Genomic DNA, 60,030 nt, shown 5'->3' on the forward strand with positions numbered 1-60,030 from the left:
AGTGGCAAGGACAAGGATGTGGCTCCTCCAGCCGCTGGGAGAACTGGAAGCGCTGTGGGTGATTCTCAGTCGAGCCAGTGTACCACGGAGGAAAATGCGATCTCACCGGTGAAAAGCCGCGACGATGAGAAGCGTGACGATGGCGAGCATGACAAGCATAGCTTTTGTACTGCGAGTGATGACAAGGGTGAGTTTGACGACGCGCACAGCGTTGCCGAGGAACCGGACAAGGTGAAGACGTCGATGGATGCTCGAGAGAACTTGGATCATGGTGATGGAAGGTAAGTTTTCTCAAGTTTGCAAAGAGCCTGAATGCGTGTGTTTGTGTTTGTGTGACAGATGCGCAAAGCTAGAGAGATCGCCGGAAGCCATTGAGCTAGACGACGAAGATCATCCTGAGAAAGCAGTCGCGGAGGTGGATCGACAAGATGAGAAAGATGTCGAGGTTCCAACGTTTGCTGCCTTGGCAGAGGCTTCTCACGATCAAGCACAGGGTGGCAAAGCGTTAGAAATGGGGGCGCAAGAAACTCCGTCCGCTGCTCGAGTGGAGATTAAGACAACCGAGAAAGGTGGCGAAGTCTCGGAAGTAGTGGAGGCACGACAAACTTTGCCTGCTGTGGTTAAGGCTTCTCACGAGCAACAGGACGAGAAAGTTCCAGCTGTGGAGGTTTCTCGTGATCAGAATCAGATCGCAGTTGTCACCAAAGAGAAGGTCCTCGTCGAAGCAGTGACGGCTGTCGCTAAACAGGAAGTTGTCAGTGAAACGAAGGTCCTTTCCGACGCAGCAGTGGTGGCTGTTGCCAAACAAGAAGTTGTCATTGAAACGAAGGTCCCTCTCGACGAAGCAGTGGGTGTCGCTCGACAAGAAGCGGAAAAGAAGCACCATGTCTACGAATCAGTGCCCAAATTCGCAGCTGAAGAAGCAGCACTGGAGAAAAGTGAAGATGATCGATCTCCAGCAGCTGCTGATATCAAGGAACTCTCACTTCCAACTCCAGACGCAGTAATTACCTCCGAGCTCAGCGAGTCGAAAGGCGTCATCGTGGAAGGCAGAGTTGATCAAACTCTTGAGGTCTCTGAGAACCAAGCCGTAGCTATGATTGTCCAGGAACTCGAAGTTCAAACGGATACTCCCGCTCCAACGCTTGATCTTCCAGAGGAGAGCGCTCTCCAGATGATCGAGGAACTCACGCAAGCCACCGACGAGGAACTTGGATCCGAGCACCTCAAAGCGATGCTGAGAAGAGCAATGGAGCGATCAAAGTCGCGGAACCAGTACAAGAAGGGCCCGGTGTTCCTTCACAAGAGATCAACCATGGAGAAGGTGCTGGAGAGAGCCAGGAAGAAGCGAGCAGAGTGCCTGGAGCAACGGAGATTCGAGGTGGGTCACAAGAGCAGCGGAGACGATCACGATAGCCTGAGTGACGATGATCCAGCTCCGGAAGCTCCAAGAGGAGGAGTGATCTCGAGCAAGGCTGCTCGCATCCAGCAGAAGCACCGAGAGCAGTTCAAGACGCCGATCAAAGGCAAGTCCCACCGCAAATCCGAGGCCGATTTCGTGAAGCTGACGAGCGCGCGGCGCCAGGAGCTACTGCGATCAAAGCGCGGCATGAAGAACATCGTAGATTCTTGAAGTTCGCGAGCTAAGAAGATTTAGTAGACTGGAAAGGAAGAATATATCGTATTTATGTGAATAGATATGGTTTGTATAAAAGGTGACGTTGCATTAGCGGTGAAAATGTAGTTCTCTATAATTTAGGGCTTTGTCGAGCGACGCAGTGGGTTTTGTATCGAGTTCTAGCATCTGCACAGCTATGGCGGCCAGGGATGTGCGCGCATTGTCGCCAAAGCCTTGGAAGCGTAAGCACAGGAAGGCGCTGGCGCCGGCAGCGGACAGCATTGAGATTTTCGAGGGGAAGCCGACGGTTCCAGCCCCGATCTCGCTCGAGATCACTCCGGCGGACGGGAATGGCTACCTCCGGATCGTCTGCCAGGAGGAGGTGGAGTTCTTTGTTCCTAGGAAGATAGTGGAGCAGCTCAAATGCGTCGATGTTATTCTTCGCGGAGAAGGTTCGTCACTTTTCTCTTTGGATTTTCGTTCTCATTGGTGGTTTTGTGTCTTTCTTTCCAGTGCAGTTTAGAGAAAGATTGGAGAATGTGATCCGATTCCCAGATTTTCGCTACGAGGTAGTTCTTTTTTTTCTCTCTCTCTCATAGCGAGATTTTTCTGATCAACTTCAAGGTGTTGGAAGCTGTAATGCGGTTCGTTTTTATAGAGCACATTGACAGTCTTAAGGCAGAGAAATATTGGGGACAAAACGCCCCGCGAGTAACGTTTCAGTTCGAGGTAAAGTAAGCTCAGTTCTTCGCTTTTATCATTCATTTCTTTTTTAAAAGGTAGAACCAAGCCAAGTGATGGAAATTGTTCATGCTGCTCATTTTTTTGGCATAAAAAATCTTTTAAAGGTTGCTGCGGCGATGATTGCTCACAATCTAAAAGGTCTGTGCTAGGAGGATTTTCCTGTTTGATCAATTCGTGGCACTTGGACAGATGTACCGGATGTCTCGTCAATGCCACCAGACTTAGCATGGTGTGTTGCGGAGCAGTTTTCCGCGCAAGACTTATTTTACGCTGAAGAAAGGGATGATTTTTTATCTCTGGGTCTTGGTATGCCTACAAAGTAAACGCTTCTTGCTTGCTAATTAATTCGGCATTTAACAGATACGAGAAGTCTTTGGGAGGAAAACTGCAAGAAAATGATGCATGACGATGCAACAATGTCAATTTGTTCGTTGGAGCACTATCCAGCGTACGACGAATGGATCACCTCAGACAGGCCACCTCCAACTTCATGGAAATCACTATATATGTCAATTTATCTCCAACAGTTAGCTGATCGACAGGACGGAGGTACGCATGAAATTTTTTCTTTGTGGCTTTTCTTGAAAAGAAGTTCTAGGCACAAACGATAGCTTCATTGCTGAAGTATCGCACAAGGGAAAGTGGGTGTACACGCATACAGTAAGTTTGGGTTTATCAAAGTGCAATACTGTTTTGCTCGTTGTCAGATACGGTCCGCATTCTGGGAGTGGATAATGACAGGAGAGGGCAGCTTGTCGTTCGACGTATATATGGCTCAATTTCCAGCTCTATTCTCCCTTTGTGAGCATAGCGTTACGTTCCGAGCGGGTATTTACAGTAACTGTTGCAGGCCTTGCAAAGGTTCAGCTAGGAGATAATGGTCTTTATGTTGGCAAAATATTAGCAGAAATGCAACTTCTCCAACTGCTAGATATCAGGTAGCTTGTCACCTTTATAGCCTTTTGCTAAAAGTTTCTCAATGCATAGTGAGACAGGCTTTACAAAGGAAGCGGCAGTGAATTTGAGCCTTTCTCTTCGGAAACATAGCAGGTAGCTATTCTCTATGTGAAACAGCTCGTTTTCTTATTTTTTCACGTTGTAAGGCTCCAGGTACTTCGCCTCGCTTACAACTGCATCCTGACAGAAGGATTCACAGCTATCGCTCGGGCCCTTGAGTTTGCAAGGTACGCAGTATACTGTGATTTTTCTTTTGGAAAAAAACTTGCATTTTACTGTAGATCTCTGAAAGTATTGGATGTACGGGAAAATGGTATTGGAAAATTCATACCTGAGGAAGCACTTGCAGCTTTAAAGTACAGTCGACTGAAGGAGCTTCTTTTTAACGGTATTGATTTTCGAACATTGGTCGAAGTTGCTTTTTCGTACATCTACAGGAAACTGTAACACGGATGCTATTCAAGAAGAACGCTTGTTAAGTAGATCTTCCTTCTATGTCTTGGTTCTTATCTACGTTTATACAGAGTAGCGAAACCAATACTTGATGCTGTACCGACACAGTTGAAGACTCTGCGGTTGCAGCAGTGCTGTCTCTTAGACGAACATGCATTTTTTTTGGCAGAGGGACTGAGAAAACATGCTCATATTCAGGTAAAAGTTTGAACAACATCGCTCTAAGCTCTTTTGTGATAACTGCAGACACTTGATTTAAGCGACAACAAGATCACTGCGGCAGGTGCTTGTGCAATTCTTTTGTGGCTTCAGGTTTGTGGCGTGTCTGATGCTCTGCAAAAGAAATGCATACCGATTTTCAGGAAAACACGTCTTTGCTGGAATTGTCTTTTGCTAACAACAACGTCCAGGACTCGTGTTCCAGAGTGCTCTGCGCGGTTATGCAAAACCACTCTTCTTTACAACGGGTATATGTGTTTGATATCGCGCAACATCTTGACGTCACGCTGTCGTGTTTCAGTTCTCGTTGATGGGCAACTACTCATACGGTGAAGAAAATCTTCCAGAGGTCCTACGCAAACGCTTTACAATTCTGTCTCTTACGCCCGACTGCAGGTCCTTCACGCTGCTTCGTGTCGAGGGAACGCCCTGCTTGCATCAGAGCACAAGAGATTTACGTTGGATCTACGCAGCACCGACGTGTCGTATGCGAACAGAGCAAGGATTCTCCGCCAGGCCGTCCAGTTCACATCACTAGATCTTTTAATTTGACAACGAAAACGATGGCCACATTTATTCTGGTTAGTGGTGCGCTTCCACTTGATTTGTGAGTAACACCACATCAGCCAGGTGCGGACCTCCGATAGTGGCGGTCCAAGCTCTACTCAGTGCGTTTGCTGCCAGCCTACCACAACACACTCGAGAGAAAACGACTGGTATTGTGATGTTGTTGCTGTTGCTGTTACTTCCTTGGAACTTAAGCATGCATCTCTGGTCTTGTCGCCTTTCTTTTTGTTTCTATTGCCTGACTGGCGCTTGACTGCTTAGTCTGTGAGTGCATGCATGCAAATCACGGCTCAAGCACACGCTTAGCGCAGCATAGCACACGTAAGGCACGGTGTTTTTGTTGTTGGTGCATGGGCCCGGGTCCGGAGATGGTTTTTTCGATTCGGCTGGCTAACGTTGACGGACGCAATGTTTGCTCATTCTTTTCAATCATATCGATGGTACCGATGGTGGTGGTGGTCCTTATATGGTACACACTAAAATCGCCAATCAAAACCATGGAAAGCAGCGCACGGTTATGATCTCTGGTTTTGTTTATATACTTGGATCCGTGTGCAATGTTTTCTACAGTGGCATGATGCTCGTCGCTAGGCAACACACTCGCGCCGTGAGTTCTCAGATTACTGCTCGCTCTCCTCCCTCACTCGTTTGCTTTTCCCCTTCCTTGTTTTGCAGTGTACTTTTTGAAGGGATTCATCCGTTCCTCCCAATTCATCGGTGGCATGGCTGCTCTCTCGAGGGTCGTGTGGCGGCTGCTGATGCTGCTGCTGTTCGGAGGATGGATTTTGATGTGGGTGATGCGACCAACCTCCGCCTACTCCAAGTTCTGGCAGTCGTTCACGAAGGATACCACAACGAAAGCTTATGGAGTCGCAGGTAAACATGTTGAGTGCTTCTTGTGTGTGATCGATCGCATTGTGGCTCGTCTTGGGGTTCTAGCCGAGGAAACTCTCATGCTTGCAATTATTGAGTATAGAAGTCCTGGTGCTCTTTCATTCTCTTTGCATTGCTGCTGGTAGAACAAGAACGAATATATCTTGCTTGTGAGGTCACAAGAGTCGGCTGACACAGGTCCTGGCAGGGTCCTTCACACTTTTTTATTCGGCTCCCGTCGTCATCTTGGCTGTGGTTGGTGCGATTTATCTTCAGCTTTCCAAAGACGACAGCACTAGGAGGTAGATCCTCTTTTTGAATTCACGCTTAAACTAAAGTTTTAATCCAGGAGGGATGGAGTGCGAGTAAATCCATTTTCTTTCCCTGCTGTAGTTCGAGGACCACTTGCAGTTGCCTCTGCGGCGGAGCTTACATGCCTCGTTCTCTTCGTGGCTCTTCTCGTGTGGACACTATCGGAGTACTTGAGCACAAAGTTTGCTAAAATCACTCCTGCTTATCTGCACAAGCACCAGTTAAAACTGTGAGGAGTTATTCTGTTTTGAGTGCTTCATACATAACGTGTTTCCTTTTCAGATGGGAAAGAAAATTGGAGATGGTTGGAACGAATTTGGGACTCGTCGGCATTGTCTGCCTTGCATTCTTGTTCTTTCCAGTTGCTCGAGGCTCGGTGTTTCTTCGTTTGTTGAATGTACCCTTTGAGCACGCGATTAAGTATCACATATGGATTGGACACATTATGATGGTGATTTGGACAGTTCACGGACTGGTTTTTGTGATCTTCTGGGCTGTCACTGGCAAGATGACAGAGGTAAGCAGTTTGTTTTAATCTTCGTTCTTACATTCTCGTCAAACTCTCAGCTTGTTCAGTGGAAGAAAACAGAAATAAGCGGCCTTTCTGGATTGTTTGTCTACATTATCGGCGTGATTATGTGGATGACATCTCTTGGCCCAGTTCGAAAGAAGAAATTTGAGCTTTTCTACTACACACATCAGCTCTATATTGTATTCATTTTGACCTTTGCATTACACGTTGGAGACAGGTTATTCTGTGCGGTTGTGGGTGGCATCTTGCTGTTTCTGCTGAATCGGTTTCTGAGGTTCATACAGTCACGCAGAATCGTAGACGTCTTATCAGCTCGAATGATGTCTTCGGAAACGATGGAACTCACTATTGCAAAGCATCCGAGTAAGTAGCTTTCTGCTTGTTTGTTCTCTCTGGACCATCTTTTACGAACGCATTTTTATATCAGGTCTCGCATATAATCCGGCAAGTTTCATTATGGTGAACTTCCCTGTCGTGTCTCCACTGCAATGGCATCCCTTTACCATCGTATCTTCGTCCAAAGTAGACACGGAGCATCTTTCGCTTTTGATAAAGTGTTACGGAGGCTGGACGCTGACACTCAAGGAGTACTTAAAGAACGCCGACACATCGCATATAGTAGAGGCTGCTGTTGAAGGGCCATACGGCCACGACATGAGCTACGTCGCTCGGTAAGGCTTTCAGTTGGGAAGCATAAATCTGACTCAACTTTTTTCAGCTACGACGTTCTGATTTTTGTCGCCGGGGGCAGTGGAATTTCACCATTTATTTCCATTATAAAGGAGCTCCTCTATGATATTGAAAACCAGAAAGTTTTGGCACCTGAGGAGATCATTCTTCTCTGGGCCGTGAAAAAGTCCGACGACCTCTCTGTCCTACAGCTCATAACACCGGACTTTGCTAGCCGGTTCAAGATCGACGTCCAAGTTTATGTCACCCGAGAGGATGGCCCCGAGTTGGAGAAGCCTCAGACGACAGCAAGCACCATCATTTTCAGCACCCGAAAGTCTCAACCGAGGAGCATATCTGGGTCCGAGGGGATCCAAAATGGGATTCTCCACGCAGCGCTGGTGTTGGCATCTTCGGCAGGCTTCCTGTTCGTCATTGGCATCCTCGAGAGATTCGTCGTGTATCCGGTCGACCACAACACCTCGGACTTGTTTTCTCGCTCGCTGGGTGGTCTTTTTGGATACATAGCAACCGTGATTGGCGTCGTTGTCTTTGGTGGAGGAACTCTGGCCCTTTGGAATCGGCTGGCAAGAAGGGACAAAGGCGTGAACAAGAAGCCCGAGAGGATGCTTTCAACAATATCTAGCCAACCGACTCATCCTTCGCAGGTCCACTATGGGAGTCGTCCACATCTTCCAGGTTAGAGTCTAAAGTTACTCGTTCCTAGTACTTACTCTGGCTGATCAGATGTGTTCCATGCGTATGCGAAGCGACTGCAGGGATCCAAAGTTGGAGTTTTTGCGTGTGGACCTGTAGAGATGCAACGCACGGTGGCTACGCAGTGCCAGGCACCGAGATTTAGTTATCATCCATTAAACTACGACCTGTAATACAGGTACCATATTTTTTACACTTGGGAATCTTTGAGACCCGTTTTGCAGTGTCTCAAAGTTACAGAAAACGGTCTATAGAGCCTTGCCTTTATCCAGGCTGATAGTGGAAGCGTTAAGTATGATAATTCTATTCCTTTTTCTAGTTTTTTTTGTTTTAAACGACTTGTATTGTTCTAGCGAAAGAGAAGTTTAAGTTTAAGTTTGCTCACACGGGCTCGCGCGTGGTGCCACGCTAGAAACATGCGCGCTCGTAAGTTAGTTGTTCTCGCTCAATCCGTTCGCGACTTACGAGGCTCATTTGGATTAAACCAAAAGTCAGCACTGGAATCCAGGCGGCCCGGGAGGCAGTTTTCCCACCCAGTTGTTAGCGGGATATGCAGAACATGTAATGCAAGCTGTGGTAAAGTTGAGTTTTATATTACGAAGTCAAAACGCTGCGCGACAAGAACAACACAGTAGGCAACGTCCTCGCTTGTATATAATCCCGCTTCTATCAAGTAGCTTTAAGGCTCGCTCGCTAGTTTGGAATTACATCTAGCAGCCATGGAGAGCGCGAGGCACGGTGGAACAAAAGCAGTGCTCAAGTTCTCTGCGATAGTCGTCCTGGTTTTGTGGACGTTCTTGTGGTTTATGAGACCATTGGACGCGTATCAGAAGTTTTGGACCCCCGCGCAGGCTCAAACACGGACCAAAGCATACTACAATGGTAAGCAGCTTCTAAAGTTTCTATGGATACCATTAACGACCCTTGCAGGACCGCAGATCGTGGTATATTGCGCTCCGATCATTTTCGCGGGGATCGCAACGGCTCTGGCTTATCACCACAAGAGAAAGCAGGCCTTCAAGATCAAGTGAGTTGTATCCGCGAGATATTCTCCCTCCAAATTCTTAGGAACTTTTGCCTGTTCTGAGCAGGAACAGCAGCTTACGAGCCTTCAGGAGCAATCCAGAAACATACCCACTATTCATCAGGGGACCACTTTCGATTGTTTCAGCGGCGGACTTCCTTTTCTTATGCGCTTTGGTGCTCTTTACCGTCTACACCTTCACGGCTTACTACATACGATCGGTGAACTCAATAAATCGAGCCAAGCTTCGTGAGCCCTTGTAAGTAACCATGAGCACGGTTCTTTGTTCTCCTCGCGAGCAATGTTTGCTTACCTCAGGTGGCACAAGAAGCTAGAGATAGCAGCAGTGGAAGCGGGTCTAGCTGGTCTCTTTTGCATGGCAATCCTGTTCTTCCCAGTGACTAGAGGCTCTACACTTCTCCGACTTCTCAACATTCCTTTTGAGCACGCAGTCAAATACCACATTTGGATTGGAATCACCATGCTGGTGGCTTGGACTGTTCATGGGCTGTTGTACATAATCTACTGGATAATCGAGAAAAAGATCCACGAGGTATGTGTTCCGGAAAAAAGAGCTTTTTTTTTTAACTAGTGTTCTTCGCAGCTCTGGGCCTGGCACAGCGACGAGATAAGTGGCTTGTCTGGACTCATTGCGTTGATAATTGGACTAGTAATGTGGGCGACTTCTATCGGCTGGGTTCGCAAGGCAAACTTTGAGCTTTTCTATTACACCCATCATCTATACATACTGTTCATCCTCTTTTTTGGCTTGCACCTTGGAGATCGATTCTACGCTATGGTTCTGGGTGGCGTCATGTTATTCGCCGTAAATCGACTCTTGAGATTTGTGCAATCTCGACAAAAGGTTGATGTCATGGGAGTAAGAGTGCTGAGCTCCGAGACCATTGAGCTCGTGTTTGCAAAGGAACCAGGTAAGTTCATAGTTTTAAACATTTCGTCATGTGAATTCCAACTAGAAATTCTTTCATGAATTTGAGCAGAGCTACATTACAGCGCAGCTAGCTTCGTTTTTCTCAACTTGCCAGCCATCTCGAAACTGGACTGGCATCCTTTCACGGTTATTTCCAGCTCCAATGTCGAGACCGACCGTCTTACACTCCTGATAAAAAAGAATGGAGACTGGACCTCAAAGATCATTAGCATGATCCAAGATAATGGAGGATCGCTGCAGCTTGAGGCTGGAATAGAAGGTCCTTATGGCCACAACTTGGACTACATATCAAGGTAATGGTTCTCATGGTTTTAGTACTTTGACAAAAAAGCTGGCCTTGATCCTTCCAGATACCAGGTGCTAGTTTTCATTGCTGGAGGAAGTGGCATCTCTCCATTCTTGTCCATGCTCAAAGATATCCTCTACAGCATCCAAGCAAAGTCTCTCACGCCACCCAAAGATATCATCCTCGTCTACACAGTCAAGACGTCGGACGAGCTCCATATCCTCAACTCGATCACTCCAGCTCTGATCTGCCCAGAGTTTGCGCACGCTCTCAACATCAAAGTCCAAGCGTATGTCACCCGCGAGCAAGCAGCAGACTTGGAGCAAAACAACGCCGGCCCGAAAGAGATCCAGCTGCTCAAAGCTCCGAGCATAAGAAAAGGCGGCCCAGTGCTGATCCACGCCGAGCCATCTCCAAAGTCCGTGACAAGGTATGCTGCTCAGCAGCTGCGAGCAATTTCTCCACCTTTGGCTGGGAGGGGCGTCGTCGAAGCGGCCGTCATCTTCGCGTCCTTCTTCGGGTTTATGTTCCTGGCCGGGATCATTGGCCGCTTCTGGATTTACAGGCACTATACTTCCAAGGACAAGGACTTTGATCGATCTCTTGGAGCATTCCTGGCTTTTCTCGAGTCACTCTTTGGTGTTATAATTGCTGGAGCAGCCATTGCGTACGTTGCAAACTCCGTCAGGAGGAAGAAGCAATGGACGCCATCGCCCACAACAATGACCAATGTGGGATCTCCGGAAGAAAGCCTCAAGCCTGTCAGCGTTCACTATGGACATCGTCCAGATTTTGCGAGTAAGTTTTCGTCATGCTTTTATCTAATCTATTTTCTTTGTTACCAGGTGTATTTGCTGGTCTTGCCAAGAGCACCATTAACATGAATGTGGGAGTGTTTGCTTGCGGCCCCATGAGCATGCAGGAAGGCGTTGCAGCGTTATGCCAGGAGTATAGAAAAACTGCTGAGAACGCGACCTACAATTATCATTCGCTGAATTTCGACTTGTAGGCTTGAAAATGCGATAGGTCAACAGGAATCTCACCGGACTAGAAACCTCTCCATTCCAATAGCAAGAGATGCATTCAGAGAAAAGTTATGCCAGGATACAAAGTCAAACCATAACTACCAATGTAAATAAGAACTGAAAATAAGAAAGCATAGCACTTAATTCTGTAAGCTTCCTGTTTGTGGTAGTGGCAAGTAATAGCTCATGCAACTCTAGCAACTGCAGAGATTTTTAATGTGCATCTAGCACAAAAACATCCAGAAAAATCCTAGATTTTGGTATTTAAAGTTTGCTTCAGTGTGTGAACAAGCGTTTCCAAAGGAATCCTGCAACATATCCACTTTGCATCAACTACTTCAGAGTTTATTATTTTGATGGCATTGCTTAAACACAGTGAAAAAAGTTTACAGAGCTAATCTTTATGTAAGTATAACAAAATCCTAAGACCCTTGATTGAATTCAATCATATTTCCCATGTCACACAGGAAGATGAAGATAGCAGGACTGCCGGGACAAGCGGGACTGTTTTGCACGGTGATTCTATTCTTCCCAATAACTAGAGGATCTCCACTGCTCAAAATCCTCGAGTTCGTGCTTCCATGATGCTAGATGGAGTGATGTACGCAGATTACTGGTAAGAAAACATAAACTCGCTCTCATGGCACAATCTGATTGATTAGATAAATGCGTTTAGCTGCGTTGACCATCCAAACCAGTAGAAAGTTGGCAAAGGTCGCCTTGGTTGAATATACACCCTGAGTCTCTAAATAAATTCATTCATTTATATATTATTTACATGGTCTAAGAAGCATGAGAATGGTGGATTCAAATACAAGAAATACAGGGAACTAGGAAGATTGAAGTGGAAACAAGCAGATAGAGAGAAGTAAAGTAAAATAAAATTGTATGCTCCCCAGCTGGATACAAGTGGAATGTTATTCAGAGAATTTATGTACCATCAGATTCCATTCCAACTATCTATTGTATTACATCTTTTTGCTTCTAGTTGAGTAACCTAAAATAATTTGGCATGTAGCAACACTTAGTTTGCTTGATAGTCAAATGTCATATTTATTTAGTATTTTTGAAATAAACATATTTGTAATTTATAAATCAAGATTAACTTCCCATGAATAAACTGGGAAGTGTTTAGGAAAGTTTTTAAATTATAAACATGTTTATAAATTATAAATACATGATTAATATAAATGAATAAGAACCATTAATGGTAAAATATTCTAGAATATTTAAGCATATTTTAAGTATATTTAGTCTCTTGATTTTGCTTAAGCAAACCAAAAAATATAGAATATAAAGTTTCAACACTTGGGATTATAAAGTAGAGAACTGTTGACCAGGCATTGCAAGACAACGTGAATACTACTTTTTGAATGGGCATGCTAACACCCATTAATGCATGGGCATGACGCCCTCGATCAATAAACTTGCGGTCTTCTAGTTCACAGCACACACACAGAAGGATAGAGGGATTAGATGGACGCCAAGGGCGGCGAGGATCGTCAAGCGCAGCAAAAGGAGAACACCTTGAATCGAGTGCGAAGCGAGGTGGCCAAGCAGGCATGGATAATCTTCCCCCTGGCGGGATTCAACGTCGTGCTCATCGCCGTCCAGCTCGTCTCCATCATGTTCGTCGGTCACCTCGGAACTCTGGAGCTCTCCAGCGCCGCCATCGCCACTTCTCTCTGCAACGTCTCGGGTTTCAGCCTCGTGGTAAGCTCAGATCTGAAAAAAGAAAAGGAAAAAAAAAAAGACAGAAAACTTACACATGTTCGTTGACAAAATTCTCTCCCTGATGTGAAAAGATCGGCCTCGCCTTTGCTCTCGACACTCTGTGCGGCCAAGCCCATGGAGCCAAGCAGTATCACAAGGTCGGCGTCTTCATCCAGCAAGCGGTGCTCGTTCTCGCTCTCATCTGTATCCCAGTGTCGCTGCTCTGGATCAACTTGGAGCCTTTGCTTCTCTGGTGCCGCCAGGATCCGGAGATTTCCGCCGGAGCTCAGAGGTATGCCAGACGTCTTGTTCCAGGCCTGTTTGCCTACACCGTCTTTGAGCCCATGGTGAAGTTCTTCCAGACGCAGAGCAGGGTTCTTCCTCTCTTTTGGTCGTCCATCTTGGCGCTACTCTGTCATATCCTCCTGTGTTGGATCTTCACATATAAACTCGGCATGGGAAACGCCGGGGCCGCGGTGTCTCTCAGTATCACGTACTGGCTGCTTGTCTTCTTTCTTGTCACTGCCGCTGCGGCTTCTCCAACGTTTGCCAATTACTGGCATGGTTTCACCACGGAGGCCTTCCATGGCATCTCCCAGTTCTTGAAGCTCGCAATTCCATCGGCTCTCATGGTCTGGTGAGTGTCTCGCTCTTTTGATAACTCCATTCTTTCTTGGCCTCAATGTGGAATGTTGGCCGCAGCTTGGAGTGGTGGGCTTTCGAAGTTCTCATTCTATTCTCCGGCGTTCTTCCGAATCCGGCGCTCCAGACGTCAGTGCTCTCTATTGTGTAAGTGTCTCCGCAGATGTTTTGCTCTCGCTTCACGAGTTTCACGTCACAGGATGGGAATTATCAACCTCTGGATGATCCCCTCGTATGGGATAAGCGCTGCTACGAGGCAAGTTTAAGTCTGAGTGTTTTACGTCTTTTCCTCTAAACTTTTGTTGGCATGTAGCGTGAGAACTTCCAACGAGCTCGGAGCTGGGAACCCACTCGTAGCACGTTTTGCTTTCAGAGTAGCAGTGCTCATTTGTTTAGTCTACGCAACCTTGGCAATGCTGGTTTTGCTGCTCTCCAGGAACGTCGTGGGACACGCCTTTAGCAGCGACAGCCAAGTTGTGTCCTACGTTGGAAGGATGATACCGTTTGCGAGCGGTTTCGTCATCCTTTCAGCCCTCCACAGCGTTGGTTATGGTTCGTATCATATGTCCAGTGGGATAACGGCGAAACTCAGTTCCTTTCCTGTTGTTGCAGGAGTCGCTTCCGGATGTGGATGGCAATCCATAGCAGCACTTGGAAACATTGGAGCGTATTACGTTGTCGGGTTGCCTTTATCATATGTGCTGGGATTTGTCTTTCATCTTCGAGTAGAGGTTCGATGAGTTGTTCACGCTTGGAGCTTTTTCATCTTGTGTGCACAGGGACTGCTCTCCGGATCGTTGCTTGGATTTCTCGTACAAGCTCTCGTGTTTTTCGTCGCTGCCTTCAGCACAAACTGGGAAAAAAGAGTGAGTCAAGAAAAAGTTGTCCTAAACTGATTACCTGCTGTTGCAGGCGCTCCAAGCAAGAGATCGACTGGGTTTATCGGCACCACTCCTGGAAGATCAAATATAGAAATATACACAAGTTTTATCAATTTAAAATGATTTTTCAAGGACTTCGTCGTGCCGCGAGCAAAACGGGAGCGACTTTATAGTCCATACCACGAGAAGCACGTTGGCGAAGCTTTAATGCATCACATCGATGGGCATGTATGCACTCACATCCCATAGACGCAATGCATACATACATCCAATAAGCCGTTTCAGCTCTGGAGTTGAGACCACGAAAAGTTAGTATGCTTACCGCAACATGAGCTAAAGTTCCCCGTTCAATGCTTTTAAAACCTGAAAAGATTTGTACGGGTACTATAGTGCATTAAGACGTAACAACACGCTACCTGGTTTTGGGAAGCACAAAGCTTCTGCTTGTGCTGCGTGCCGTTTCTCAATCAAACGTATAGACAGGTTTTTGCCACCTGAGGACTTTCTTCTCGTCGTCTGTCAGGCTAAGGTCCCCGGGGTTCTCTTTAAATGTCTGTATGACCGTTTTTGCGCCGGAGAGAACCAGCCGATCCACAATAAAAAGCTGGTAATTGTTATGAATAACAGGGCCCAGGATGTCACTGAAATTAGATGAAGATGCAATCTTATATCTGAAAAAGAAAAGAGGGGGCAATGAAATAAAAGATCACGACCACAGTTCAGCAAAAATCCAATCGAAGTACCTGGATCCCAATGGATCAAAGAAGCCCGGTTTTCTCTCGTTGGACGCAACGTAGAGTGTCCGTCCCCGTGGTACCCAGGCGGATATCCGCCGGAGAATTGCTTCTGGCTGTGTATCTCTGTCCAGGTGTGGGAATTTGGTCTTTTTCTCCCCCTGCCCGTCTTTTCTAACCTTCAGCACGTCTCCTCTCCGGACATGCATCGCATCATAGTCCCCAAGACGTTGCTGTATCTGGATGCGCCACAACCAAGCAAACTTAGTCCATCTATCTACAGTTTTCCGAGAGAGAAATATAAAACAAAACGTAAAGACCTTTTCGGCAGCCTCACGAAGTTGCTTTGCGGCCATTGTTGGAAGATATGCGTATGGGAGCATCACGGCGGAGCGGTTTTTCCTATCCTTGCATTCCACAAACCTGGAAAACCAAACTTGTAAGAAGAGTTAAGAACAGGAGAAAGCTTACCATGCAAGCGAGTTGGCTGTCCGATTAATGATCAATGCATGCGAGTGTAGTGGACTTTGAGAGATCTCTTGACGAGTTAATCCATGAACGTTCACCAGAGCATGCTCGACGCTACGCGCTGCTCGTAGTGAAGAGATCCATTCTCTGGAGCTGTCCGTGATGACACGAATTCCAGTAGAGGACATGAGATCCAAATCGTACAAAGCCTCCACAGCACACTCTCTCGAGTCCCAACTGGATCAAGCAGACGTCCAGCTTATAGAAATTCCAAGAAACTGAAAACGTAGCCTCACCTGGAGGACGTCCCAGGAAGCATTCGATCGTTGTGCTTTCCAACAATGCAGATCGTCGAAGGAAGCACAAATGTCCTGGCGAGATAATCCACACAAAGGACTAAGAAATCTAGAAAATCTAGAAGGGGAGAGGATTCTTACCTGTTTAGATGAATCGCCTCCTCCAGAGCGCAGCGTAGGCTGGATTCTTGGTGTCCCAGACCTCCACAGGCCTCACACATCTTGCCAGGGCAATCAATTCTGGATCCCCAGTACAGATACCTCGTGTGGCCGCTCCCGGCCTCCTCATTTTCCTTGCTCATCCACATTGCCCACACGACGAGAAGCGCCATCGCCGCAGCTGCGCACAGCAAATGCCTGCGCAGGACAAATGCCCTGGGCGCCTTCGAGCGCGCCATACCTCCCAGCTCGGAGGGTTAGGGCTCTGTAGCACAATTAGTTAATTTTAATGATTATCTCATAAATATGTTTCAACATTGGACATATAGCAGCTCCACACAACTCTTGCCCTCTCCACTCCATCGAAATTGTTCTGATGAAATTCAAGAGTCTCCAACTTTCAAAGTAGCTGGAGCAGTTCCTCACAAGGCATTCTCTCTCTGTGAAGAAACAAACCAGAGCTTGTGATGCTGCCATCTCCACAAGTTTGAGGACACCGGCTTGAAAGTTGAAGTGAACACTGGCACAAAAGCCATCTCTTCCCAGGATGTTGGGCTTGACCCCGAGCGACAAGATTGTCATGCTAAGCAGCTTCTGCAATGGTGAGTGCCGTGATGAGATAGTGGTTCCTAGGCCAGAGAATGGATTTGTAGTGCCAAAGGAGGAAAGTTGCGTGACATTTACAAGTGAAATTAGCCATCAACACTCCTAGAGGGAGTTGGAACTCATTGCCTCCCTGTGGAGGACGGCTTGAACTTTAAAGTCCCACCATAAAATTCAATGTGGGAATAAGAGACACAAAAAAAGCGCAAAGAACCAAACATACTATAGAAAAGCAATGGTTGTGGGCCTATTTTCTTGGTTTGAGCCAGACCAGATCATCCAGTCATGGAAACAAGTTAAAGAGAAGAAAGACCATGCCTGATCTTATAGCTATATTAATATTTTTTATGTGCTGAGATTATGAAGGTAGCAAATGCGGCTTGAAGCAATGGCTATTCCATATACATACCAAATAGGAATATATTGATGTTATTTATCCCATTAACTAACAGTAATAAATAGCCATTAATGGACCAATTAACCATCATGGATCAGGGATCAGTTAATGCAATTAAATTAAAACTCGATCTCATTTTTCTAAATTTATTTTATAATTTTTTTATCCACATACTATCACTCGCACCCGGGAAGCGTCCGATCGATGCAGCTGTTGAACGATTCCACTGCCATCTCTTCACATCCAGCTGCGATCCCTTACACAGCACCAAGCATCGATCGTGGCATGGTACCTCTAGGAAATATAGGATTCCAGATCGATACGGAGCATGAGTCAAACAACCTTGAAGAATCCCTGGAAACTCGGGTGCCAGGGGCTTTTGCATAATCCAGTCACCCCCTTGTTTTCCCAATTGTATGATCGCCGTGGAATGCCATAGAATCCAGGAGTGACCGCGGACTGGATTCTTGCAGATGAGCGAGGTGGCAGATGATGCTCGACCTGGCCGTGCAGCAAACATCAAGAAATAGCCACCAACTCATGTTTTAAAGGTTTAGTATAAAAAGATGTCAAACTTTGGCCCACAACGCCTTTAGAATGTGATGTTCAAGTTTGCCAGATCCCATAGTTGAGATGCCTGAACAAGTTAGCAGCCGTAAGTACTGTACACCTCATTTGTGAAGGCTATAGTTACAAATCTTTTTTCTTGTTATTGCTAACAATGAAGTGCCTTGATGAAGTCTCAAACTCCACGGATTTGAAAGAATAAAAATGTATGGTAGAAGCCAAGGTGGTCTAGGTACTAATCAAGAAGGTGCTTAGATCAAATAAGCTTACTGTAAAAATCGCGAGAGCACCTCCAGCCACAAAGCCAAGATAAGTTCTAGAACAATAACTTAAACGAATGGTCTTGGATATTGTCATATTGATTGGAAGAAGAAAAAATAGCTTTCTGCAGAGTTTTAAGTAATTTGAATTTGAGTGGACACCAACACCTTAGTTTGGCAAAACAACAATCATGAATGGTAGCGATTCCGTGCTGCCGCCAAGAAAGTGGGAAACCCTGCTGTGTTGTATGGGGGGTGCTCCAGCAGCAGCACCATCCTATCAATATTTCGACAGAAATCTTGCGATTTTGTTAGATAGTACAGAGATGATATAGTAGTGGTTATGCCCACATGGCAGTAGTTCCATCCTCGTTTGTGTGCACGTCTCTCCACTTTCATGGTATCAAAGCCCTCTTGATCCTGCACATGGCATTTACTAGCTAGGAGGCCAGTGCTGAGAAGGAGGATGAACCTCCTGATTGCAATCTCTCTTGCAATGCTTGGGATAGTTGAGGTGTTGAATGTGTTGGGTGCTTGAGGCGTTAGATCAAGGTAGCAAACTGTGCAAAAGCACTGAGTAACAAGCAACAAGAAGCAAAAATTAAAGATTGAGAGATTTCAACAGCCTAGATTTAGAATTATGTCAAAACTCTAAACATTGTATAACAACTCTTTGGTGGACTTTTCAGTTAGGAAGAGAGATTAGGTGCCAGTTAGTAGAGGATGTGGAAGTGTAGCAGTTTAAGGCCAAGACCACATTAAGCAAGAGTGTGTGCAAGCAAGGCTGAGACCAAGAATAGAATAGGTTATGTGGGGCATTAGATATATCCACCTTCAAAGTCATCAACTTCTTCACCCGTTTCTTTTTACCGTATTTGAACAGCAGCAACTATGTCTTGTGGTGTCCATTGCAACACTTTATCACCAATTAATATATGAATCAACAACTGATAAAATAATTGCATGCTAGAGGAAAGTTAAGTCTCTAAAAAATCAAAGGATATAAGTAACACTCAATAAAACCAAATAACATACCTCTTATACGCACTTTAAATATGCCTGTACCAGCCATCCGGAAAATTCCTCACTGAATTAAGAGATTGATACATTGCTTGAAGAGCCATATACCTCCCTTGAAGTATAGCATCAAGTTCTGCAATGCTAGATCAAAGCAACATTACTAATGTGAGATGTACTTATGAACAGCCACCACTAGCTCCAACTACACAGCCATCCTTCATGGCAACAGTTCAACATGTATTTGGGGGGTATAATAATACATCTGGAAGCATAAGACCATTTGGGAAATAGAGGATGCATTTCTTATCTACTTTCTCCTCACTCTCCTTGAACTTGAAACTCCCTTATCTTCATTATACATGGGTAAGTGCCTAAGAATTTCCATGTATCTACGACTTTGCTTCCTATGCAATGCTGGCTTGGCTTTCCACATGCTATGTCTGCAATTCGATCTCATTGGCCTCTTGGAGAACCAGGTAGTTTTCTTTCCCTAAGGAAAGAAAACAGAATGCGTCCATGCTTCTAATCCTATTGTCGAAGACCATCCCCACAAAGTCATACCCCGGAACAGATCATCCATATCATGCCTGTTATCATGAAAGCACACTAGCCGTGTGTTGAGCTCATACCACTATATATTTGAGCTTATAATTTCTAGCCTATCTGATGGTAATATGAATTTAAACTTAAAATATTTTAAATTCATTAGAGGTGTTTAATAAAATTTTAACTGAAATTTAACGATGAATAGTATTCTTACTACTATAAATCTAGAAAATTCCTAGAATAAAAATCTTCACTTTGTAATGGCAAAGTCTAGTTACATGACTTCAATTTTAAGGAAATCAATGAAAATGAAAATATTTCTTAGAACTCATCTACGTTTTCAGACGATTCCCCTTGGCATTCTCCTTTCACTGATTGCCATCACTCTAGAGCAAGATTAGAGAGCTCAAGATTGAAAAAGCCTGGAGCAAAGCTAAGTTGGCCTCCAAATTGCTCTTGGGAAAATGGAATGCGTTGGAGGTTTGGATGGTTTTCAACGTAGTCTAGGAATGTTGCTAACATCTGGTTTGCAAAAAATAGGCAAAATCATGTGAAAGATATAGAGTTCACTGTTTTGGAAGTAATCAAACTAGCCGGGAGCCATGCAGGCCACAAACTAGGGGACTAGATCCCTTCCCCTCGAGCTTTTGATTCAATCCAAATTTGTTAAGACACGTAAGAACCATCCAAAATTGGAATCTAAACCGTTAAAAAAGCATAAAAACCAGAGCCCTAACAGCCAACCTATTTTGTACAGGTTTTTAATTTCTAGATTTAATTTTTGAGGGAAAGGAAGTTGATCAAGGACGTATAGCAATGCTAGAAAGGTTCAGATTTCAATTATAGGCTTTTATCCACGGAAATGGATCTCCTCCATTGTGCCCAACTAAAAAGCATGACACTCTAATCTACCTTTCTCTCTCATCTCGTATTCATTCTCTCTTTTGCTGCTGGATCCTCTTTATTGACGTGAGTATTCCTCTTGCTGCTAGATCCTCTCTATTTTCCAAAAGTTTTTCAGGCATGCATGCCTGAAAATATGGAATGTGGTGGAGACTTTATTATTTCTCTTTAGAAAATGCTATATTACAAATTCTAGCTGAAAGAAGGCTCTTTCCTCGTGCTGCATTTGATAAGAGCTTGTGATATGCTCTCTAATCAGCAGCCATCCAGCTTGAACAAAGCTTGCGTGGACAATCTCATCCAGCTGGAAATCTCTCGTCTTTTCTTTCGTGCGGCTACGTGTCTCAAAACAAGATAGAAAGGCAAGCTGCTAATTTTATGTCCCATAGAATTCATTGCTGGAAGATATATAAAGAGTTTCGCTTGAAAGCAGAACTAGGATATATATTTGGGCCCATGAGGAACTATGTAGGCGATTTCCCAAAGATTTTCTTCTCGACCAGCAGTGACGATGATACTTTCGTCTTAGCTAGCAGCCAACTAGAGTCAGGGTCCACTTCGCATGAACAAACAATTCAATGGAAAAAAAAATCATTTCTAGCCAACAAAGTGTTGTGAAGTGTCATTAATATATGACAACCGGGAAGACATGAAACTTTCCAAAAAGTCGGGCAACTCTTCTTTCCCTTCTTCTGTGCTACTTGTTTAAGATCTATCTCCTCAAGCTTGGAAGGTACAGACTCCTCAGTTTTCCTCTCTTTTTTAGCTTTGTTTTGTTGTTGGTTGGGGAGATCGAATGGGTCATTGATCTGCTAGCAAGAAATTTCTCGATAGAAACACCTATATATAAAATGTGAGAAAGTAGCAGTGAATTTACAAGAAGCTACCAAGAACAGAATATATGTCTATATATGTACTAGAATAAGTAACGTCATGAAGTTTCAAGGGATTGGATGGAAACGAGCTGAGGTTTCATGGAGGTGTCAAATTGCAAGTTGCTGCAACACACCTTTCTATCCAGCATGTATAGCTTCACAACGATCTGGCAGGCTTTGAATGGATTCTAAAATACTACCAAGATATCAAACCGCAACAGCTGTGAAGCTTTGGTTGAAATGTCCAACCCAAAGCTGTGTGCACTACTTCTAAAGACACAAGCATTGTCTATATACTTATAAAAGGCTGTCCTTTTCTTTTCCGATAAAGTTCCTCGCAGCTCCAGCCTCCAGGAGACAAGACAAGAAAGACGGATCTTTGATGTTCGCCCGCTCGCAGCGATAAAAAAATAGAAGGGAAAAAAAGTGTTGGACACTAGGAATCGCCAGTAGTAAAGAATCGAGCTACACTATTGGATTGGACAAATCGTGGATTCCAACAAGTAGAACTTGTTCTAGATAACTTCTTCCCACAAACAAATGAATGACTGGATGGTTACAAAACTTAATAATAAATTCATTTATTTCTTTTTCCTTTTTCCTATCAGAGAGAGTACCATTATACGACTCATAAGATGTCCTGTAGCCGGGCCTTCTTCTGCTTCTGCTGCTGCTGCTGCTGCTGCTGTAAGTTGGCATAGCACTGCTGCTATACTTGTGTGTGTAAGAATTCGTAGAGCGTAGCTAAGTGTAGACCATCCATACGACACCCGATCAGCCAAGAACACATTCAAGGTTCCGGAAAGCGATTGCTCCTCCAGGCCACAAAAAAAGATGCTTCCTCTCTTCCCTACTCTTCATCCAGCTCCAGAAATCTGTGAATTAAAAGACAAAGCGGACGGAAGCGCGGCCAGCAGCGGCGGAATGGATGGATTCATTCAACACGGATCCAGAAATGTTCACAAAATAAATGTAGAAACGAGAAAAGCACACAAAAACAACGCACAGAGATGAATGCGTTTCGTGGTGTTCGTGCGTGCATGCACACATAGTCGCGTACGGATTGTCTGGGGCGCCCGTACGACGCTGACATAGCCCTAAAATCCGAGAGAAAGTACCCCACTCCACAGTGATGGTGTTTTTGTGGGGTCGTTGCTAACTGTCGCTGTTGAAATGAGTGCTGGCTGGCGAGCTCCCAGTTCACGGACCCTGGATCGTTTACTATAAGCTAGACTTTGTTTTTCTTTTCTATACTGCCACCTTTTACTGTGCTGCGATAGCGATCGATCGCTAGAGATGATACAAGATACTTCATCTTGCGTATTCTCTCTCTCTCTCTCTCTCTGTGTTTCTCTGTGCGTGTGGTGGTTTTCAGTTGGGTGTCTTTCTCGCGAAGCAAACAACACCAGGGGCTATTTCCTCCAAATTCTGTCCTCTTGTGCATTGATTCGGAGAGTGATCCTACATATCCTTTTCCACGAGACAATGAAAGAAACAAAATAGAAAACAAGAGAAGATACATTGGATCCAAACAGACAACATGAGAGAAAGATAATCTTCAATCTCGGCCAATCTCCACCGTCGAGAACGTTTGGACCAATCGTACGGTATAGATTAGGCTTTTTCCTTTCAACATACTAGCTCCTACATTCCTTTCTATGCCTATGTTGTAGAACCATGCAAGTATGTAGTTTTTATTGCTCCAATGGACGTGACGTAGCATGAGCGTCATGGGAACAAGGAAAAGTTGGCGCAACTTTGTTGCGTACTTCACACGAGAAACGAAACAAGGCTAGTGTTTCCTTCTTCCTTTTTCTAAAACTTAAAAATTCCTTTTTTAAGATTTTGCGACAACTTTAGTTGCAAGGGGGATCTCTGCAGGAGATCTCATTGTCTCACTTTGAATCCTTCCGTTTTGTTTGTGTTCGTCAAAATCAAATGGATCAGCGATAGAATATTGCTTTAAGTCGCGGCTTCGCGTGTTGTTTTCCTCGAAAACTCTTGTCAATGTCACGAGCAGAACTCCTTTTCTAAAAGGACGAGCGACTTTGTCCCGCAACTGTACGTTTCAGCGGTAGGACGATTAAATCAACTATACTGCTTTTTAAGGTTAAGCTATAGATAAGCACGGAGGGAATCTTCAAAGTACTGATGATGCGTGAGCTCGTTTTTCTTTGGTGCATGAATGAAGCCACGAAGTCGAGCAAGCAAGCAGCAAGGGATACAGCTTATAAAACAAGAAATCGCCTCGATCCAAAAGACCGGGCTTGAAACATCCGAGATTCCGGTTGATTCGATCGATCCAGCCAGGAGGAGCCCCGCAAGAACGAGACACTACGTACAACATTGATCGCATAGAAAATGAGTTTCGATTCGTTACTGATATTAATCTTGTCTCATCGTGATCATTGCTTTGGGTTCTCGTGGATTGTATCAAACAACATGATAATCCCCAGGGCGACCTTTTCAAATTCAAAGCCAGCAAAAGATACGCTCAAACACCAATCTAGTAACATGTGCGGCCAGATAGTCTTTGTGTACAAACTGAGCAAAAACACTTAAAAAATGATTAGTTTAAAAGGATCATGACATGTTCCACCCCAACCAAGTCCCTCCTCCCCAAAGCCACTTTGTTTTCTTGTTTTCTAGCTTTAGGGCAGTGTGCATGCACGAGGCCGCCACCTTTTCGCACTTCCATGGGTCAAGATTTGTATACAATAGAGGAAGAAACTCCTTAACAGGAATGTGGACTGGAAGCTTGAACGAGAGAACCTCTCCGCCTTTATAAAGTTGACGCAGCACAAGCCCCACCATTTTTGCGGTAAGTGCGAGGCGAGGGCATCTCAGGAATCCTCGAAAAAGAGAACACTGCAAGTCCAAAAGCGCTTACTTTTTTACCCCTTCAAACGAAGAATAATAACAATCACAAATGGAGGCTGATTAATAATAATACATGCTTCTGAGGTCTTTTGGCGCCCACCTGGAGGCATAAGACCACTTTGATTAAAATCGACCATATGATGTTTCTAGAGCCGGTGCCCGAATATTCGCCATGGCCGGGTCAGTTTTTTGGTCACCAAAAGCGACAGTGCAAAAAATAAAAAAATTGGAGCGGTACGGAAGGCGTGCATTTACCGCGGACAACGACGGAGTTTAAACTTGAAATTTCATCTTGCAAGGTAAAATAATATGGATCAACTTGGTGATAAGTACTTCGGTACTTAGTAAAAGAGAAGGAGAGGGGCTTTTCTTCCGTCACGACACACACACACTTACACCCGCAGAGCTTCCAAGCATTGTCGGATTGGTTTTAGGGATCCGCGTTTTCTCGCGCAGGCCTCCCGTGATCTAGAGTCGCGATTCGCAAGGCGCGGATTTTCTCCTCCCCGGCGCCCTAGCGGATGCAGCGGATTGGAGAGGAGGGGTGGGGGATGCGCGGCGCCAGCGCCGGCGGCTTAGATCACTCCAGCTCTAGCTCGGTGGGTGTTCTTCCTTTTCTATCGATCTCTCTCTCTCGCTCGCGCTCTCTCTGTTCTTTTGATGCTTTCTTGCTTGCATTCGGGTCGTGAATCTAAATGCTGGTTCCCCCAATTTGGTAGTGCTAGAGGATGTGGATGCCTCTCGCAATTCCGGGAAAAGCCCCAAATCTTGGAGCGAGTGTGAGTGTGAGAGAGTAGTTGCGTATAGGAAAGTGTGAAAGATTATAGAGCTTTCCTCGCTCGTCTAGTCCTCCTTGCCACATTCTAGAAAGATTTCTAGCTTGCTAGCATGCAAGCGATCTGGTGTGAGATGTGAAAGCAAAAAAAAAAAAAAAGTGAGAGAGCTATTTTTATTTTTTCCTTTTCATTTTTATTCAACAGGTTGTGGTCATTTTAATTTGTCTTTCTTTTTTTTTAAAAAAAGTTTTATTGTGTTGGTTTTACTGACATGATGAAGATCCATTTGGTTGTTACAGACGTGAAGAGCCAAGAGAATCCATTTCCAGAGGAAGGAAGAAACAAGAGGCAATGGACGAAGAATCGTCAAAGCAGTTCTCGTTGGATTTGAGCTTGAGAACAGGCGACTCGGACGGAGCAATGGCATCGACAGTAACAGTGTTTAGGAGGAGCAGCAGCAGCGACGAGCAACAGCAGCAACTACAGCACTTCCACCACCATCAACAACAACAGCAGCAGCAGCAGCAGCAGCAGAGCTCGAGTAACTTCCTTTCGGTCGATCGATCGTCCGTGGGGTACAACATGTTCCAGCAGCAGCAAAGCTTGATGGAGGAAGACAGTCCCCTTGACGAAGATCACAGCGACGAGATAGTCGGGGACAACGAGCTCAAGGCGAGCGAGTGGGTCTCTCCAAGCTCTAGCTCGGATCGAGGGGGCGGAGGAGGAACAGCGACGCCTCCTCCGTCGACCACCACCATGCTCGATGGCGCCGGCAGCGGCGTGCAGGGGTCGGAGCCCAGGCAATTCGCCTGCACTTACTGCCAGCGGAAGTTCCCGAGCTCGCAAGCTCTCGGCGGCCACCAGAACGCGCACAAGCGGGAGCGCACCGCGGCACGGAGGATCCAGCGGTGTGGCACGGCGGCGGCGGCGGCGGCGGCGGCGGCAGCAGCGGCGGCGGCGTCGAGCACCATAACCAGCAGGTTCACGGGCCTCGGCCAGCCAAACTTTGGAGCTTTGCACCATCACCACTTTGGTCACGGAGGAGGAGGAGGAGGAGGAGCTGGAGGAGGAGCTGGAGGAGGAGGCGGAGGAGGAGGAGTTTCTTCCAGTGGAGTGACTTTGAGTCGATCGCTATGCTTGCAAGCTCACTCCGGTAACCACAAGACCTCTCCACAAGGCGTTCTCTCGGACGCTTCCGCCATTCAAACCAGCGTTGGAAACGGTCTCAGCGTCACCAACGCGAGCTCTACGTCGCAGCTCCCGCAGGGACACCATGGCTGGTCCAAGCCTTTCATCTCGACGCAGCCGGGGGTGGGGAAGTGCGTTGCACCCGAGATGATTGGAAAGTTTGGACGAGGCGTGGGTGCCAAGTTCAACGATATGTCCGGGGGTGGCGGTGCCGCTGGTTTCGGATTCGATGATGCGATGAGCAGCAGCAAGAGATGGCCGGGGAGTTTTCACTTCCTTCCCAGCAGCACCGCAGACCAAGTTCTTCACGCGGCCGCTACTGCCGCCGCCGCCAGCAATTCGGGAAGTTTCCAAAGATGTGTTGTCCAGAACCCGGGACTCCAATGGGAAGAGTCGTCGCCGCTCGATCTCTCGCTACATCTCTAGAGGTTTTTTTCTTCTTTTTGCTTTTTTGCTTTCTAGCTCTCTCATGCTTGGCTTTTCTTCAGACAGTTTTTTCATGCGGATCACACAGCCAGAGACGATAGAGATGGTCAGTGTGAAAAATCGGTATCCGTCCCCGCTGTAATTTTTTTTTCCTTTTTTTCTGCTTTTCTTTTTTCTTGTCACTCTTTGGTTTATGAGCTGGTCTTTTTTTTTCTTATGTTTGTCTAAGGTGTACACTATTTTACGTAGCTAGCAGTGTGAAAGAGAGCCATTTGATGTGAATTTGGATAGTGCGGAGACATCCTCCTTTCTCTGAAATACAAGAGCGTCGTTATCAGTTCCATTTCGAGGTGATGTTCTTGCCAGTGTTCTTCACTATACGGTGAGATTCGTTTTAAGCCTCTGCTGTCTGTTTCTCTAGAGGCAGCGGGCTTTAAAAAATCGCTCGCGTCGCCATAGCTCCGGTACAAACCAGTCGAGATCTTCTCACTCACTTTGTGTGTGAACGACGCTAGAGCTGATGGAGATATGGAGACTTTGGAGTGATGCCAAGTGTGCTTGAATCCTTCGTATCATCTATATAGTTTTTTCTTTTCGGTTCTGTTGGGAAGTGAAGTACTTTGTAATGCAAACACTGGCGCCATGGCTGCCAGAGCTCAAAGTTATGAGCACGGCTTTGATTCGGTTCCTTTGCAATGAATTTATAGATCTTTTTTTTCTTTCTTTTCTCTCTGGGGTTTTTGTTGGAAGCAATCAAGTTGACGAAGATGGGCGCGAGTACTTTGTAGCGCTTGTTTGTTTTTGCCTTAAACCCAACACTAGTTCCTACTCCACACAAAAAGGGCCCTCTTTGGATGGAGTGTACAAGCAAACACTGGAATCACTCACACTCGTCACTGTCTCTAGCTGTTGACAATCACTTCCATCACGCGCCAAAAAACCATCTCTCGCTGCTTTCACTGTGTTGGAAATCGACAGCACTGCGAGCGGCGCGCGCCAAAACGAACAAGGAACCAAAACAGCCCTAACTTTAATGCCTATCTGACACGTGGACGTACACGCGTCGGAAGCGGAAGAGGGGCCCTAGATTCTCGCCGACCGTGGCCAGACACGTGGCTATCTGGATAAGATTCTCTACAAAGAAAAGAATTTTTCCTTTACACTTACCTCTTGTAAAAATTTTGTTGTGTCCGTGTCAGGGATCGAACGTCGGACCTTGCTTCGTTCCTCCCCACGACGCCTCGTATACGAGGCGCGGTAGAGCGCTTCTGTATGGATCCTGGCCTCGCTTTTGGAGCAAGTAGGAGATCCCCAACTCCACCTGGGTTTTTACTTTGAGGTAGAGAGAATCTGCGTGTTTTCGCTCTTGGATCCCTGGAAGAACTCGAGCATTAGAAAGGAAGAAGCGAAAGTTTCGCTGGATCTTACCAGCAGTGGAGATTGGAGCTCCAAACAAGCAGTAGAATCGGCCAGGAACTTTGGGAGCGAAAACTGGAAGGTAGAGAGGCTGGTTTGCTACTTCGCCAGCTGATTTAGGCCTGGAAGAACAAGAATGTTCACGTAAAAAATACCATCTTTTCCTACCTGAAGTTGGAGTCCGTTGTGAGTACTAGCCGATCTTTCAAGAAGAAATTGCTCCTTATGTCATCGTAGTCCATCAAGAGCTGGAAAACGAGACGAATCACACTTAACTTTGAGCATGCGATTGCATGGACTTAATTACCTCAACCATGTCATCTTCGCCAACGCAGCTGAAAGGAATTATGGTGGCACCGAAACGCGCAGCCATTCGGACAAACTCGGACTGTTCTGGCCAAAAGAGCTTGTATTCCTCTCCCTGGGAAAAAAATCCAGATGGTAAGTTGACAAAGAAAAGAAGAGATAAATACCATACCCTTCTATGCAAAGCCTCGCGAGCACCACCCGGATAGAGAAGAACCGAGTGTTTACTGGATAGAAGCTTGTAAAAATTCTTTCCAGTGACGGGTGTAGCACCAAAGAGACCGATCTGATCGATGAAGCCTTGGTCCGAGTACTCGGAGTGGAACCTGTGGGAGAAGAGCAAAGGATGTGCCAGGCCTCGGGCGAGCAGCTTCTTTTGTTTGTAAATCTCCCCGACGATGAGTGAGAGCTCCAGCCCCATGAGCATATGGTTGCCTACGAAAAGAAGTGGCTCCTCGTCGGGTATAGCGGACAGGTCTTTGATTACTTGGCCGTTTTTATCAGTTGACAAGAACACGGGGCTCACAAGGTGGCGAAGAGTCCTGCGAAAAAAGAAAGAAAGAAAGAAAAAAGAGCAAGAGAAAGTAGAGGAAAAGAGAAACGATCAATCAGCATTCACAGCTACTAGTGATTTGCTACTACCTTGTGCTTTCATATTGTCGATGAAACTCCTCTTTGGTAGGCAAAACGTAGTCTTTGACAATGTCTCGCTCTTTTGATCTTCTATACATCAGCGCGGATTTTATGGTGGTAGCCAAGCTGGGACCATCTTCCTGTCAAGCTCTATCAGTTTCAAAGCACGAAAAGTGTTAGAAAACAAACGGGACAAACCAGAAGTAGCGTGTGGCCGCTGTCTTTGAAAATTCGGACTCTACAATTCTTTAGAGCAGCTTTCAATCGCTTCGCTTCCTCAGCGCTTGGCAGCATCTGGTCTTTCATGCTACAGAAAACAGAGGAGGATATATAAAAGAAAACGCCCACTTGATTAAACCAAACCTTGCGAGAACCAAAACTTCCGCCTTGACGGCATGCAGCCTCGAGTTTGCGTACAAGGCCCCCGCCCGGATGAGTTTTAGCTTCCAGCCGAGCGAGCTCTTGGGAATTATTCGGCCCAAGCCCTTGCATTCGCAAGAGAAAAGATCAAAATCAAACTCGAAGGTCCACAAACTTTCGAGGAGGAACTCACCGGTAGTGTTGGAAGCATATCGACCAAAGAGTCGGCAACTTTCTGTGATCTTTCAAATGGCTGCTGTAAGTCTTTTGGGACTTTGGCAGAAGCCATGCGAACAGGATCACCTGAAAGAGACAAAAAGATTAATTTGTAAAACAAAGCTTGGATCGTACCCATTGTGAAGCTGAGGAGGTATGGAACATAGTGGAACGCCTCCTCGGGAACTAAATCCAAGACTGGAAATAGAGGTTGAAGCGGAGATCTTTGAATGGAGGTGGCTGGAACAGAAAAAAGGAAAAAGATCGATTCAAAAGAAGGAAAAAAACTGGTTTTTTCTTTAGACTTGTCTTACCAGGGTTGACAAGGATGAGGACGAGATCGAGCGAAGGATTCCGTGCAGCCACCGCCAACGCCAATGTAGCTCCAAACGAGTCACCCACGAGAAAAATGGGCCTGCCGGGATGGAGTCCGTGCTCCGCCTTGACTGCGCCTTCCACTAGCTCCAGCAGTCCTAGAAAAAACGAAACCAAAGGCAACCTAAAGTTCAAGGAAAATATGAACATTTTTCAAACGTCAAAGGACAAAAAGTAGAGAAAAGTTGCGAAAGCAAAGAAGAAAAAAGTTTCTACCTTCGAAGGGAGTGCGGTCCATGACTGGAATGTGGAGGCATCTCACCTCAAACAGCCTGGAATTCAAAGAGAAGTTTTTTCTCAGATGATCGAGCAGAAAAACGAGAGAGAGAGAGAGAGAGAGAGAGAGAGGGAGAGAGAGAGAGAGAGTTTTTCTTGGTTTATGGATCAAGAGAGACATACGGTGCTAGTGTTTCGTGATGGAGGATGAGACCAAGGCCAGTGCCATCCATGCCTGGAATCACAACGCTAGAAACCAAAGTCAGTCAAGGAACCAGTTTTTAAACGGAATGAAAGTACAGCCTCTCATTCCGTTAAAAATCTGAGCAAGTAGTACCTGGAATGAAGAGCAGCAGTGGAGAAGAATCTGCCAAAATCTTGGAGGACGACGAAGGAGAAGAAGATGGCGATGGCGAATTGAGAGGACAGAACCAGCGAGGAGGGCCGCCATCGGCGCATTTAATCAGCTCCAGTGACTGCTCCATGTAGTCGTGGATGCTTGTGGGAACTTTTTCGTCTTCCTCCTCCTCTTTTTCTTCCTCTTTCCGTTCGTCCCAGGAGGAATTTGGAGGTGGGATCCTGCTCTTGCCGGGAATTCTCTCGCGGAAGCTGCCGTTGCCATTGATCTTGAGCTTCTTCTTGTCGTGTGGACTGTCGAATTCGTCGGTGATGTTGGGCTTTGTGTCGGTCACCATAGCCGCCTTGACGATCCCGCGGGTGAAGAGCTTGGCACCAAAACGAGATCTGGAGCTGCCACCGAGATTTACTCCCGGCATTGGAATCGCTCCAGCCATCTCTTCTGCCCTTGGATGAACAGGAAGATCAACACAGAAAAAAAGAAGAAAGAACTAGGTATGCTATCTCACTAGCATCTCTCTCTCTACCTAGAACACGAAGAACTTGGGATGGATGTGTGTGCCTAATTTCAACTTCATAATCGTATACTGCACGGACGATTCATGATCGTGTCACTCACATGTCCAAACAATCTTTTTCTCTCTCTCTCTTTTCCGAGTTTTAAAATCGTTTTAGTTCGTAATTTTCTTTTGCATCGCTTGCATCACTTGTTTCTATTTTGCTCGAACGGCGACCGGCAAGAGATTTGGCTGTGGCAGAGAATGGAGATATGGCGGCTGCTAATTGCCCAGCCTTTTTAAAAGTTCCAGAATATGCAAACACACCTTTTCTTATTTTATTTTTCTTTTGCATTTTTTTGTGTGGGCGATGTTGTGCTTCATCGCTCCAATGCAAGCTTTACACATCACAATCAATCAATCAATCAATCAATTCAGGGCCAGTAAAAAAACTTGAGGGGAAACAAGCAACCCCAGGAAAGAGGCAGAGTGAATGAAAGCTAGCATCTGTTAAGAAACACGAGCTCAAAAACTTTAGGGCTGGGAGGTGTTTTTGCTGCACTGCAAGCTAGCCCATGCCAGAATTTCTGGTGGTCCCTCAAATGTGAGAGATCACACCCCACAACAGCCCACCCACAAGGAATTAATGTGCAATGCTTCCAAGGGAATAGAATGGTTTTTGGCACTGTCACAAGATTGTTGCTGCCATGCACCATTGTCTTCTGTTATTCTCTTCACTCATCTTCTTTGTCAAACAAATGCTCTGCTGCTCTTCTCCTAGGCTAGGAGGATTTCCTGCCCAAAACTCCTATTTAAACTCTTTTCTCTGCTGAAGATATTTCTTGGGGACAGATGGTCTGACCTGACCAGCCCCTCTCCCTGCTCTGCTGCTCTTTCTGCTTGAATGATATGATGATAAAAGTTTGCTCTCCTGTCAATCCACCAGTGTAGCAGGTTGCTTGCCTCCTCTTCTCAGCACAAGACACACTGTTGCCAATCAATTCCCCTCCTCCAATCCAACTGGGAGCTTCCATCAATCAATTCCATCCTTGCTGGATCTTTTATAAAAAGAGCACAAATATCTTCTATTCTAGAACTTTAAGAATAGGTAGGGGAGCATGTAAGTCTGGGTGGTGTAGTTGGTCATCACGCTAGTCTCACACACTAGAGGTCCCCGGTTCGAACCCGGGCTCAGACATCAGTTGCAACGTTTTTTTATTATTTTGAAAATTCGCCAGCTCCAGTGATTACGATTTACGACTTGAGTTCCACACTATATGTGCTTTTACGCCGTGTGTCAAATTTCCAGTGGAATCTGGACCGGATATTTTGGAGGAAGAAACCCTGTCATACACGCCTACGACTTGCCCCTCTAGTGGAGGAAGCTTCTATATTCTTCCAGAGCTACGAAGAATACCTCTGACTGAATATCAAGTGAATTTCCTAGCAGGAGCTGACCACGTTATAGATATATTTTTGTAGTCTAAAGGAGAGTTCTAACAACTTTGGGTACTCTCCTCTCCATGTACATCCAGTCTCTGGAGCCTTCCTGGTAGATTGCTTGCTAGCTTCCAGACTGATAACTGTAATGTTTACTGTATTCTTATTACCTTTATTAGATTCAATATTAGTAAATTATAAAGTGTTAGAGTTATCTTTTTTAATGCTAATAATTGTGGGTGATTATGTGACTTTGTGATATTTGGGGTTAAATGTCTTTGGGGTTGAGAAGTGGGTGGATTTTGGAATGTCCAAGCTCAGAAGTTTATATATGTTTAATAGTACAATAGTTTGAGTGCATTCACTTGTGTAGATTGAAACCTTCTCTTAGATATCTTTAAACATATATATAATAGTTTAAGTGCATTCACTTGTGTAGATTGAAACATTCTTTTAGACATCTTTAAACACATATTTAGACATGTTAGCAATTATGATAATGCTTTTTAACAATTGTATTGTCTTTGTTAAGGGTCATTTAAGTTAATTATGTAATTTAGTATTTGATTCTAGAGTTTCTTGTATAGTGTTGAGTTGAATATATTGGAGTAAATTAAGTTAGGCATGTTGTGGCTAACACCTTATCAAAACTTGTGGGACTTATGTATACACTTACTATAACACCCTTGGTGACATTTTTTAATTGGTATGATGTTATGAAACATTACCTCTCCACTTATAAGTTGTATGTGCTTTAGCCCCACTTTCTATGGGAAATGATTATGTTCTAATAGATTTAATGTTGTTGTTATCTATATTCAAGAATAAAGATAAAGATAAAATTATAGTTGTGATATTTACTATTAGACATGTGATGAAATTAGCCATAAATTGGCTTCACATCAATATTGTTGGCATTTCCTAAATTGATGTTTTCCATTTCTTAAGTGGAGACCTTAGTATCTTGTTGGTATTATTGTGATGGAAAGTTTTGACACATAGATTTGTTTTGGGAAATAAGAAGTTATATAAGTAATGAAAGGTATTTATGTAAATAAGTTAGTTCATCTTTCTTTTAGGAGTATCATTAAAAGGTTTATTCGACACCAATATTCACTTTCCAAGCTAATTTTATGACTAGAAATCTTTTGTTCTCCTCTCTATATTAGTTAATATAAGTTTGAGTTTATCTTCTATAACTTGATCTATTGTCACATGTTGTCTCCTATATTTGCATTATGGTGTAGAGCTAGTTTTGATTCTCTATAGTATATGTGAGATAAAATAAATTTTGTTGTATATATGGGTGTAGTATATATTTGTATCTTACAGTGATTTACCATAGGATAACCATAAAGCAAAACTTAAACCCTCCATGTGCCATGTGTCATATGCCATGTGCCCAAGGACAATGGTGTAAAACTTGGGTATCAGGCCTTTAGCCACTGAATAAAAGAAAGGAGCCAAACTCCTAAGCATGGAGTTAAAAAGCAAAGGAATTAGAGCATAGAGTAACTCTTGAGCATACAGTCCAAGGAATGAAGGGATAGAAGCATGAAATAACTTAGAACAGTCTTAAAGCAATTAACATCCTAATACTAAAACCAACACACAAAATGGAGTTAAACAGAGTTTGGTGCAATTTTAGCATACCAGTGGTCTAACCTGAGGATATGAGTACTCCACTAATTAACATGGCGTGGAACTTGGGTTTAAACCCAAGCCAGACATAAAACAAGGATAAACACACAAGTGAAAGTTAGATTATGCCTCAGGTTGGTCGGCCATGCCTAATATGGACGAACTAGTGGGGTAACTTTTAAAAGCCAATAGGAGATTGAATGGCCAATGCTCCCAATCTAAGTGTGGGTGGAATCATCTACTTGGATATCAGGTGTGGCTCATCAAAACTTCACTCTCGCCATATGGGTAGGACACCAAGATGCAGAAGGTGGGGAGAGTACCTATGAAGCTTGTGTTGAATTGTAGTGTTTTGAAATGTTATCCCAAAGTCCAAGATTATGAAAAAGAAGAAGAACAATCCTTTTGTGTAGTGACCAAGGATATAATCACGTGACAAAGAAGTCCCAGAAGTTAACGGAACTTAGTGGTCGGGCCTTCAAGCTCTAACCTAGTGGTAGTGTTGGCAAGCACAACTATAAATGGGAAACAATTTAATGGGGACCAAAGAAAGGATATTAAAGAAGGGTGTTCCTTATGTTTCTAGGTATTTTAAGAATGCTAAAATGTGGTCATGAGATAACCACTCATTGATGGATGGCCCAATCTTTGAGAGAGGAGACTATGGTATGAATGATCTTGGATTACCCATAAGACAGAGGTGAATGGATATAGCTTTAGCGTAATAGGTTAATATGTCAATGGTACCTTTGGGTGTTTGTCGTGGGATTAAACATGTGGAGTACTTGAACCAAGTGCAAAGACTAAGTGGCATAGATGCCATTCATGGGGCTAGCATGTCCTCAAGTTGGGAATAAAACTTATAGAAGTTGTAAGTGAAACTCGTTCAATTGGTTAAAGGGGTGGTTAAGTGACTAAAGTAAAATAGAAAATTTAGTTGTTTATAGAACTCTCACATATTGAGACTAGTCCCTTAATATTGCTAGATGATAGTTTACCATGTCTGCTAAACACCCTTGTTATTATGTGTTAGTTTTGGTTTGTCCCAATTGCTATTTATAGAAAGTGTTTATATTTGCTAATTTGGTATAGCTACAAAATGTAAAGATTGTCCTAGGTCCCATGTCCAAATTCACAATTTAGTATCATTTAATATTTAGTATGTCTATAGTGGATATGTTCACTCTAGTTTTGGACTTCACAATGGTTATATCATCACCCACCATATGGGTATAGCCTTCCTTGGTCACATTGGCCTTTTCTAGCTAAATTAGCCCTACTAGAGTCCTTCCCTTACTATACTTTTGGAGCTCACCAAACCCTTCAAGGTCTTGGAGACGATTAGTTTGGGTTTTTACTCTTGGATTCAGACTCAGGCCTGGTCTTGGTTTTAGTCTTAGTCCCCTCTTGGACTCGACCTTAAGCTCTATCTTAGGCTCCATCTCGAACTCCATCTCAAATCCATCTCAAACTTCATCTCAAACTTCTTCTCGGACTTCATTTTAAATTCATTTCAGACTCTTTCTTAGACTCTATCTCGGGTCTATTTTGAACTCCTTCTCAAACCCCATCTCGGGTCCATCTTGAACTCGGTCCAGACACTTTCATGTGTTATTTATTGATCCTCTTGTATCACTTTTCTAGAGGTTTACTTATTAATCACTTTGTGTTTGTTCTTTGAGCATTTTGTTGGGAGTTTCACTCCCATTCTTGGCATTTTGAGTAAGAGCTTTTTAGTCTAAACATGTTACTCTTGTTTAGCTTCCGCTTCAGCCACTACCATGTGGCACTCTCTTAACTCCACATTAGGGCTTAGGGATTTGTGTTTCACAAGTTTTTGTTAAACAAATGCAAAACAGAGCAAAATAGAATTAAAAGCCAAGCCAAGTATTTTAGTAAGAAACACATAAAAGTTCCTACTTTATATTCATTTGGCTAAGTATAGATGTTAAGCCCAGTTTACTAAGAGGGTCTAAAAAGGGAATCAACAATAACAATCTTCTGTGATTGTGGCAGTAAGGAAAGAATATCCAAAATGACTAATTGATAATAAGTGATTTTGAACTTAAACTTCAATCATTATAAGTGAAGTTTTAACCTCATCCTTAATATAGATTGATTGCAACAATTATGTCAAATATGACTTTGAAGATTATCCCCTTTGTTTTATATTTTTTTATTTGCTTAAGCAAACCTATAGGAGACCGGGATAGTAATGGATATACCTAAAATATGCTTGAATATTCTAGGATATTCTACTATCTAATGGTTGTTATTCATTTATATAAATCTTGTATTTATAATTCATAAACATGTTTTATAATTTATAAAATTTCTTAAACCATTTCTAGTATATTCTTTTTGATTCTTTCATTGGCAGCCCCGAGTATCGAGGTGGACAAAACGCTTGGGGTGGTGCAGTGCTCCGGGATATGGTGGAGCTGCTGGTTCCGATGGATATGGAGGCAATGGGAGTAAATATGAGCGGATATGGGAACGCTGAATGGGGTGGCTTTGGAGGTGGCGGACAGAGGAATGCTGTGATGAGTCCGGTGTATAGCGGGAGCAGCTATGGTTATAGTAGTGATGCGGGGTATGGCAGTGCTGCCGCTGGCTATGGTGGATGAGGATATGGGAATAACAGCGGAGGATACGGTGGTGGTGGTGGTGGTGGTAATGCAGGTAGCTATGGCTCAAGTTATGCAGATGCATACTCTGGTTATCCGGACAACACCTGGAGAGCTGGGAGTGTAGATGGATATAGCGGCAGTGGCGGGAGTGGCAGCGGTGGTGGTGGAAGCGGTGGCAGTGGTGGCGGTAGTGTTGGATCGAATTATGGTGGAGGGATGGGAAACAGTGGAGCAACAGGTGATGGAACAGGGAATGGAGGAGGCTATGGTGTGAACTATGGAGCAAGCAGTAGACTATCCAGAGAGGAGGGAATCCAGACGCTCGCTTTAAGCCATATCCTTCCACGGCTGATCACAGTAGCTAGCTCTTTCCTCCGGAAGCTTAGAAAAGAGGATCACAGTGACACTTCTAGCAGCGTTCCATCCAGCATTCCATGGAGGTAATGTAAGAGAGCAAAGCTTTTTACTCTTTTCTTTTTTTCTTTTGTCTTTTGGTTTTCCTCGTTTTTCTTTTTTCTTTTTTTGTTTTTCATTGGTACTGAGGGGGCTATATTTATTTATTATTTTTTTACCTTTCATTGTGTGGCTTGGTAATCCCGGACTGGGATGATAAAAGGAGAATGGCTGGGTTGAGAAAGAGTATACATAGAAGAGGAGTGATGGTTTAGCTTTTGTTTTGGAAGTTTTTCTTCAGCCAGCCTGCAGCACTAACACACTCGGTCTTGTTTGAAGAGGCTAGCTTTATGTCGTCGGTGTTCTTTGCAGCGTCCGGGTAATATTATCATGGGAGAAAAAAAAAACTATATTCTTTGATTTGCACAAATTAATCAAGACAAATTTGTTCTACTAAAAAACTTCAGTTCCTATCTTAATCTTAACGAAGTTGTTGCAAATCATGCGCAAGTGGAGGAGCGCATGGGGTTCCACTTGATCTTTGGAGCTGTGGAACGAGCAGCGCAGCCGTCACCAGCACCAAAATCGAGATAGTGAACGGGGGCATCTCGTCTCTTCACAGCATCACCCAATGGCACGTTCAAGCACCTAGCATTGAGCACCTTCTTCACTGGCACACACTCGATTTTCATGCTAGCGCTCGTCTCAAGCTCCTTATGACTCCTCCGCTGCTGTGACGCCTTTCTTGCCGTGTTGCAAGGCTTGATCGCCCTTGCCACTGTCTTTGTTGCGCTCCTAGCGATTGGCGGCTTTGTCTCACTCCTGGTGATCTTTGTCTCGCTCCTAGCGATTGGCGCTTTTATCTCGCTTTTAGCAATCGGAGGCTTTGTCTCACTCCTGGCAATTGAAGGCTTTGTCTTGTTTGGAATACTCTTCTTGCCCTCATTTGCGATGGGTTTCGACATCTCCTCTACAAGAACGCTACTGCTTTCCTTGTTTTCTTTGTGCAACTCGATCCTTGCGACTTGATCTTTGCAGCGATCATTGCAGGGTTCTTTGACGACTGCATCTCCCTTCTTGTGCAGCTTGATCCTCACGATTATAGGACCCCTGGACTTGCCTTGATCCTTGCAGGGTTCCTCTCGGGCATCATCTCTCTTTACCATCTTGAGGGGTTGGCCATCTTTGCAGTCCTCCTTGCGCTGCCTTTTCTTACTTGCCTTGCCAGCTTCGGCCAAAGCCTCCATGAGCTCGTCGTTGTCAACTAGCAGCTCCTTGATGATGGGCATACCGCCGTGCATCTCCACAAAAGTACTCGCCATCGTTTGCCCTTGATCCTTGCAGGGTTCCTCTTGGATGTCATCTTTCCTTACCTTCTTGAGGGGTTGCCCACCTTTGTCTTCCTCCTTGCGCTCTCTTTTCTTGCTTGCCTCGCCAGCTTCGGCCAAAGAATCCATAAGCTCGTCATTGTCAACTATCAGCTCCTTGATGACTGGCATACCGCCGTGCATCTCCACAAAAGTGCTCACCATCATCCTTTACCCTGATTTGAGTCGAAGCAAATGCCAATTTCAAGGGAAGATGGACATGGCCCTTAATCTACACCGTCCAAAATGCCACGCGGCAGAGTTTAACCCAAAAGGTTTTCGAGTTTTAGAAATTTAAAAAAATAAGGCAAAAGGAAGAAATATTTAAATCTATAAAAGAATGCCATAAAACCAAACAACCCCAAGAACCTTTGTTCTTCCTGGGAACAGTGGAATATAATCCAAGAGAATAAACGAAACAAAGAGATCAAATGGCCTTGGTAATTTTTCCTGCTGTTTTTGAAACAAAACTCTCTGGGAGTTTATGATGAAAGGTAGTCTCAGAGAACAAAGCCTTGAGGATTGGATGGACTGGCACCAGGCCTCTTATCGATCACCCCTGAGTGACTGCTTTGTAATCCTGGATGTACTGATGCCAAGAGATACATAAACCAAATAACCAAGAAAGTGAGAACTAAACCTTTCTAAGAGCTTACCAGCTTGAGAGCCATGCTTATGGTTGAGAAGGCAATCTTATCAACAGAATCTCATCCATTTCAATGAGAGTGCATTCCAAGGACTCAGACCCTGGTGAGTACTGCATGCTGTGTGCTTGGCACAAAAAATTACATAGCTTTGCACTGCATATGCATCTTAAGAAGGTTGATATGAAATAAGATTAATCTTGTGTTTATAAATTACAAACATGTTTATAATTATAAATTTTATTTTATATCCTTTTTAGATCCTTAGAAGATCTTTGTGCTATAAGAGTATGTTGGTCTTTTTGACTTCGACATATCTTTTAGGGCCAAGATTTATTCTAACTAAAGATGCTTATTTGATCAAGATTCTTATTTGGCATTAATCACTAAAGGAAATCAAGATCTTAATTAAAGAGATATTAAGAAAAGGGGTTATATAAAAGCTTTGGAGTCCTTAGGCAATGTAAGTATTCAATTTTGCATCAATTAACATCTGTTAAACTGTAACTATCCCAAATATATACCCTCTTCCTTACACTATCAATCTTTTGGATCATCTAAGGCAAAGTTGTTAGTTTGCCAAGTTAGATATCACTTTTGGGTATTAGTAGATATTAATGGTTAAGGAGGATATTCCAAAGATACCTTTTTATACATTATTTAGTTTATGTCTTAATGATTTTATTTAGTTGTCTATTAACTTTTGAGTGGATGATGGATGAGGTTTTCTATAATATATCAAAGGTGATTACTAATTTCATTGATGATATATTAGGGATGTGGGAGGACCATGTTCATAATATCCATAAGGTGTTAAATTGGTTGTGAGAATTTGATTTAAAGTTGAAGCAGTATAAATGAATATTTGGGTCTAAAGATATAATTTATCTTAAGTATCACATTTTTTGTAATGGTTTGCAAATTCATTTTAACAAACTTAAGGTTGATTTCAAATTCCTTATATTGAAGTGTATAAATGATTTATAGCACTTCCTTAGTAACATGTAATATTTCATTTCATTTATTAATTATTTTTCTAATAAATTGATTAATAATTTGAATTAATTTGCGAAATTATATAAAGAAATTTTACTTAATTTTTAAAATTTTATCAATTCACAGAAAAAGAATATAAATATTTATTTTCAAATTATATAAATTCTTATAATATATATGTAAATTACTTAGTTATGCCAAAAATAATTATGATAGTTTTATGTGTTCCTAGAACGAGGAAAGGTAGTATTGTTTGGTGTATTTTTTAATCTTAAGAAGCACAATTATGATATTTTCACTCCAATATATTTTCTCAACAAAAGCATCTCTTTAAAATGTGTGAACAATTTTTTTGTATGGTTTGTATAAATTGATTCTTTAATTGGTTTTCTTATGCACTAAATGAAATAGAATGTTGATTGCAAGATTAAGTTTTATATAGTGAGTAAGGCTAAGTGTTTTATCGACTTATAAAGCAATGAGCTAAACGACTGAACAAGTTCTAGAATGGTGACAAACAATGCAACACATATCCATTAAAGGGTAATTTCATGACAATAACTCTATCTTGCTAACAATTCACAATTTTTTCAATTTGCTAGGATGCGGGACATGTAAAAAAAAGTTAAAGCCAACTTATAAACTAATGAGATTTTGTTTCTTTTTCAATCTAAGTAAAAATTCCTTTTGTTTTGCTAAGAGTATGACTTTCAGCAGTCTTTCCAGGTTGTTAAGCCTTTCATTGACAATAAAAAGCATTATGTGAGTTATGTCTTGGCTATCTTGAACTATTATTTTAAAGATTTGTTTATGTCTTTCATGAAAGAAATCTAGATTCTGGAGGTAAGGCAATTTTTCCTCTTAGGTTTATTATTTTACAATATTTGCTAGGCTTGAGAATTTTAAGAAAGTAAATTGGGTTTTTAGCTAATTTAAAAGATACAAATCCAAAACTTCAGCTACTTTAATTTCATTGATTTCCTTCATTAAAAATGCAAAAGTTTGCAGTCACTTGACATCTTGAAAAACAAACTCAACAACAAGGTGAAAGAATTCTACAAGCTATTCTTTTATAATCAATCTGTTTTTCTAAATATTAGCTATTGTTTAAGTATGAAGCTCTACTTTTTAATGTTGATATGATCAAATCTAATTTTGTCATATAAGCAAACTTGTAGGATCCATGTCATTCAAGAACTAGCTCTCATCACTTAGACTTGGTATATAAATAAAAATCTTTAATGCTGTAAATAAAGCGCTCATCAATAGTAACATGAACCTATTAGTCAAGCTTTCTAAAAATGTAAAAGAACTTATAAAGAAAATTACCATTAATCTTTTATAAAGAAAACCTAGTAAAGTTGCCTTTTTGTAAGTGGAGTCTCTAAAGTATTATAGTGCTTAGAACAAATTTCTTCTAGGAGTGCAAATGTATTTTTATAGAATTCAAATAAAGAACATTCTTTACAGCATAAATATACAGTGTAAAATTATTGTGGTGGTGACAAGAAATTCCTGTTAGAATAAAGATCATACTCCCAATGAGTTATAAGCTAACAATAACAATTGTAAACTTAAATATATTTGAGACAGTAAGTTGGAAAGCTTTCTAGTTTGTTTTTTTATTCTTAACTTCAATATCTTTAAAATCTAGTAGGAACTAATGTGTATTTCTACGTGTAATTCCTACTACCTCTTTACCACCAATCCTTGAAGCTACTGTCTTGACTCTTGAGTTAGAGATGAAAAGAGGACAAATCTTAAAGATTAAAATGACTCAAATTTCAAAGACATTGGAAGAAGCTCTTTAATTTCTAGTAGGTTATCAATGCAATGCTAAATTTTTGTAAGGATGGATTCTAGGGGCATAAATCATGAGGAACAAGCTTGCAAAGATATAGTATATGAAGTCATTGATACTAGACAAAGATGGGTTTGGTATTGTGGAGAGAAATTAATATTTGTCAGGGAGCTGGAAAGTTCTTCTAGGAGAGGAGCATGGAAAAGGAACTAAATTGCCTCAAAATTTTTAAATACTTTTCTAAGTTGTGGAAAGTTATGATGAAATTGGTTACTTGATTATATTTGTTTTAGAAAATAAAACCTTTTATCAGCAATCCTTTACATAAGCTCATAACTATAACATTGTAGTGTGTGTCTTCTTGTTCTTTAGCATGTGCACAACCATTTCAATTGTGGTCCTTCTATGGCTTCTTTGAAAAATTCTTATATTTTATGCATTTCTAAAAGGTGTTATGCTTTTGTCTTCCTTGCTCTTTTAGGCATTTCTTGATAGACTACAATGATCATCTAAGCGATTCTTCCAAAGTTAGAAGACACCTCTATATATATGTGTGATGTAGTAACTTATAGGTTAGAGTTATAGAGCCCTCATTTGTTAATGCAATAACAATATATAGCAACAAAAGCTTATGGTAAATTGTCTTTAAAGGTATGTTTATGTAATTCAAGACAAGAACTCTCCTTTTTTTTTGGTGAGATTTGTTTTAATTTTGTTTATCTACCGCACCAATAGTGCTCTAATTGGACATGATTAATGATGTCAGTATTATATTTAATTTTTTTTAAAAAATTGTCTCAAGTTCAAGAATGTCAGATTAAATGCTTGTCAAGGACAAAGGGAGCGAGAGGGCTAGAGACACACTCGCAAAATCTTTATGCACAATCTTATTATTCATCATAAACAAATTATAAATAGTATAGATAGACTTGATTGGCAATCTTTAAAAATTACTAGCATGTTTTTTACAAGTCTTTTACTCCATCACACGAAAGAGTTTACAGACGCTCTATATATTATTTTTAATTAAAACATCTCTGAATCTTAATTTCTATTAATCCATACCTCGCTAGAGATATATATATATATATATATATATATATATATATATATATATATATATATATATATATATATATATATATATATATATATATATATATATATATTTCGTTACAACATACTAATAATATTATTAACATAAATAATTTTTCTTATTATTTTAGTTTACTCAAAACTAATATTAAACCAGAGTTAAGAAAATTAACTATATTTAACTTTAATTTAAAAATAATTTTAACAGTTTTAATCTGGAAGACAACTTCTAGATTTTCTAATATACACAAATTCTAAAACAATAAAGTAGAGTTATTCTAACAACCTCATAATTTCTTGAGCTTCCACTCTTTTGATGGCTGCTTCCGCCTGGATTGCAACACATTAGTAACAGGAAAAAGAAAAAACAAGGAAACCAAGTAATACCATCTGTGTCCAGTTTGTCAAAACAGAAATAAGCAAGAGAAATGTCGCCTGAAGGGTGACTCCACACAGGAGACCAATCAAAAACCCCTGTACCAAAGATAAACGTGCACACAATTATATACGCTTGATCAGCCCAATAAGTTTACCTTTCCCTGGAGTCCAAAGTGGAATGCCAGAGTGCACCCCAATGGCAGTCCAACCGCGTAATAGGCCCCCAGGTTTACAAATGCAGCGAGTGCTTGCCAGCCGCATCCCCTTGCTACTCCTGAAGAACATAGAAGGCCCCAAGAAAACTTCGAAAAATTGAAATGCTTCAAAGGTACCTGAGGTGACGCCTTGCAATGCGTCCATGACGATAACAGCAGCAAGTAGAGGAACCATTTCTGCAACCTCTGCCACCACCTCTGCTTCGTTACTGTAGGCTTTCCCGAGAACGTTGCGCAACGAGACGATTATTAGAGAGATAATAACTGCATCCATCACTGCAAGTCCCATGGATACGAGAAATGCAAAGCGAGCTGGAGCAGCACGCCCAGCCCCGAGTTCGTTGGCAACTCTTGTGCTGCAGACGATATGAATGTTCTCCTTAGAATATAAACGAGGGGCTTTGTTTACAAGTACCTTGTCGCAGCACCTATCCCACTGGGTATCATATAGCATGTCGCAATCGTGTTCAGGCTGTCAAAAAGCCACATAATAAACAAGAAGGAAAGAAAGAGACATCACTCACATGATTGAAAACACGGATGCGTCCAGCTGCGGATTTGGCAGTAGCCCGGACAGGAGGACCAGAGCTTCAAATGACCACCACTCAAAGCTACAGCACAAAAAAAGAAATATCAGTCCGGGTCATTTGAAAACAGTAGACTTACCAGACCATGACTGCCGACGGGATGGCGAGCTTGAGAAACTCGATGAAGCCCTCGAAAGCCTGCGCGGAGAATCCATGCCAGCACTCTCTGGCCGAAGGCGTCATTACAACAACAGCCACCAGGAGAACAGCATTAAGCCAGTAAGAGAAGCTTACGGTCACTGCTGCTCCGGCGTTTCCCATTCCCAACTTGAAGATGAAGAGCCAGCAGAGCAGCGCGTGGACGATGGATGCCGCCGCCGAGCACAGAAACATGGGAAGGACTTTGCTCTGCGACTGCAAAAACTTCACCAGCGGCTGAAGGAAAGCCAGTGCGAACAAACCAGGGATCATGTACCGAGCATATATCCCAGCTTTCATGGATATATCAGGGTCCTGCTTGAAGAAGACCAGTACGTGCTCCATGTTATACCACATCACCGCGATTGGCAAGCAAACGATGTTGAGGAGGATCATTGCTCGCTGCATGTACACTCCCAGCAAGTGGTACTGCTTGGCACCATAAGCCTGTCCACACAGTGTTTCCAGAGCGCTTCCAAGTCCCATCTGAATAAAAAGAGCCCAAAACACTTCGGCTTGGTTGGGGGGGAAAGATGGAAACAAGCTTACCAGGAGACTGTAGCCAGTGACGACGCAGAAGGAAGAGGCGATGGAAGCGCTGGAAAGCTCGAGCTCCCCCAAATGACCCACGAACATTACGGACACTATAGTCCGGCTGAACTGCACAAGGTTCACACCGATCATCGGGACCGCCAACCATAGTTGTTTGCCAACTTCAATCTTGAGCTTTGAAGAAGCAAGCGCATCCACTTTGGTACCCATTCCGGAGCGAGAGCGAGAGAGAGAGAGAGAGAGAGAGAAAGGGGGAAGAGGCGGCTTCGTTTGTTTTTCCCTGAAAAACAAGAGTTTCGTGTCAGCACGAGTTAAAAAGTGCAGTTAAGAAACTTACCTCTCTTCAGAGCTAGTTGTTTATAGAAAGACTACCTCTGGAAACCTGGAGGACTTTCTCTGCCGCTTGCTTGGCTCGAACATCGTCGCTGTGGATCTTACAAGCTCCCAAAACACTCATCCACGAGACAATATCGCCACCCTTCGGCGCATTCTTGGCGGCGTGCTCGGCCTCCGCCAGCCATCCCAGCCTCCCAAACAGATCCACCATGCAGCCATAGTGCTCGGCAACCGGCCTCACACCGTGGTCGCTTTCCATGGCGACGAACTGGATGTAAGCTTCGTCAAACCGGCCTGCATGGCTGCAAGCGTAGAGAATGCTGACGAAAGTTGCTTCGTTGGGCTTGATGCCGTGGAGGACCATTTCTCTCGCGAGATCAAACGCTTCGGATGCGCTGCCTTGATGGTTCTGGGTGTACGCGGCCAGCATGCTGTTCCACGAGAACAAGCTCGTTTCTCTCATCGCCGTGAAGACCAGCCTTGCATCCTCCACGCTTCCACACTTCCCGTACATGCTAATGAGAGCGTTGCCGACTGGAAGCTCCCACTCTGCCTTGCTCGCTAGAATGTGTTCGTGGATTCTCCTCCCAGCGGTCAAGGCACCCGAATCCGAGCACGCACCGAGCACCGCAACGTAAGTAACCGAGCTCGGCCGCAAGCTCGATGACACCATTGTCTCGAACAGTTCAAGTGCTGCTTTCGAGTGGCCGTGAGTGGCCGTGCCTGGCGTAGGACGTTATCATCGTGTTCCAGGACACAACGTCTTTGGATGGCATCGAGTCTAGGAGCGACCGAGCCTCAGCCAAGTTGCCGCACTTGCCGTAAAGGTTGATCAGTGCGGTTCACAGTACTCGATCTTGTTTGTGATAGATGTCGACAATCCTCTGGTGCAGCCTTTCACCTTCCGCCAGATCCTCGAGAGTAGAACAGGCACTGATGACGTTTATAAAGCTGACTTCATCTTGCTTGATTCCTTTCAGGTCCATATACTTGAAAAGTTGGATGGCTTCGCGTTCCATGTCGTTTTGCGAGTAGGCCTCGATCATAGCATTCCAATGTGTCACTACTTCTCCGTTGGTGCTGTCAAACACCTTTCTCGAGTCCATTGGGCGGCCGCATTTTCCATAAGCAAAAACGAGAGCCGTGTCGACGATGTGAGACTGAATCCTCCGCGAAGAAACCTGTGCATGGATCTCCAACACCACCTTGAGCGCGCACAAAGCAGCGGCGGCGTCCAAAAGGCTCACAAAGGTCGCTTCATCGGGAGAAACTCCAGCCTGATTCAGAGCCCAGTAGAGAGCCAGCGCTTGATCTGGAAGCCCGTTCTGGGCATAAGCAGCGAGCATGGAGTTCCAGCCAACAGCGTCTTCCCAGCAAACTTTCTCAAACACACGGCGGGCCTCTGCAACTCTTCCACACTTGATGAGCTGAGTCGCCACCATCACGTCCATTTCTAGCCCGCAGGAGACCACCCGAGCGTGGATTTCTTGAGCTTCTTCGGCATGGCAGCAAGCACCAAGAACGCTCAAGAACGTATACTTATCCGGCCTATCCATCCGCTGGAAAGTTTCCAACGCTTCCTTGCAATGCCCCTTCTGGCCATACGCTGCGATGAGAGAATTCCACGAGTAGTTATTCGGCTGCTCGATATCATCAAACGCGGCCTTGGCAGCTTCTACATCTCCACACTTCCCATACATGGTGACGATCGCTGTGCGCAGGACTACGTCGCAGTGCAAGATCCCCGATCCCAAAATCTGGAGATGGATCGAAATTCCCGTGGCTAGATCCCCAGTCTTGGCGCAAACGCTCAAAATCTCCACAAACACGACCCTGTCCGACCTCACGCCCTGCAAATTCATCTCCCAAAACAATCGCAGGGCTGCCCTGTAATCCCCATTCTGGCCATACGCCGCGATCATCAGGGTAGACGACGTTCTTGGCAGCGATGGCGTCGAAGCAGCGCCGGGCGTCGTCGATTGATCGGCACTTGCTATACGCCTGGACGAGGAGATTGCAGAGGAATACGTCGTCGCGGATGCGTGAGTGGAGCCGCCGGACACGCGAGAGGCTCCCGGCATCGCCATACCTGCGAAGAAGCGCCGCGAGAGAAGCCCTAGAAGTCCCTTGGAGCTCCTGTGCGTTCTTTGTATTCGAGAGAGGCGCTTCCATGTATAATTAATCCCAACCGTTGGATACAACATGGCACAATCGCAACCGTTGGGCACAGCCGGGTTCGTTTATTAGTTTAAACATGAACTAATAGAATTTTAAGTTACTTGGAAATTCCCGACGATGAATGTATCTGGAGAGGATTGATAGGAACAAACAATGTCTCTGGAAAAAAAGAAAGAACAAGAGTCTAAGAACTCCCTCCACGCACGAAGCAAAAAGAAAACTTGGAAGCTTACCGCGATCCTTTGAGGCCAAATGAAGAGTGTCCAGAGTGATGATCCCATCGGCGAGCGGGAGCAAATCGCACTTCACAACCGTGGTTGAATGCGCAGGAAGTCGCCTGTATCAAAAGCTCACTCTCGTGAGACAAAGAATCCAAAGAGAAACACGAGATAAGCTTGAAAGATCATCGAGAGAAACTTACCCGAGTGGAACAGTACTTTGCAGCCACAAATGAGTCCTTGCAGGGCTGTTCTCCGCTACTTTCTCAGCAGCGGAAACTCTTCTCTCTCTCGTTCTCTTTGACGACTCTTCGGCTTCTTTCGCTTGGTCTGCTTCTTTGACCTTCGGTTTTTCTCGTCCAGGAGGCATTGACATGGATCTAAAATTCTTCCGAGCTTTCTCTTGTTCTTCACGGAAGCTGTGCGAGTTCCCTACGGGTGATTTCTTGGCTGCGTTTGTTGTTACTGGAATCACTGATACTGGTGCGCATGCCAACGTGCTTGGAGCTAAAAGTGTCAAGTCAAGTTCTCTAGATGTAAGGTTTGTGGCTTGGACTGTCACGACCTGGAGAAAAGTTCCAGTGAAGGCAAATAACTTGAAACTGTCTACCTGTGACTTGAGCTGGGGGAGAGCTTCACTTGGAACTCCAGTTGGCGTGCTGCTCTCCAGCGAGACTGAAACAAGAAGGTCCCTCGCGGGTCGTGGTTTCCATTTCAGCGAGTGTTTCAAATAAAATCTCGAGTCTGGCATCAGATAACAAGTTAATGCTAAGATCGAACGCCATAACTAGAACTTACGAGTGTGACTACAATGACAGGCCACTAGAACTGCATAACTCCCGCCATCAGATGCTTCTTTTGCTTGTCGAGGAGTAGAATAACTGTGTTTGCCAGAACTTTCTACCTTCAGTAGCGAACTCGTGGGTCTCAAAATAAATGAATGTTGTTCTCCGGTTCTGCAAAAAGGAGTATTTCCATGAGAGAGACTAAACAAGTAAAACATTCAAACCTGAGACATAGATTTGGGAGTTTGTCATCTTCGCCAGTTTCCACGCATGAAACAGGAATTGGCTGTGAAACTGCACCGGGGCTAGTCGCTTGGCATATGATGCTAATTGAATCAATATAAATACAGACATCGGACATGTCAGAAGGAAGAACGTTCTGCAGGAAAAAAAAGGGAGGCAAATGAGAACGAAAGTTCAAACTAAAAACGAACCTCAATAAGGACGCAAATGAGATCTTCCGCGTTGCAATCTGCGGAGTATGAATCGATCCGCAAAGGTTGTACGACGGATATCTTCTTGCACCATCGTTTTCCAGGTACGTAAAGGCCTTCCAATCCACAGTGAGCGGAAAAGCGCTGAGGTTCCAGCGGTACACCCCGGAAAGAGAGCAATCCTTCGCTTCCAACTTCTTCGGAGCCGAGATCTTTCTCCGGATACAGCTTGTTCCATTCCCCTGGAGCAGTGTTTAGTGCCGATGGTGGATACGGTGGAACTGCCGCAGGAGCTGCGGCCGGAGCAACTGGAGGCAAAGAACCAGCCGAAGACGATCTCAAGTGACCGAACGAGAAAAGCGTTGAGTTGGCAGCTCCGAATGAAAGCCTCTGCGTAGCACTGGCAGCGTTTGCTGCCGGGACAGCGGACGATTGCTGCGTCGTGAACGCGTTCCTATCCAGAGGCAGCAGCCAGTGCAAAAGATCCTGCGCTGGATCCAAGTCCTTGGGAATCGTCTTGGAAGCCGACATGGGAGAGCTGTGTTGCTCGTATTGTAGGACCTCGAGGACCGCCTCGTGCGTGATCAAGCGTGGAACCACCACTGTCACTTCCAGCATAACCTGTACCCTGCCATCTTATCAATGAGCAATTTCGAAAAGAATTGAGTCGAAAGTTCGGTGCATACCACAATGTCTCCGTTCGCAAGAGCGCAAGAGGTGATGGCTCGTCTCGCGATTCCTCCAGCTGCAACAGGGTCGAAACCATCTCTTTCCACCACTACTGGAACCACACTCTCAGCTTCGTCGTGCTGGTCGGACTCGTCCACCTTGTTCTCGTTGATAATGCTCACGTAAAAATGGGACCTTTGGAAGCTTTCGAGGAGCTGCGCGCTCTTCTTCTTGTGCCATTCCTCGCGAAGTGATTCGCCGGCATTCGATTCGAGAACCTCGCCAGCGACGGGATTGGCTTTGAGCAAAGCGTTCTTGTTGATCACCGCAGCAACCTTGAAGGGAGTGATAATCTCGGGAACTGTGAGGTCGCGAGAGGAGACCGTGACAAGGATTTTGATTTGTTCACCTACAAAGCAAAGAATTTCTCAAGCTCTAGCGAAGGAAATCAAGAAACACTCACCAGGAAAAACGAATCCACGATCCAAATGGCTGAGATGCGTCAAATCTGGTGCCGCGTTCCATTCATTCGGAAGCTCCTCTGCAAAGAAAAGTGAGCGAGGATAATCCATGACCATGAACAGCTTACTTCCAGGAACAAGCACGGATCCCTCGTTGCTCGATACATCCGCGTGGCCCTGGACTGGGATCCGCGTCCTCGGCCTCGCTTGCATTGCCTCCTTGAGATCACCCGGAGCCTGGATCTGCTGCTCGAGGCCGAGATTCGTGACGCCGCCGCGAAATTCCTGCTTGGCATCTGCCGGAGGCTGCTCCTGCGATGCCTGGAAGGAGCTCCGCAGCAAGAAGCTCATGGCGCTCGCATCTCTTCCCCTTCCTCCAAGTCTAAAAACCCTAAAAACCCTTGGAGCTAGGGCAATGGTGGTGAGGCTGAGGCTCGCGAGATTTGGGGGCCGCAATCTCCCATTCTACCGCATCTACGCCGCCGATGCGCGCTCCCCGCGCAATGGGAGGCATGTCGAGGTCCTGGGCTACTACAATCCCTTGCCAGGTACTGGATTTCCGTCTCTGTGAGTGTCTCCAGCGATGATCTTCTCCAGGGCAAGATGGGCTCAAGCGCATTGGGATGAAAATCGATAGGATCAAGTAAGAATGGCGCTAGATTTCTCCAGGGCTCGATCGCTGTTTGGTTTCCAGGTATTGGATCTCGGTTGGAGCGCAGCCCACCGAGATCGTCCAGCATTTGCTGTGGAAAGTGGGGATTTTCCCAGCGCCGCCGCGGCCGCAGCTCATGTCCAAGGACGAGGCCGCCAAGGTTGTCGCGGCGATGAACGAGGCGGACAAGAAGAAGCGGCAGTTGCTCCAGGAGAAGCGCAACGCGCGGCGGGAGAGGCTAGCGGCGAGGCTGGGAGACGCTTACAAGAAGAAGGAGAGGCCCAGTTCCTCCTCTCCGGAGGAACAATCCAAGTAGAAGTGGAAGAACGCGGTTATGACATTGTGATGAACATAAAAGTGACGTGTCAACTTGTGATTGGATGTTCTGTCTGACGTGTGCTACCATGTAAAGGTAAACAAGCTGACGTGTTATTTGCTACGATGACATGTAAACGGGAAAGGAAGTGACCTTAGGAGCCCTAAAAGTTCTTTCAGCTGAAGCGTGAGGGCGGAAGTGACGCTTCGCCCCAATGCTGGGCGCCCGGCGGCGATGGCGTAGGCGGCGGCGGCAGTGGCAGCGCGGCGATGGCGTAGAGAGCGCGATCTTCCCGCATTCTTCGATCCGGCCGAGGCGCGAGGTACGATGATGGTAGGGCCCTATGTTGCACCTCGTACGCTGCGAATGCGAGTGTAGCCATGCGCCGGATCTTGTAACTCGACGGGCACAACTAGACGGTGGGCTACATTTAGGATTTTCTTTTTTCTCGAGCTCTCGAGCTCGTTTTCTCCATTAGACATTAGAACGATCATAGTTTTTCTTGCTGAAACTTATGAGTTCTTCGGGTTTTTTCTTTCAGGGAAAACTCTCGAGGGTCGGGCTGACTTGAAAGGAGCAGCTGGTTTCTACCTTTGGATCCGGGCAGTCTTCAACAGCGTAGGACGTTCCTGTATGATTCGGAATCCGCTATTTCGGAGGTTTGAGATCAAGGACAATCCTTTGTACCAGGGTAAGCACAACATGCCGGCAGCCCCTTCTCGGTCCGAGCCGGCGGACGTTCGCTCATCTGGTCTGGGATTGTGTGGCTTTGGCTCGGGTCCGTCGTCTCCAAAAGCAGGCAAGAAGAAAAGAGAAAAGTTACCAAAGCAAGACAGGCCCAAGTCACCACCACCGTCTCCAAAGCCTCAGAAAGTCAAGGCTCCAAAGGCTCCGAAGGCCCCGAGGGCCCCGAAGGCTCCGAAGGCCCCGAGGGCCCCGAAGGCTCCGAAGGCTCCAAGGCCACCGGGAAAGCCACGCTCGTGTTGGCCTTTCTTCTCGTCCTCCAAGAAGCCGCGGAAGCAAAAGCAAAAGCAAAAGCCTCCGGAAGTGAAGATCCAGAAGCCTGTAGAAAGTGATAGCAGCAAAGGAAGTAGCAAGGCGAGTAGTAGAGGGAGTAGTAGAGCGAGTAGCCGGCCTCCAAGTCGACCAACGAGTAGACCGACCACTCCAAGTCCTGCGAGGTCCGAGGCGTCGAGTGTGGGGAGTGTGAAGGACAAGAAGCAAAAGAAACCTGAAATGCCCGAGAAGAAGCCTGAGAAGCCCGAGAAAAAGCCTGAAGTTAAGCTGGAAGTTAAGAAGCCCGAGAAGCCCGTGAAGAAAAAAGTTCCGAAGCAGAAGAAAGCTAAGTCCGGCGGATGGCTTTGCTTTCCTTTATTTTCTCGCAAGCGTCCAGCAGGGAAGAAAAGCAAGAAGAAGCGGGGACTCTCCGAGGAAAGGAAGAACGAGTTGAATAAGGCTGTCGAGAGGCATAGGGAGCAATGGTTCCAGCAGAGGGAGGCCAAGGAAGAAGCAAAGAAGGCCAAGGGAAAGCTGGAACATGAAGATAAGAAGAAGCAAAAGGAGAAGGCAAGGAGAGGAAAGTTGACGAGGGAGCAGAAAGAGAAGCTGGAGCTTCAAAAGCGTCAGGAGAAGCCCATAAGTTTCCTGGACTGCTCAATCTGCCACAAGCTGCTCAAGTACGCCGTGGAAATCGACTGCGGGCATGCGTTTTGTCACTCCTGCCTACGGAGAAAGATGAGCCGCTCGAAGCTGTAAGTGTTTCATTTTTGTTGTCATGTCTTTCTCATGCTTCTTAAACGTCAAAACTTTTTTTTTTCAGGTGTCCGGTGTGCATGTCGGAGATCGAGTACGTCCATCCTTCCTATGTGTTGCGAGAACTGGTGGAAAAGTTCGGTTCCAAGGACGGTCCTAAGAAGCTTAAAGCCGACCTGTTGCAAGCGTCAAGCTATTATGAGGAACAGGACCCCATTGTTATTGCGTGCCAGTTCGTAGCTGCTGGTGGTAGTAAGTTGCATACTTTTTTCCTTTTATTTCGTTCGTATCTGACGAATTTATCCTGCAGCCTGCTGCTCTGGCACCAACGGAGCGTTTGATCCGGCAGATTTGTATAAGACGTCGAGGCTCGAAGAGTATGTTAGCGACGAGGAGTATCTAGATACAATCAAAATGGTGAATCAGATTCTTTCCAGGTACGTGAAAGTGTTTTTGTTTTTATGGTAAGAACTTCTTTCTTGTGCAGCTGGTCTGGAAGCGCCTTTGCTAACTGTCTTTCGACGATATGTTGTTGTTTGTTTCCTTCACAAGTGTAAGCTTCTCTTTAGCCAGGGACATTGATTTTTTTTTTGTCGATTTTCTCGCAGGAGGAGGATAGTAAGTATGATCGAAATAGTTCTCGGGGATTGTAATTTGAAATGGCCCGAGACTGGGCTGTTTTGGACACTAATGCGAGTAGACGGCGAGACTAAATTTGTAAGTTTTGATTTTCTTCTCTTTTTTCTCGACGGTGTCATAACGAGACCATCTTCTCGATTTTTCGTGCAGGCAGGTTCTATGCAGCAGTTTTACTTAATTTTACGTGTTGATCCCATGAAAGCTCGTGCCTATCAAAATACCTTGAGGGCCGGTATTGTCATCATCCACCACATCAGAGTCTCACGATAACGTAAAGCAAGGAAGAGAAGTAAACGCAGTAAATGCTCTTTTTTTGGATGGATTCTAAGTTACATGCCTGCAGGTGGCCAGAAGAAGGACGTTGAGATTGCTCGTTTGAGAAAGCAGAACGCTCTCATGAGGCACAAGATGCTAGAACTTGGCGAGAACACTTTCATCCGAGCGCTTGTGGGACGAAGAGCATCCAAGTAAGAAAACTTTCTTGCGCAAGAGGCAACAACTGTTCCCTTAACCCCTTGCAGGTATAGTCTCAACACACGAACCAGCTTGAGCTTCGTAGAGGAGTATCCAGGTAATCCAATTCCGATTACAAACACGATATCGACTGGTTTGTGTGTATCTATTACAGACTCGCCCGTGATCTCGGCGCTCACTCTCCGCGATCTGGTTCTCCACAATCCTTTGTCCAAGAGATACTTGGTGCCTCCATGGAACAGGTACTTGATCGAGGATGTTTCCTCCACATTCTAAAACTTTTTTGTGGAGGTCTTACACAGGTTGAGATCCACAAGCACTGGTCCTCTTCCACTAACCAGCGAGGAGGATTACCAGATGCGAAGCCAGCTTACGTTGTTTATAAGCCGATCGCCATCGCCATACTTGGAGAGACGGTCGCGCTCGCCGCCAAATTCCAGAAGGAGCCCGATCTGGGGAGACAAAGGAGTAAGTTCTAAACGACGAAAAAATCAAGAAGCCCGTATGAAAAAAAACGCAAACGGAAACAAAATCGCCAACCACGTCCAAACTTCTACTATTAACACACAGGCACGCTTTTCTTTTTTTTTTGTTTTTTCTTTGCTCACAGCTGCCTCCATGGAGATAGCCTCAGGTGACGCTATGATCTTCATGCAGAGAAAGACAAAAGCTAGCGAAAACTGTAAATTTTACGTTAAAGGAAAGGTGGCGCTTAGGTGAATATAAAGCTTTCAGTTAGGTCTGATAATGCTACTGATCAAAGTCGCGTGATTGATTCGGTCGTCATTCGAGATTGGTGTGCGGCTTCTTGGCTTATGAAGGAGAAAAGGCTTACGTACGCTTTTGCACGAGATACTTCCATGGCGAGCTGCGAAAGCTTTACGAATCCGCAAGGACTTGCATGATGCGTTTGAGAGGTTTGAGGCTTTGATGAAAACTCGAAAGGGACAAAGGGAATTAACTCGGCTGGATCGAGAAGATCACGATCTCTCGGGAGGGTTCAAAGGGACTTGGGTTGACGATGATCATCTCAAGGTGGGCGGCTGTACGGCACTGGTTTGCCTGGTGTTTCCGGACAGGGTGGTGGTGGCAAACGCGAGCGAGTTTCGCTGTGTCATGTCGAGGTCCTGCGGTGGAGTGGAAGAGATCGGGGATTTTCAAGAGGAGCAATCGATCAGCGATGGCATCTTCCCGGTTTTCCACAAGTGCGATGCTTTCAAGGGTTTTGGGTATTTCCTGTTCAAGCAAAGCTCCAGTTCCATGGACCTTTTGATCAGCGTGGTTCCAGACGTGTACGACATCAGTCTCGAGGATTATGATCGCCTCACAGGGGATCTGGCCTCCCAATCCAAGATCCAACCAGGAGGTCGTCAACTTCATCAAGGGCAGGGGATCTCTAACATTGCGCAAGAAATGTATTGACCTTATAGAGACTTATTGGCACTTTGTATGTGTCAAGTGTCCGCTTGGGGATGTGGGCATGGCGATTTTGGATCTTAGGAGGGCCATAGAAAGTTCTGTGACGAACCAACGTACTAGCAAGGATCTTGCTGGCCGTAAGTCAAGGAAATCATGAGGAAAAGATTAGTCAATCACCTGTTCCGGCTGTTTCAGTAGAAGTTGCCAAAAAGGAAGCCGTGGATCAAAGTACCTGGGACCTTTAATTACAACTGCACTATTTAAAAGCTACATTTTTTTTAAAATATTAATTTTAACAGAGAACTAAGTATTTGAGTTGTTATTATTTATACACTCTCACATTATATATTTTATATTGAAAACTATTTAACTTACTTTTGTGAGTGCATGAAATACAAAAATGTGCATATCAATTAGCTTAAAAACTCTAGTTTATATACAAGAGTGAGTGGTTTGGATTGAAATCATTCTAATAGTTATCAAAATCCTACTACGCTAATAGTAATATATAGCATTGTAGTCATACATTTGGACCTCACATCATCCCCTCTTTTCAGAATCATAGAAGACAATTAAAGTTCTATAGTGGACGGGTTAAAATTTGGAGGAATATCAGGAGGAGGCATCAATAATGGTGTTAATTATTTCTGATCCTTTTATAAGAACCATTTCAACTGATGCACATACATAATTTTTGGAAGATCAGCCTATTGGACATCATGCCAAACCTCATAAACTTGCAATCTAACTTGCCGTAACACCTGATAATTGAGCAAGGAACCTTTTAAATAAACCCACATATTATAAGATTGGGAAAACAAACTAACACCAAATCATCTTGATGATGGGAGTTATAATGCTGCTATTGTCCCATTTGTATGTGTGAGACACAAAATCCCTAGGCCCCAAAGTGGAGCCGGAAGGGCGCCACATGGTAGTGGCCGAAGCGAGAGCCAAACGAACGTAACACGTTTGGACCAAAAGCTCCGACTTGAAAAGTCAAGAGCGGGAGTGGAACTCCCAACGAAGTGCTCGAGGAACGAGCACGAAGCGAGCAAAAGGCGAGGCTCCAAAAAGGGACCCAAAAGGACCAACACATGACACGTGGGAGAGTCCGAGATGGACCCGAGTTGGAGTCCGAAGTGGAGTCCGAGGTGGACCCGAGATGGACCCGAGTTGGAGTCCGAAGTGGAGTCCGAGATGGAGTCCAAGGTGGACCCGAGATGGACCCGAAATGGAGTCCGAGATGGAGTCCGAGATGGACCCGAGATGGAGTCCGAGATGGAGTCCGAGATGGACCCGAGATGGACCCGAGATGGAGTCCGAGATGGAGTCCGAAGTCGAGACCGAGACCGGGACCGAGACCGAGACCGAGATCGGGACCAAGACCGAGACCGAGGCCGAGGCCGAGACCGAGCCCGAGCCCGAGTCCGAGTCCGAATCCGAGTCCGAATCCGAGTCCGAGTCCGAGTCCGAGTCCGGAGCCTGAGAGGGTGAAAGCCCAAAGCGTTCGTCTCCCAGACCCTGGGGGGTTTGGTGAGCTCCAAAAGTATAGTAGGGGGAGGACTGCAGTGGAGCCAGTTTGGCTAGGAAAGGCCAGTTTGGCCCAGGAAGGCCGGACCCAGTGTTGGGTGATGAGCTGCCCACTGGGAAGTCCAAGACTAGAGTGAACACAAACCGACAAGCGGGGTAACTTGGTGAAGTGTTCAAGAGCCGGCTCTAGTTCCCCCGGGAGATCAACTGGCCGATGCTCCCAGTCCAAGTGTGGGTGGCACTACCTACTTGGATACCTGACCACACCGGAGGGCTACCCCTCTTCCTTTCCACAGTCTGGGACTTTGGGACACCATTTCGGAACACCATGGCCTTACGCAAGCCTCATGGGTACTCTCCCCACCTTTCGTCTTTAGGTGCTCTAGCCATGGGCTTAGAGCGAGGTTCCGTTGAGCCACACGACCAAGGACACAGTCACACAGTGAGGAAGTCCTAGAGGATAGTGGGACTTAGTGGTCGGGCCAGTGGGCCTCCATCCAGTGGCAGTGTTGGCGAACACAGCCAAGGACAGAAAGGGACCTGGTGGGGACCGGAACGGAGATATTGGGGAAGGCTATTCCCCATGTCTGTAGGCATCCTAAGGATGTTAAGGAGTGGATCTGGGATGACCACTCATGGATGGATGACCTAGTCTTTGAGAGACGGGATTGGAATGTAGGTGGTGTTGGACCACCAGTGTGACCAAGGTAAATGGGCATGGCCTTAGTGTAATGGGCCGATATGTCAGTGGTACCTTGGGGTGTCGATCATGGGATCGGACACGTGGAGCACTTGGACCAAGTGCTAAGGTTGAGTGGCATGGATGCCATTCTCGGGGCTAGCAAGCCCCAAGTCCTGAGTTGGGCTTATGGAGGTTGTGAATGAGACTCCTCCAAGTGGTCGGAGGTGTGGTTAAGTGACTAAAGTAGAATGGAAAAATTAGTCACTTACAGTATGTAGTCTAAGTGTTCGGTAAACTCTGCTCGAAGAAGTGGAAAAATGATCGTTAAATATTAATCCCAAGATCTAGCATCAGTAGCTTATGGAAATTGCAAAGGTAAATTCAACTTCATTAGTAGTATCAAATCATGGCTATATAAAAGTTTATATAGTGAAACATCAACAAAACTTTACACCTCTGTGTTATATCCATACCAAAGAGAGGGCAAATAACCATGCCAACCAAATGTTGAAAGTTCAAGTACTTCACAATCATTCTTTTGAAGGTCTGAATGAGCCGTTTTACTAAACCATTTGATTGTGAATAATAAGCACTCGTGAAAATGTGGCATATCCCCAACTGAGATGTTAAAATGTAAAAAACCTCAACCATAAATGTGGGACTATTATTCAAAAGAATTCACTTCAGATATGAATGTTAGAACATTACTCAATTGAGGAGGAAATATTTAAATATTCAATAGCAGTTGTAAATGCACTAGCAAGAGCATCAACTTCCACCCAATGAATCAAGTAGTTAACAGCAATAGTTACATACTCATTGTTAGCAATCGACTGTGGAAAAAGCCCCATCAGATCAAATGCCACCAACTCAAACAAATGAGAAATTGCAATTGACTTCAACTATTTTTTTGCACCATGAGGGGGAGTATTATAAGCTTCACACCAAATGCAATTATGCACATACCAGATAATATCATATTACATCTTTAGTTAATAGAAAAACTTATGTAGCTTCTTAGTCATATGACAATGTTCCATATGCCCACTTAAAATAAGAAAATTATAATAGGTATGAAGAAAACGTGGAATAAAGATTAAAGGCACCACCAACCATAACTAACCATTAAGATTTATCCCCATAAAATAAAAATAATTGTTCTTAAGACAATATTGAGAATGTAAATACCAAAATAGCAAGTCATTTTAACTTGATCCGCTTTGACATATTTGGCCTGTATAAAGTAAAAGGTTTAAAAAACAAATGCTAAATTGCATTATTAACTCATATAAACTTTAATGAAAATGATACAATTGTTAGGAGGCATTATCACAATTGTTAGTATGTCCAAATATGTGTTTGAAGACATTTAAAAAAGTGCTCTAATCCTCACTAGTGGTTAAGTTTAAACCATTGTCCCACTGCAGCACCATCCCTTAGAGACACTCACTCAAACAACAAGCATTATCCCAAGAATAATATGTAACAATCATTGTAAATTGATTGAACCAATGGTACACATCATCTTTAGGATTCTTACAGAAGAATTTTAGCCAAACACAAAAATTGATAGCAAAAGCAAGAGAAATTATATTATGTGTTGTGAATGGTGCCATCAACTAAGTTTGATTATTTAACTACAATTGTATAATATTAAACAATTGCATTAATTGTTGCTTTAGAGTCAAAAAAGGAAGATATTGCTACTTTACTATAAAAATGAATAAAAAAGAAAAAAATAAAAAAGAAAAAATTGAAAAAGTTATAAGGAAAGAGAAATCTAGACAATGAAAAAGTTAGATCTAAAGTAAATCCTAAATCCAAACACTTTTTTAAGGATAATCAAAATTGTTTTTCACCTCCACCAATGTGAGTGTATGGAATATGAAAATGGAATATAGAAATGTGTATATTAATAGGCTCAAAAATCTTAGCTTATATACACCGGATTGAAATTAATCCGATGGCTATTAAAATCCTATTATGCTAATATTAGTATATGGCATTATATTATATATTAATATTAATATAAAGCATTGTAACTATACACTTTTACCTCACTTTTTTATATTTTAAAATTTTAATTTAAAATTTAAGTTTGATTCGTTCAATTAAGAGCCACCGTGTCGACTGGGTGGCAAATTTACTGCCGAGATGGCAAATGCGCTGGCGCTGACGTGCACAAATGACCTTATTTAGCTAGGGTTTTGATTCGTTCGTCATTCATTAGCTATGGCGGACAATCTCAAGGAGAAGTTCACGGCGCTGGGCGAGCGCCTCAAGATCGGCGGCGCCGAGGTAGGGCGCAAGGTCTCGGAGAGGATGGGAAATGTGAGCGAGCGGGTGCGGGAGATGTTCCAGGCGTCCAATGCGGCTGTGGATCGCCTGGTGGAGGAGGCAACGGGATTGCAGGGCTTCGATCCGGATTGGGGCCAGTTCATGGAAATCTGCGACATGGTGAACGCGGACAAGATCACGGGCCAGGATCTGGCGCGGGCGATCAAGAAGCGCATGGGGAGCTGCAAGGAATCGCGCGGCATCACGCTCGTGCTGCTGCTGCTCGAGGCCGTTGTCAAGAACTGCGACAAGATGTTCGCGGAGGTCGCGTCGGAGAGGATCCTGGACGAGATGGTGAGGCTGGTGGACGATCCGCGATCGTCGCCCGAGAATCGTGACAAGGCGCTGAAGCTCATCGAGTCGTGGGGTGAGGCCACAGAGGAGCTTCGATATCTTCCAGTGTTTGAGGAGACTTACAAGGTAACAGAACTCTCTCTCTCTTTTCTCTTTGTTTCTTTGCTTTTTGTTTTGTGTGAAAAGAGTGGTTCTTCTCTTTCATGCTTTTCTTAACTTTGGATTCTTTGTTTGTTTGATCAGAGCTTGAAATCTCGGGGTGTCAAGTTCCCTGGAAGAGATGCTGAGAGCTTGGCTCCCATTTTCACTCCACCCC

The 60,030-nt window shown here is 44.5% G+C and overlaps 14 protein-coding genes and 1 non-coding gene across 23 annotated transcripts in view; 10 read left to right on the forward strand and 5 right to left on the reverse strand.

Annotated features, from left to right (window-relative positions):
* Positions 1–1,714, forward strand: part of LOC9646327 (pentatricopeptide repeat-containing protein At5g27110) — a 5,228-nt gene extending 3,514 nt beyond the window's left edge. Inside the window, exons 3-4 of the mRNA XM_002975916.2 lie at positions 1–281; positions 340–1,714. The exon at positions 1–281 is cut by the window's left edge and continues 18 nt beyond it. Coding sequence (XP_002975962.1) covers positions 1–281; positions 340–1,633 — 1,575 coding nt within the window. The 3' untranslated portion in view covers positions 1,634–1,714. The remainder of the gene's footprint in view (positions 282–339) is intronic.
* Positions 1,715–1,756: 42 nt separating this feature from the next.
* LOC9645850 lies at positions 1,757–4,768 on the forward strand. 3 transcript variants are annotated; one of them, XM_024680924.1, is made up of 19 exons: positions 1,757–2,070; positions 2,132–2,187; positions 2,243–2,347; positions 2,398–2,500; positions 2,552–2,668; positions 2,723–2,911; positions 2,961–3,022; positions 3,070–3,163; positions 3,213–3,300; positions 3,350–3,412; positions 3,466–3,546; positions 3,601–3,707; positions 3,757–3,793; positions 3,844–3,970; positions 4,019–4,084; positions 4,135–4,239; positions 4,293–4,340; positions 4,388–4,572; positions 4,618–4,768. In XM_024680924.1, the coding sequence occupies exons 1-18, from the start codon at positions 1,815–1,817 to the stop codon at positions 4,541–4,543; spliced, it is 1,860 nt and encodes a 619-aa protein (XP_024536692.1). In that variant the 5' UTR covers positions 1,757–1,814; the 3' UTR covers positions 4,544–4,572; positions 4,618–4,768. The 3 variants fall into 3 exon arrangements, with proteins under 3 accessions (XP_024536692.1, XP_024536691.1, XP_024536694.1); XM_024680923.1 differs by having other exon boundaries at positions 4,622–4,768; XM_024680926.1 differs by having other exon boundaries at positions 1,969–2,070; positions 2,137–2,187; positions 4,622–4,768.
* Positions 4,769–4,879: 111 nt separating this feature from the next.
* On the forward strand, positions 4,880–8,019 carry LOC9645851 (ferric reduction oxidase 2). 3 transcript variants are annotated; one of them, XM_024680922.1, is made up of 10 exons: positions 4,880–5,165; positions 5,234–5,434; positions 5,640–5,733; positions 5,781–5,972; positions 6,026–6,260; positions 6,311–6,638; positions 6,703–6,946; positions 6,994–7,643; positions 7,692–7,839; positions 7,886–8,019. In XM_024680922.1, the coding sequence occupies exons 2-9, from the start codon at positions 5,281–5,283 to the stop codon at positions 7,832–7,834; spliced, it is 2,040 nt and encodes a 679-aa protein (XP_024536690.1). In that variant the 5' UTR covers positions 4,880–5,165; positions 5,234–5,280; the 3' UTR covers positions 7,835–7,839; positions 7,886–8,019. The 3 variants fall into 3 exon arrangements, with proteins under 3 accessions (XP_024536690.1, XP_024536689.1, XP_002975964.2); XM_024680921.1 differs by having other exon boundaries at positions 7,692–8,019; XM_002975918.2 differs by lacking the exon at positions 4,880–5,165 and having other exon boundaries at positions 5,172–5,434; positions 7,692–8,019.
* Positions 8,020–8,380: 361 nt separating this feature from the next.
* LOC9645852 (ferric reduction oxidase 2) lies at positions 8,381–11,017 on the forward strand. The gene is made up of 7 exons (XM_024680807.1): positions 8,381–8,688; positions 8,753–8,944; positions 9,004–9,238; positions 9,290–9,617; positions 9,732–9,930; positions 9,988–10,721; positions 10,769–11,017. The coding sequence occupies exons 1-7, from the start codon at positions 8,381–8,383 to the stop codon at positions 10,930–10,932; spliced, it is 2,160 nt and encodes a 719-aa protein (XP_024536575.1). The 3' UTR covers positions 10,933–11,017.
* Positions 11,018–12,243: 1,226 nt separating this feature from the next.
* Positions 12,244–14,319, forward strand: LOC9645853 (protein DETOXIFICATION 17). Of its 2 annotated transcripts, XM_024681046.1 has the most exons (9): positions 12,244–12,661; positions 12,754–12,953; positions 13,015–13,298; positions 13,364–13,450; positions 13,503–13,559; positions 13,617–13,855; positions 13,916–14,034; positions 14,083–14,169; positions 14,216–14,319. In XM_024681046.1, the coding sequence occupies exons 1-9, from the start codon at positions 12,511–12,513 to the stop codon at positions 14,273–14,275; spliced, it is 1,284 nt and encodes a 427-aa protein (XP_024536814.1). In that variant the 5' UTR covers positions 12,244–12,510; the 3' UTR covers positions 14,276–14,319. The 2 variants fall into 2 exon arrangements, with proteins under 2 accessions (XP_024536814.1, XP_024536813.1); XM_024681045.1 differs by having other exon boundaries at positions 12,754–13,298.
* On the reverse strand, positions 13,665–16,103 carry LOC9645854. The gene is made up of 8 exons (XM_002976109.2): positions 15,824–16,103; positions 15,683–15,757; positions 15,390–15,623; positions 15,239–15,341; positions 14,928–15,157; positions 14,601–14,855; positions 14,204–14,547; positions 13,665–14,156 (listed from the first exon to the last, which is right to left on the reverse strand). Exons 1-6 carry the CDS (start codon positions 16,078–16,080, stop codon positions 14,648–14,650), a joined length of 1,107 nt encoding a protein of 368 aa, XP_002976155.2. The 5' UTR covers positions 16,081–16,103; the 3' UTR covers positions 13,665–14,156; positions 14,204–14,547; positions 14,601–14,647.
* Positions 16,104–24,252: 8,149 nt separating this feature from the next.
* On the forward strand, positions 24,253–26,424 carry LOC112348407 (MOB kinase activator-like 2). Its single transcript, XM_024680808.1, has 4 exons — positions 24,253–24,491; positions 24,968–25,727; positions 25,926–26,202; positions 26,345–26,424. The coding sequence occupies exons 2-4, from the start codon at positions 25,020–25,022 to the stop codon at positions 26,422–26,424; spliced, it is 1,065 nt and encodes a 354-aa protein (XP_024536576.1). The 5' UTR covers positions 24,253–24,491; positions 24,968–25,019.
* An 868-nt stretch (positions 26,425–27,292) lies between these two features.
* LOC9646328 (acyltransferase-like protein At1g54570, chloroplastic) lies at positions 27,293–30,769 on the reverse strand. 2 transcript variants are annotated; one of them, XM_002976110.2, is made up of 14 exons: positions 30,142–30,769; positions 29,988–30,039; positions 29,805–29,860; positions 29,528–29,686; positions 29,349–29,453; positions 29,191–29,300; positions 29,001–29,122; positions 28,836–28,944; positions 28,647–28,777; positions 28,177–28,546; positions 28,006–28,119; positions 27,867–27,946; positions 27,711–27,820; positions 27,293–27,656 (listed from the first exon to the last, which is right to left on the reverse strand). In XM_002976110.2, exons 1-14 carry the CDS (start codon positions 30,596–30,598, stop codon positions 27,478–27,480), a joined length of 2,154 nt encoding a protein of 717 aa, XP_002976156.1. In that variant the 5' UTR covers positions 30,599–30,769; the 3' UTR covers positions 27,293–27,477. The 2 variants fall into 2 exon arrangements, with proteins under 2 accessions (XP_002976156.1, XP_024536782.1); XM_024681014.1 differs by having other exon boundaries at positions 29,988–30,053; positions 30,142–30,383.
* Positions 30,770–31,782: 1,013 nt separating this feature from the next.
* TRNAV-CAC lies at positions 31,783–31,856 on the forward strand. Its single transcript has one exon. It is a non-coding gene; the product is annotated as a tRNA-Val (tRNA).
* Positions 31,857–42,824: 10,968 nt separating this feature from the next.
* On the reverse strand, positions 42,825–45,205 carry LOC9646330 (protein DETOXIFICATION 16). Its single transcript, XM_002976112.2, has 9 exons — positions 44,873–45,205; positions 44,533–44,815; positions 43,925–44,469; positions 43,783–43,869; positions 43,674–43,730; positions 43,376–43,614; positions 43,199–43,317; positions 43,053–43,139; positions 42,825–42,995 (listed from the first exon to the last, which is right to left on the reverse strand). The coding sequence occupies exons 2-9, from the start codon at positions 44,743–44,745 to the stop codon at positions 42,939–42,941; spliced, it is 1,404 nt and encodes a 467-aa protein (XP_002976158.1). The 5' UTR covers positions 44,746–44,815; positions 44,873–45,205; the 3' UTR covers positions 42,825–42,938.
* Positions 44,872–46,958, reverse strand: LOC112348408 (pentatricopeptide repeat-containing protein At4g33990-like). The gene is made up of 2 exons (XM_024680809.1): positions 45,773–46,958; positions 44,872–45,594 (listed from the first exon to the last, which is right to left on the reverse strand). Exons 1-2 carry the CDS (start codon positions 46,956–46,958, stop codon positions 44,885–44,887), a joined length of 1,896 nt encoding a protein of 631 aa, XP_024536577.1. The 3' UTR covers positions 44,872–44,884.
* Positions 46,959–47,044: 86 nt separating this feature from the next.
* LOC9646331 lies at positions 47,045–50,030 on the reverse strand. The gene is made up of 10 exons (XM_002976113.2): positions 49,745–50,030; positions 49,619–49,696; positions 49,173–49,564; positions 48,487–49,107; positions 48,277–48,431; positions 48,066–48,223; positions 47,878–48,011; positions 47,471–47,832; positions 47,283–47,386; positions 47,045–47,208 (listed from the first exon to the last, which is right to left on the reverse strand). The coding sequence occupies exons 1-10, from the start codon at positions 49,965–49,967 to the stop codon at positions 47,147–47,149; spliced, it is 2,289 nt and encodes a 762-aa protein (XP_002976159.1). The 5' UTR covers positions 49,968–50,030; the 3' UTR covers positions 47,045–47,146.
* On the forward strand, positions 50,003–50,658 carry LOC9646332 (30S ribosomal protein S16-2, chloroplastic/mitochondrial). Its single transcript, XM_002975922.2, has 3 exons — positions 50,003–50,164; positions 50,214–50,259; positions 50,311–50,658. The coding sequence occupies exons 1-3, from the start codon at positions 50,032–50,034 to the stop codon at positions 50,582–50,584; spliced, it is 453 nt and encodes a 150-aa protein (XP_002975968.2). The 5' UTR covers positions 50,003–50,031; the 3' UTR covers positions 50,585–50,658.
* Positions 50,659–50,797: 139 nt separating this feature from the next.
* LOC112348446 lies at positions 50,798–54,170 on the forward strand. Of its 3 annotated transcripts, none has more exons than XR_002993038.1 (11): positions 50,798–51,003; positions 51,126–52,335; positions 52,404–52,588; positions 52,647–52,773; positions 52,824–52,889; positions 52,945–53,053; positions 53,126–53,264; positions 53,319–53,442; positions 53,497–53,546; positions 53,604–53,691; positions 53,752–54,170. XR_002993038.1 is itself a non-coding variant. In XM_024680931.1 (8 exons), the coding sequence occupies exons 1-7, from the start codon at positions 50,928–50,930 to the stop codon at positions 53,243–53,245; spliced, it is 1,893 nt and encodes a 630-aa protein (XP_024536699.1). In that variant the 5' UTR covers positions 50,798–50,927; the 3' UTR covers position 53,246; positions 53,319–53,337. The 3 variants fall into 3 exon arrangements, 1 of the variants encoding a protein (XP_024536699.1); XR_002993039.1 differs by having other exon boundaries at positions 50,798–50,906; XM_024680931.1 differs by lacking the exons at positions 53,497–53,546; positions 53,604–53,691; positions 53,752–54,170 and having other exon boundaries at positions 53,126–53,246; positions 53,319–53,337.
* Positions 54,171–59,293: 5,123 nt separating this feature from the next.
* LOC9645856 (TOM1-like protein 1) overlaps positions 59,294–60,030 on the forward strand; it is a 1,485-nt gene continuing 748 nt past the window's right edge. Inside the window, exons 1-2 of the mRNA XM_002975923.2 lie at positions 59,294–59,840; positions 59,958–60,030. The exon at positions 59,958–60,030 is cut by the window's right edge and continues 185 nt beyond it. Coding sequence (XP_002975969.1) covers positions 59,316–59,840; positions 59,958–60,030 — 598 coding nt within the window. The 5' untranslated portion in view covers positions 59,294–59,315. The remainder of the gene's footprint in view (positions 59,841–59,957) is intronic.

The sequence above is a fragment of the Selaginella moellendorffii genome, unplaced genomic scaffold (genome assembly GCF_000143415.4).
Source record: "Selaginella moellendorffii unplaced genomic scaffold, v1.0 SELMOscaffold_29, whole genome shotgun sequence".
Classification (NCBI taxonomy): domain Eukaryota; kingdom Viridiplantae; phylum Streptophyta; class Lycopodiopsida; order Selaginellales; family Selaginellaceae; genus Selaginella; species Selaginella moellendorffii.

What these genes read in the sequence shown, in the direction of transcription:
- LOC112348408 (XM_024680809.1), bottom strand. Translation starts at nt 46,958, where the DNA reads ATGGCGATGCCGGGAGCCTCTCGCGTGTCCGGCGGCTCCACTCACGCA. An exon ending in TCTCGAGGATCTGGCGGAAG is followed by an intron (nt 45,595 to 45,772) that starts GTGAAAGGCTGC and finishes GTCCTACGCCAG; the next exon opens with GCACGGCCACTCACGGCCAC.
- LOC9645851 (XM_024680921.1), top strand. Translation starts at nt 5,281, where the DNA reads ATGGCTGCTCTCTCGAGGGTCGTGTGGCGGCTGCTGATGCTGCTGCTG. An exon ending in GAAAGCTTATGGAGTCGCAG is followed by an intron (nt 5,435 to 5,639) that starts GTAAACATGTTG and finishes AGGTCCTGGCAG; the next exon opens with GGTCCTTCACACTTTTTTAT. An exon ending in CACTATTGCAAAGCATCCGA is followed by an intron (nt 6,639 to 6,702) that starts GTAAGTAGCTTT and finishes TTTTTATATCAG; the next exon opens with GTCTCGCATATAATCCGGCA.
- LOC9645854 (XM_002976109.2), bottom strand. Translation starts at nt 16,080, where the DNA reads ATGGCGCGCTCGAAGGCGCCCAGGGCATTTGTCCTGCGCAGGCATTTG. An exon ending in CTTCCTGGGACGTCCTCCAG is followed by an intron (nt 15,624 to 15,682) that starts GTGAGGCTACGT and finishes TGCTTGATCCAG; the next exon opens with TTGGGACTCGAGAGAGTGTG. An exon ending in ACAGCCAACTCGCTTGCATG is followed by an intron (nt 15,342 to 15,389) that starts GTAAGCTTTCTC and finishes TTGGTTTTCCAG; the next exon opens with GTTTGTGGAATGCAAGGATA.
- LOC9646330 (XM_002976112.2), bottom strand. Translation starts at nt 44,745, where the DNA reads ATGGGTACCAAAGTGGATGCGCTTGCTTCTTCAAAGCTCAAGATTGAA. An exon ending in TCACTGGCTACAGTCTCCTG is followed by an intron (nt 44,470 to 44,532) that starts GTAAGCTTGTTT and finishes CTTTTTATTCAG; the next exon opens with ATGGGACTTGGAAGCGCTCT. An exon ending in ACTTTGGACTCCAGGGAAAG is followed by an intron (nt 43,140 to 43,198) that starts GTAAACTTATTG and finishes TCTTTGGTACAG; the next exon opens with GGGTTTTTGATTGGTCTCCT.
- LOC9646331 (XM_002976113.2), bottom strand. Translation starts at nt 49,967, where the DNA reads ATGAGCTTCTTGCTGCGGAGCTCCTTCCAGGCATCGCAGGAGCAGCCT. An exon ending in TCGTGGATTCGTTTTTCCTG is followed by an intron (nt 49,565 to 49,618) that starts GTGAGTGTTTCT and finishes TTTGCTTTGTAG; the next exon opens with GTGAACAAATCAAAATCCTT. An exon ending in TTGCGAACGGAGACATTGTG is followed by an intron (nt 49,108 to 49,172) that starts GTATGCACCGAA and finishes GGCAGGGTACAG; the next exon opens with GTTATGCTGGAAGTGACAGT.
- LOC9645850 (XM_024680924.1), top strand. Translation starts at nt 1,815, where the DNA reads ATGGCGGCCAGGGATGTGCGCGCATTGTCGCCAAAGCCTTGGAAGCGT. An exon ending in TGTTATTCTTCGCGGAGAAG is followed by an intron (nt 2,071 to 2,131) that starts GTTCGTCACTTT and finishes CTTTCTTTCCAG; the next exon opens with TGCAGTTTAGAGAAAGATTG. An exon ending in ACCACTCTTCTTTACAACGG is followed by an intron (nt 4,240 to 4,292) that starts GTATATGTGTTT and finishes GTCGTGTTTCAG; the next exon opens with TTCTCGTTGATGGGCAACTA.
- LOC9646328 (XM_002976110.2), bottom strand. Translation starts at nt 30,598, where the DNA reads ATGGCTGGAGCGATTCCAATGCCGGGAGTAAATCTCGGTGGCAGCTCC. An exon ending in ATATGCTTCCAACACTACCG is followed by an intron (nt 29,123 to 29,190) that starts GTGAGTTCCTCC and finishes TGCGAATGCAAG; the next exon opens with GGCTTGGGCCGAATAATTCC. An exon ending in GAAGTTTTGGTTCTCGCAAG is followed by an intron (nt 28,945 to 29,000) that starts GTTTGGTTTAAT and finishes TGTTTTCTGTAG; the next exon opens with CATGAAAGACCAGATGCTGC.
- LOC112348446 (XM_024680931.1), top strand. Translation starts at nt 50,928, where the DNA reads ATGTTGCACCTCGTACGCTGCGAATGCGAGTGTAGCCATGCGCCGGAT. An exon ending in TCGACGGGCACAACTAGACG is followed by an intron (nt 51,004 to 51,125) that starts GTGGGCTACATT and finishes TTTTTCTTTCAG; the next exon opens with GGAAAACTCTCGAGGGTCGG. An exon ending in TGTTTGTTTCCTTCACAAGT is followed by an intron (nt 52,890 to 52,944) that starts GTAAGCTTCTCT and finishes ATTTTCTCGCAG; the next exon opens with GAGGAGGATAGTAAGTATGA.
- LOC9645852 (XM_024680807.1), top strand. Translation starts at nt 8,381, where the DNA reads ATGGAGAGCGCGAGGCACGGTGGAACAAAAGCAGTGCTCAAGTTCTCT. An exon ending in AAGCAGGCCTTCAAGATCAA is followed by an intron (nt 8,689 to 8,752) that starts GTGAGTTGTATC and finishes TGTTCTGAGCAG; the next exon opens with GAACAGCAGCTTACGAGCCT. An exon ending in AACTTGGACTACATATCAAG is followed by an intron (nt 9,931 to 9,987) that starts GTAATGGTTCTC and finishes TGATCCTTCCAG; the next exon opens with ATACCAGGTGCTAGTTTTCA.
- LOC9645853 (XM_024681045.1), top strand. Translation starts at nt 12,425, where the DNA reads ATGGACGCCAAGGGCGGCGAGGATCGTCAAGCGCAGCAAAAGGAGAAC. An exon ending in CCATCGGCTCTCATGGTCTG is followed by an intron (nt 13,299 to 13,363) that starts GTGAGTGTCTCG and finishes TGTTGGCCGCAG; the next exon opens with CTTGGAGTGGTGGGCTTTCG. An exon ending in TCTTTCATCTTCGAGTAGAG is followed by an intron (nt 14,035 to 14,082) that starts GTTCGATGAGTT and finishes TTGTGTGCACAG; the next exon opens with GGACTGCTCTCCGGATCGTT.
- LOC9646332 (XM_002975922.2), top strand. Translation starts at nt 50,032, where the DNA reads ATGGTGGTGAGGCTGAGGCTCGCGAGATTTGGGGGCCGCAATCTCCCA. An exon ending in CTACTACAATCCCTTGCCAG is followed by an intron (nt 50,165 to 50,213) that starts GTACTGGATTTC and finishes GATCTTCTCCAG; the next exon opens with GGCAAGATGGGCTCAAGCGC. An exon ending in ATGAAAATCGATAGGATCAA is followed by an intron (nt 50,260 to 50,310) that starts GTAAGAATGGCG and finishes TTTGGTTTCCAG; the next exon opens with GTATTGGATCTCGGTTGGAG.
- LOC112348407 (XM_024680808.1), top strand. Translation starts at nt 25,020, where the DNA reads ATGGACGAAGAATCGTCAAAGCAGTTCTCGTTGGATTTGAGCTTGAGA. An exon ending in GAGGAGGAGGAGGAGGAGGA is followed by an intron (nt 25,728 to 25,925) that starts GCTGGAGGAGGA and finishes TCTACGTCGCAG; the next exon opens with CTCCCGCAGGGACACCATGG. An exon ending in CGCCGCCAGCAATTCGGGAA is followed by an intron (nt 26,203 to 26,344) that starts GTTTCCAAAGAT and finishes GCTTTTCTTCAG; the next exon opens with ACAGTTTTTTCATGCGGATC.